The sequence below is a fragment of the Balearica regulorum genome, chromosome 8 (assembly GCF_011004875.1).
Source record: "Balearica regulorum gibbericeps isolate bBalReg1 chromosome 8, bBalReg1.pri, whole genome shotgun sequence".
In the NCBI taxonomy this organism is placed as follows: domain Eukaryota; kingdom Metazoa; phylum Chordata; class Aves; order Gruiformes; family Gruidae; genus Balearica; species Balearica regulorum.
The window spans coordinates 10,580,943-10,641,890 of record NC_046191.1 but is presented as its reverse complement, the minus strand read 5'-3'; the positions used below and the strand labels follow the sequence as shown (position 1 = coordinate 10,641,890).

Here is a 60,948-nt window from a genome sequence, read left to right as displayed (position 1 = left end):
GGCTCCCAGACACCTGGGGATGCTCCAGCACCTGCGGGCTGAGCCAGCAGGTGGGTGGGACCCCGAGAAAGGGCACAACGGTGAGTGACCTCGCTCCTCTAAGAAGCTCCCCAGGACTGAGCTCCTTCAGACAATGAACCTTGGCATCCCCATCACCTGGGGGGTATGAGCCAAAGTGCTCCAGCAGCTCGGCACAAGGGCTCCCCTTCGAGGGGGTTAACCTGCTTTTAGCATCATCTCTCCGTTTCAGGAGGGGATGCTCCTATAAACAGCAGCTTGCAAATACCGTCTCCTCAAGGCAGGCAAGATGTGGTGGGTCTCAAACCTGGGCCGACATCACCCTGCAGGTCTCTGCCCATGGGCATCAGTCCCAGCAGCTGGATTGTCCCCTCACCCACAGCACCCTGGCAGGGGCTCAGCGCTGCAGGGTTTGGCCTTGGCAGGAGGCAGATGTGGACAGGAGAGCCCACTCCCACACCACCAAGCAAAGCTCCCGGGACTGGGGGCAAAGCCTCTGGCAAGGAGGTGCCCCCCTCAAAAGCTGTGCCTGGCCCCAGGGAGGGGTGGGAGCTGCCTAGGAAGAAGCCCAGCCTGGCTGCAGGGAGCAGGAGGCAGCCAGTATGGGATGCAGGTTGCGGCTGGTCCATGCTGGTGGCCAAGGGTCTCCTGTCGCAGTTTTGTTTGGGTCCTGTGGTCTATGCCCCGGCAATGGGTGCACCTCCCACCTTCCCAGGGCTCCCTGTCCCACGGGGGCAGAAATTTGGAGACAGCTCTTGGGCCTCCCGCAAAAGTCACCCACGCAGGGCTGATCCAGAGGTTCTGCAGCTATTTTTTCTCATGGCAGGACCAAGCCTGCTCCTTGCTTGGCTTTGCTTCCCCCCTGCCCACACCCTCCCCGTAGGGAGGAGCGAAGGCTGCTGCGCTGCAGAGGTGGTTTCGCTGGAGGTCCCTCCCGCAGCCCCCGCTTTTGCTTTGCCATCCCCAGCCACAACCAGGCAGGGGCTGAGCAGCTCAGGACAGGAGCAGGGAGGGGCTGGCCCTGGTGTGGCACAACATGAATTGTCATGTCTCAGCGCCAGCTGTGGCTGGTTGATGGTGGGGGTCCGGTCCCCTCCAGCTATGACACCCCTTCCTTCTGCTGTGACCTTGGGCAGAGGGTCCTTATTCCAAGACCACATTTCCCTCAAAGAAAAGAAACCCAAATCCACCAGAGAGGCCAGAAATGCAGCCCAGCCCCATGGGGCTCAGACTGCTGGATGGTGGGGTGCAAGCATCGGGGCGGGCAGCTCGCTGCCCCCCACCCCAGGACAAACAGCCACTTCCCCTTGCTGACCTCCAAGGGCAGAGCAGAGGCCAGGGCTGTGGGGCGGCTGGAGGTGCGAGGGGGAGCACAGGGGCCGGTTACGCCGAGCGAGTCCTTGGGCAGCTGGTCGGAGTTTCCATCAGTTGCTGAACTGAAGGTAAAAAAAGCAGTAAAACTCAAGGAGGAAACAGCTTGCAAACTTGCGCCAGCTGCTCTGTCACCATGTGGCATGGAGAACCTCTGCTGGCATGGGAGCCACAGGGCAGGGGTCTGGGGCCACCATTAGCCCCCAGCTAGCCCTGCAGTGTACAGTGCAGAGACACTACAGAGGACAGGGCTCTGTCCTTTCCAGGCAGGTGGTCCTGGGCCACGCATGACGCCAGCCATGAAACACACAAGGCTCAACAGCTTTGCAATGTTTACTCTTGAAAAAATAATTCGATTCAGAAAGCCGCAAGCCCTGGGGATGCCCACGCACCCAGCCCTACCACTGCTGCCACACCCGAGCCTTGCTGGAGGAACTGGGAGGGATGGAGAACATCCAGCGAGCCCATCACGGTATGCGGAGAGGGGGGAGCTTGAAGCCCACCGGTGACCAAGTGCTGCTGTCACTGAGAGCAGGGAGCCATGGCCCCCCTGGTCGCTGCAGCGCAGGCAGCAGAGGAGAGGGGAACTCGCCTTTAGCCATTCCCTGTCCCTACGACCACCTTGCCCAGCCCCAGGAGGAAGCCAAGCCTGAGCCCCGCCAGAGAAGAAGGGAAAGGGGGTACATTTAGTTTCAGGCAGAAGGGAAACGGTGCCTTGGGAACAGAGATGCCAAGGAAAGGGCATCATGGTGGAGAGCTGTGGAAGCTTTTCCAAAGCAGAGTATGGGGAGTGATCTGCTTTCCCTGGGAAGGAGCCAAGTCCCTTTCCCATCATGCTGAAGGACCCACTTCACCCCCCCAGGCCAGCACAGAGAGGCTGCCCTAGCAGAGTCCCAGTGAAGGGCAGCGCTGGGGGTGGCAGAGGAGGGCAGGGCTGAACCCAAGCCCAGTACCACAGTCTCAAGGGTCCCATCCCGCACCATCCTCTTGTTCCCCTCCTGCATCCATCCCAGCCCTGCTCCTGGGACAGGCATGCAAGGAACCACGAGAGTCAAGAGTCCCTGGGGTCATGCTAGAGCTGCGCTGTGTCCACACAGGGCTTGTATCGGTCACAGAGGAGCAGATTTCCCAGGTTCACAACTATTCCTGTGCTGGGCAGGGGAGGAAGGAGGGGAACAGGGGATGGAGCCAGGATGGACAAACCTCCCACAACTGCCCCTACGCAGGCTGGGGGCTGCCAGCTCTCCACGCTGCTTTCCTGCTATCCTCCCCTTCCCACAAGCAATAAATAAATAAGTTAGTGTGGTGTAGACACCGACGCTCAGTTCACAGTGACAAAAATGAAGGGGAAGAGCCCCTGCAACCACAGGGAAAGGGCTGAGCAGCAAATCCTCTTCCCAAGGGCAAGCCAGAGCGTAGCATCCCTGCCAGAGGCTGGGGGACCTGGGCAGAGAATGGATCTCTTGCTGCATGGATAACACATGGAGGTATACTGAGCAAGGGGACCAGGACTGCCCCGGAGGGGGGGACGACATTAGTACCGATTGGCTGGGGGTAAGAGGGGGCCCTGGGGTCCTTCCTAAGGCACAGGAGGGGATATAGGGACCCCCCTCCCTCTCCATGAGGGGTGTACCACAGCAGGAGAGCCAGGCTTAGCTCACAGCTTCCCTGCTCGTAAAGTACCATGGTAAGGGTGGGAATTCAGGAGAACAAACTGCCTCTGCCTTCAGCAAGAGCTGGGGATACCTGGCCAGGGAGGAGGGAGAGGGAGGGTACAGTACCACAGGCAAGGACCATGCCAGAGCGCAGCACCTCTTGCTCCAGAGAACCCAGGTCCATCCTGCCCCTGCAGCCGGAGGGATGCCTGCTGGCTGCTCCCATCTTGCTCTGCAAGGCACTTTCACCCCTTCTCCCACGACTCGGGGGGCACGGCTGCTCCCCACAGAGAAGGTGGGTGAGGATGGTCTAAGCCACAGCACACAGCCTGGTCCACTTCCATCTATAGTCATCTCCAGCTTCTAGAGCTGCAGAGAGAGGAAAGGAGCACCTAACCGCCCTTGTGCTGGGTACAGGGTGTCCCCTATGTGTCCACACCAAGTTCATCTCCTCTTCAGTATTCCCTTTTGCCTACAAGCTGGGCTGTAGCAGTCGTTCCAGCCCAAGAGGTGAAGCTGGTGTGCGAGATGTCCAACCCAACATACAGTCTTCAAGGTGCATCCATTGTGCAGGAGATAGAAGAGATGGTGGAAGATCCCCTCATCACCACTGCTTTCACCACCGGGCACAGATCCAGCCAGGCAAGAGTTAATAAATAACACCCGGCTGGTAGGCTGCAGCACTTGCACACGAGCGTGCTGCCTTCTCATGACTCAGGGGCCAAAAAGGGAAGCAGAGGCGTTTCTTGAGGCCGCCTCTAGACTCCAACTGAGCATCTCTTTCCTCCAGCCTTGCCCAGCCAGAGGGCAAGGGGAGCAGCGTTAGTAAAGAGTCTGTGTTAAAAAAAAAAGTTCCTGGGATGGGAGTGGCATATCTACAGGGAAGGACACTGTCCCATGCGAAGGACAATAGGGGGCTGGAGGGAGCCCGAGGTCTCATTTTGCAGCCTGAAATGGAAGTCCATGTCCGGTCATCAGCCTCTGAGAGCTGCTGCCAACTGTCTCTGCATCGTGGAGGTGTCTGTCTTCTCCCAGTCCCCCTCGCTTCCCAGCTGCCAGTCTCATGTCTGCTCTGCTGCAGCAACTGCTGGCACTGCCACCGCCCCCTCCTCCTTGGCAGGGGGCTCCATGTAGATTGGTGTCACCAAGGAGGGCTTCTTGGACCTGCAGGTGAGGAAGCTGGATGGGAGCAGGCATGGGAGGTGATCTCCCTCAGGACTCCAACTCCCAACAGCCCTGTCAGCCTCTCCAGTGTGATCTCCTTCCCGCTGGGACATCCTCCAGCCAGCCCTGGTCATGTATCCTGTGCCTCCTCCCACCACGATGATTCAGAAGAGGGGTGGTATGCCCAAGGATTGGGCTGGGACAGCAGCAAATGACCGTGGCATGAGGATGGGGGTGGGGGGTGATTACCCAGGTTGCTGTGCCCTGATACTCACGAGTAGGGGGAGGCAGGGACCCCCACCACGAGGAAGTGGTTCTTTTTGCGGAAGAGCCGCCACAGCCCCTTGTGGTTCCCGCGGACATCCAGGTCCCAGATGTGGAGGCACTAGGGTCGTGGGGAGAGAGGAAGAGGCATCAGAGCCTAGGGACAGACACCAGCACCTGATGTCCCCTGGCAAGGGAAGAGCCACCACCTCTGCCCTCATTGAGGCAGAGCAGAGAGGATGGCACCTGGATCAGGGCAGCACCCCTCCACTCATCAGTGAGAGAAGAGGGGGAACCCGCTCCCATTCCTGCCTCAGGATAGGGGGTTTGACTATCACCTCCGGGCAAGCGAAATTATTCAGACAAACTCAAGCCCCGGGCTCCCACACAGGGAGGTCGTAAGACCCACTGAGCCAAGCATCTGCCCTGGATGACCCAGCGCCTTCTGTAAACACCAAAAGCTTAAAAACTACCCAAGGGCAGCAAGAATCCACTTGCTGAGCTGTGTCCCAGGCTACAGACAAACCCAAGCACAACAGCCAGATGTTTCCCAGCAATGCAGAGATCAGTGCAGGGGTGAGCACAGGCCGTGTCAGGAGCCTAACCTTGGCAAGCTGAGTCCAGGTGGTGAAATCTGCTTCCTGCTCCATCCTGATGAACATGACGTAGACCCTGCCCTCAGTGTCAGGCACAAAGGAGTCCTCACAGGGGTTCTTACTGTGGTCCAAGACCTCAGCCTCACTGTGGGAGCACAACAGGGAGTGAGAGGGACCCCACCTCCTCCCTGTTCCCACTCCAGGGTACTGCAGACAGGCAAGCGGTGGCTGGGGCTGCCAGGGCCACCTCCACCCTTTCTTCTGTCCTGGCTGGTTCACTCACTGTGCCCTGTGGTCACCCAGCCTCCCTACAGGCACTTACCCCAGGAGACGATGAATTTCGGTCTCGTAGGCATCCTTCCTCAAGCTGTTGGAGGAGGAGAGAACAAGAGATCAGGGCAGAGTCCGTTTGATAAGCAAGGATCATCCCAAGATAATCCAAATTTAAGACTGTCCAGTGTAACACAAAAAGGCAGGTTGGAGCCAATGGATGGAGAACAGGGACTGTCACATATCCTGGAGGATGCGACAGCAAAAACGTGACCCTTGAACATGTCCACCAGCAGCACAGGGCAGCTGAACCCAACCTCACAAAAACCACTGCAAAGATTCCCCAGCGGAGGCTGGTGTGCTGGGGCTGGAGGTTATGGCTGTTGCTCCAGAAGGAAGGGAGATATCCCCAGCACAAGGGGACAAGGGTCAGGCTGAGCAACTGTTTCATCCAGATCTCATCCTGACCAGCACTCACCTCTCCACATTTTTAAGCTGGACATTCGGAACTGTGTTGAACTTGTGCTTCTTGAAATAGGCTTCCTGGGAGGAAGAGAGAGAGGAGGGAAGGAAAACGGGCTTCAGTCAGGAGTCAGCAGTACTTGGAGGTCACCTCAAGTATCCCCGCTACCTGGAAAGGTGGCCGAGTCAGAGCTTAGCACCAGGACGGGGCTTGGGGGCTGAGGGAGGTCACTCACGTGAAAGTAGCCATTCATGTTGAGCCCCACGATGCCAAAGTGATAGGAGCGTGAGATGTCGGGGATGATGCACTCCCGGCCCTTCCGCTGCTCTGGCATCCGCATCCACATGTCCCAGTCCCAGAGCTGGGGACAGGAAACTGCCACTCACACTCAAGTTTGGGGACATGATTTGGTAGCGTGGCCATCCAGGGGACCTTTCTGGCTGCCCACACCAGCTCTAGCCCCTTTGGCCCCAGCCTGCCTGGACTATCCCAGCCAGCTCTGTGGCTGGTTACACGGCCCTCAAGTTACTGTCTGTCCCAAATCCATTCTGCTTGGGCATCCTTCCCAGCGGAAGCTCAGGAAGAGCCAGGGCCCCACAAAGAGCTGTACCCACAGGGACTGGGTGATGATCAGGGACTGCTGATGGACAGAGATGGGGGTGCAGAAGACAAGGTCCCTCTACGGTACTCACCTTCTCAGGGGTTGGCCACTTTGGCTCCAGCTCGTCCTTGTACAGGCTCTTCCGGAGCACCCAGCCCAGGCCTGGCATGGTCTCCACACGGTATAAGAGCGAGGGGTCCTCAGCTGTGTGCTCATAGCCCTGCAAGGTTATGGGGAGCATTCAGCATCCTGAATGCACCCTTACTCTGCTAAAATAGGAGGCATCCTGCTCCACGGAGACCTCCAGCACAGGGAGTGGGGGACAGCCACTGGGAAGCACACAGCAGGAACAGGATGGTGACTTGCCGTGGTACTTCTGAACAGTCCAGGGCTGGGGAGACAGACCCACCCAGGATGATGGTGGGGATGACACCCTGCTTTACAGATGAAACTCATACCCCAGCCAGACTTGGGAACACCACAGGGCAGAGGTGTCCCTGTTCCACCATCCTCCCTGACCCACCTGGTCGTTCCAAGCTGAGATGCAGTACAGGCTCTCATCCTCCTCCAGAAGGTGTATTGACTGGCTCAGAAAGCTGAGGAAAGAGTTGCCCGGTCCCTGGTCAAACATCCTTCCCCCAGGCAAACCAAGGCAAAGTCTCCACCAATGGATGAGCCACCCACAACTGCTGGGACTGTTTAACCCATCTCTTGGGCTGAGATGGTTGATGTTGGTGAGATCAGGGGAGGAACACCCAAACAAGCATCTCACCATGGAGAGGGGGCAATATTGTCTCCCGTTCCAGAGTTTCTCCTCCTCAAGAAGAAACCCCATTAGACACTGTCCTTGTCCTCTTGCTAAAGGGCAGCCCCAACCATGTGTGTACAGAATGGATCAGCAGCCCTCAAAAGCAAACTAGGAACATATCCCAGACCTTGCAGGCACCCTGCACTAAGTGCCAGGACAGCGAGTTCAAGACCTGACTGCTCTGCAGGCAGAGCTTGGTTACGGCTTTTGCTTGGTCACTGCTCAGCCTCAGATTGATGAGCTACAGCATGGCAGGGAACTGGCCTCTCCTGAGCAGCCACAGACCTCCCAGGAAATGCCCCACCCAAACAGGAGCTCAGGGACACATAGCTTTACCTGAAGAAGTCAACAGAAATGTCAAGGTCTTCCTCCAGAACCACAGCGAATTTAGCATCCTGCAGGGCAAGGAGAGAGGTCAGAAAGATGGAGAACAGGACAGAGCAGAGACACCAAGCAGTGTCCCCTGCCTGTGCCGTTCCCTACTCCACAGGACTGATTCCAGCTCCTGTGAGATGGGTGTCACAGATACCACTCTCCCAGGGAAACCCTGCACTGTCTTGCTCCCATGGGTGAGCAGCTACACACAGCCCTGGCAGAGGCGCCACTCACCGGGAACAGGTTGAAGGTTGCAGTCAGACTGGCTTTGTAGTGCTACAAGAAAAGACAGATCGTCACCTGTGTTAGCATTGACCCCTGGACCACGGGGAAGGGTAGCCTGGCACAGATGTGGGGCTAAGCCTGCCTCCCCTGAATGCTGTCCCAGGAAATAACTCCCCCAGGATTTGGGAAGGGTCTCTCACCTGGGAAACTCTGGCATTTTTAATGCTGATAGGAGTGTGCTGGATTCCTGAGAGGCCAAACAGCTCCACGACATCCATCGGCTCCTGCAACAGGAAGGTACAAACCTCGTCAAATGTGTGGGTCTGGATACATTCTCCCCACTCTCTGGCAGTTCAGCTCTCTGGGACACCAAGAACATGCCTGTGGGATCTCCCATGTGTGGGTGTCCTCCTGGGGGCAAGTGAGGCTCCAAATGATGCTGTGCTGAAGACCCCACAGCAAGGAACTCATAGAATCATAGAATCTTTAAGGTTGGAAAAGACCTCTAAAAGCATCAAGTCCAACCGTCGACCCACCACCACGTCTACTAAGCTGTGTCCTGAAGTGCCATGTCTACATGTTTTTTGAACACCTCCAGGGATGGTGACTCCACCACCTCTCTGGTGAGCCTATTCCAATGCCTGACCACTCTTTCGGTAAAGAAATTTTTCCTAGTATCTAATCTAAACCTTCCCTGACACCACTTGAGACCATTTCCTCTTGTCCTTTTGCTAGTTACTTGGGAGAAGAGATCAACACCCACCTCACTACAAACTCCTTTGTGGTAGTTGTAGAGTACAATAAGGTCTCCCCCTCAGCCTCCTCTTCTCCAGGCTAAACAACCCCAGTTCCCTCAGCCGCTCCTCATGAGACTTGTGCTCCAGTCCCTTCACCAGCTTTGTCACCCTTCTCTGGACACACTCCAGCACCTCAATGTCCTTCTTGTATTGAGGGGCCCAAAAATGAACACAGTATTCGAGGTGTGGCCTCACCAGAGCCAAGTACAGGGGCATAATCACATCCCTACTCCTGCTGGCCACACTATTTCTGATACAAGCCAGGATGCTATTGGCCTTCTTGGCCACCTGGGCACACCGCTGGCTCATGTTCAGCCGGCTGTGAACCAGCACCCCCAGGTCCTTTTTCCACCAGACAGCTTTCCAGCCACCCTTCCCCAAGCCTGTGGCGTTGCATGAGGTTGTCGTGACCCAAGTGCAGGACCCAGCACTTGGACTTGTTAAACCTCATACAGCTGGCCTCGGCCCATGGATCCAGCCTGTCCAGGAGAGCCTTCCTACCCTCAAGCAGATCGACGCTCCCACCCAATTTGGTGTCATCTGCAAATTTACTGAGGCCACACTCAATCCCCTCATCCAGATCATTGATAAAGATATTAAACAGGACTGGCCCCAAGACTGAGCCCTGGGGAACACCGCTTGTGACTGGCCGCCAACTGGATTTAACTCTGTTCACCACAACTCTCTGGGCTCGGCCTTCCAGCCAGTTTTTTACCCAGTGAAGAGTGCACCTGTCTAAGCCATGAGCCTTCAGCTTCTCTAGGAGAATGCTGTGGGAGACAGTATTGAAGGCTTTACTAAAGTCCAGGTAGATAACATCCACAGCCTTTCCCTCATCCACTAGGTGGGTCACCTGGTCATAGAAGGAGATCAGCAGGAAATCACCAAACCCTCTTAAGCCCTAGAGCCCTTAAGTATGACTGTAAATTTCTGTTAGCCCTGCTAGTCTGCAAACTCAAAGTTGTATCCAAGAATATCTGAGAAGTCCAAATCCCCAGTCCCCCATGGACAGTGCAGAAAGAAAACAGGTATAGACAGGAAAACCATATAGCTGCTTAATGTCAAGGCACAATCAATTTCATTTTCTCTCACATTTTCTGTCTTTTCCAAGACAGGGACCTCTGACCAAGCACATCTGCACTGGCATCAGAAGTAATCTATGTGTGGGCTGATATACCTCTCCCCCAAGACGGCCCCAGCAAGGCCTTCTCCATCCCCTCACTGTCCATCCCACCTCAGCCACAAATGAGAGAAGGAGCTCTCATTGCACCAACCGTTCCGCCTTTCCCTGGTATCAACCATGGCAGCATGAGCATCCAGGCTGCCCCCTTGTAGCTGAGGGATGCTGCTCCAGTTGCCATGGTAATGGATGCTGCTATCTTTAACCCCTCTGATGTGCTGCAGCAAGAGTCTGCATAAACACACCAGCTCCCTCAGCCCCACAACAAGGCAGTGGTGGAGAGGTCTGCAAGGGAACAAGCCTGTTCCCTTCCCCACCTCCACCACAAGATGACCAGACAATACCTCACGGGTTGCTGCAGAGATGAGGGCTAGAAAGCTGCTGAGACCTACTAGGATGCCAAAGGCCTGTCCCAGAGCACATCCTGCTGCCAGAGAGCCAGGGCTTGCAAATGGATCTTCCAGGGCTTTGTAAGGTTGAGCTGACAGGAAGATCTTTGCCCTCTAAAGGACCAGCTCTCCTCTGCCTGGCCGCAACTTTCATGAGCCTTGGGAGAACAGATGGATTTGGGTCTCTTCGCCTCTTACCAAGAGTAGAGCTGGACATGCACAGCTAGACTGATTCGTTCTGCTTCATGCGAGGGAGCTGGACAGGTGGTGTTAGACCCAGGCTGGTGATTACTCATCAAACAAGACAGGGGGATGAAGAGCCCAGTATGACCACCTCATTCATGCACACCAGCCTCTTCCTGACACGGGGATGTAATGTCTGGGCTTTGGGAAAGGCCAAGGCAGCTTTACCCACACCCATGGCTTGGCTAAGCTGACTGACTTCGCACAGGAGGGGGTGAGGAGCAGTGTGACCCACAGCAGGAGGAGGGGTGAAGGGGCTCACAGCCTGCCACGCACCAAGGACCAGGCCAGCACCACATATTCTCGGCTGGTGGACCAAGGACCTGGCTATAGGGGCCTCTGGGAATGCTCTCACCTCGTAGTACCCATCGATGAAGACTGTGATCATCTGCGGATTGACGCCCTGAGCCGACAGCAAGGAGCGCAGCATCCTGGGGAGAGATCGAGGGGCCTGAGTGCACAGCTCCGGTGGGCCCAGGCTGCTCAGAGGGGTGTGGATCCCTTGGGGTGGGGGAAAGGGTGCATGGTAAGGGAACAGGACCTTCTGCCCTTGGGCTCTTCCCTTTCCCATGACCAAGAACCCTGGGATCTGTCCCAGCAGGTCTGCCTGCATTGCTTGCGCTACCCCAGGAGGAGGCTGGATCCTGCCAGCCGAAGGGGAGGGCTTGGGCAGTGCCTGGCCTTGTGGCACAGAGCAGAGAAGCTGTGTCCCCTGGAAATGCTTACCTGTACAGGTAGTTGGGGCGGTTCCCTGCAATAACAGCTACAGGCACATCGAAGACTTTATTGTCTTTGAGCTGGAAGAGAAAAATGTGTGTGAGTGGTGCTGTGTGTGAGAGCAGGATCCAAGGGGTAGGGAATGGCCCCGCTGTCAAACAACAGAGCTGCATAGCCCTACCCCTTGGTTCAGGACCACACCAACCAACCAGGACTCCACTCAGCACTGCTGGAGACCCTGCCAGCTTCCCTCCTTCATCCCACCTCAGTCCCAGCTCCCAAATCCCAACGTGCATCCACCTGGAAATATTTGTCCAAACCCTTCAGCACTGTGCCAAGGACAGCCCAAAGGCCATCCATCACAGCTGCTCTGCCTCCAAATGCACGGGCTCTGCTGCTCACGCTGAGGTTCCTGGAGCCATGGTAACCTGGCAGCTCAGGGCAGCTGTCAGGCAAGGGAACTGCCCTTCCCCAGCATGACCTGACCACATGTAGTCCCCTTACCTTTGCTGGGGTTAAGAGCTTGCCCAGGGGCAGTTTTCACCACTCAGCTGGTGCTTAAGGACAGGGCTCTGCATCTGAGCTGCAAACACACCTGGTCCAGCCCAGCCCTCCCAGAGCCTTCCCTGAATACTTTGCCCCTGCACTCACGGGATCAGGGTTGAACTCAATGGGTGTGGGGTCTTTGCAGCTGCAGACACTGCCGTAACCTTCTACTTTGCTGCAGAACCTCTTCCGGCGGCGGTTCAGCTCTATGTCAGGCCAATGGCACTCAGCATCTGGAGGCAACAAGGAGAAAAAACAGACTGCTCATCCCCATGGCCTCACCTTGTGTACTCCAGGCTGCACTGCCACATGGACAGCTCTCCCTGGGCTCAGCCATCACCAAGCCAGTCCTTATTACTGTGAAAAAGCAACACCTCTGGATGCAGGACATAACCACAGGAGCCATTCAGAAGCCATCCCCATCATACGGCCTCTCTGAGCAGCAATGGGCCATGTTCAAGGCCAACAGTCAGAAAAGACTGGACCAGGCCTGGTTTGGAGAGGTGACAAATGACCAGACCATGTCACCGCTTCTCCATTCTCACCCTTCTCAACAACCATGCCTGGAATTGCCATGGAAGCAGGAAGAAAGAAAGCTGGCCCCATTTTACAATTTACCATCCCCATCTCAAACAGCCTTAAATCCATCCTGGGCTGTTGCTAACAGACCCACGACTTTGACTCAAAACCACCAAGAGCAGGAGGCAGACATCTCCCAGAGATACCTGGCACCACACAGCAGATCTTACTTCCTACCTTCCACAGATGTCAGATGAACTTCTGTCTTCAGCAGTACAGGGTCACCCCATGTCGAGAGGGCAGGTGACTTGGCGTGCTTTTCCCCGTAGACTTCCCCTGGAGCAGGGACACAGGGTCAGAATTGTCTGGAAGGGCCCATCCCCGTTGTGTCACGGCATGACCAAGGGCTTTTGCTCAGGATGGCAGCTTGGCACCTGTTCCCGTTGTCCCCTAGCGAGCTACTGAAGGGAGGTGCTTTGCCTCCATCCCCTCCCTCAACCGCAGGAACAGAGTTGCTGCTCTCTCTCTGCTCATACAGTGTGTTGAGGATGAGCTGGGTTTGTCTTCACCTGGCTTCCCCTCAAAAAAGGAGGCAGGAACCCTCTCCCAGCCTGTGCTAGACTCACCTCCCTTCTTCCCCACAAACGTCCACATGTCTCTCCAGCTCAGAAATGGTGCGACTTGGCTCCCCAGGCTTTTCAGGACATTCTTGGCTGTGTCCTTGAGGTGAAAGGAGCCTTCATCCTGGAACAAAACATAACCCTGCAGCTGAGGTCTGGCTCCTGACGCAGACGAGGAAAGTCTCTCATCAGTACCAAAGAGGTACAGGGCGCACTCCTAGTCTTGAACTGGCTGAGCCAGAAACCTTCAAGAGCAGGTTCTTAAGGTCTCCGTGCCACTAAACCTACTGGTCACATCACAACCCACAGAGAGGTCAGAGGAGTTGTGGACTCCCATTTTCTGAAGACCAAATTGTTCTCAAGCAGGGCCATGCATTCAGCAGCACTTCACACAGCTAAACCTGAAACCTTGAAGAAGCACAGTACTGCTCATGCAGCAGCCCAGAGTCAACACAGTCCACAGTGTCCCCCACAAAGCCTGGAACTGGGAACCATCCTTAATTTCCTCATGCTCATTCTCCACCTAACCTCTTGTTTATTGCTGCAGGCTCTGACACATCTGCTTTTTGCTCTCCTGCCTTGCTGGGCACACAGCAGTATCTGTAGTAACAAGGGGGAGCGGGAGGACAAGGGAGGTGATCCAGCCAGGGAGGCGATCCAGCCAGGGAGGCGTAGCCTGGTGGGGATGTGACATTTAGCACTGGAAATGCCTGATGACATTCAGGAGACAACTGCCCAGATGAGCTTTAGGACATCCTGACTCACGGTGACTTTTCCTTTTGACACTAACGTCACATACCTTAATGGTGAAGATCAGGATCCGGCCCCGGGCAACCATGTTGAGGAAAAGTACCATGGCTTCATCTTCATGGGGAGAATAGGTGTCAAAGACCCTCTTGGCCATCACGTGACCCTGTTGGTATTCAAACGTCAGATGCATCTTAAATGCTATACAGCCAGGACACGCAGAATTATGGAAATCTGTCCTGGAAGTCCCCGAGCAACAGGATGAGTTACTTCTCTGGTATGCCAGGGAGCTAGTCCCCACATTCAGCCCTTGGGCCTTCACGCATGACATGAAGCACGCTGAGGTCCATGGGAAAGCATTACCCAACGTCACAACTCGTATTGTGGCTCATGGAGAAGGCCACGTTGGAACAGGTGCACCTCGAAGCGACTGTGGCTGTGGATAAGTCTATGCCACAGCAGGTGTACCCCTGGAGAAACTGTGGCTCATGGATAAGGCTCCGCTTGGAGCAGGTAGACCCCTAAGGGACTGCAGTCTGAGGATAAGTTCAAGCCGGAGCAGGGGCAAGGGGAGGTGTTCATTGCAATGGTAAACTTGATGGTCTGACTCGAAGGGACCAGGGGTGGAGATTGTAATGGAAATACCTTTAAATTGTTGTAACCCATGATTTGAGTTGCTTGTTACAGGAATTACTGTAGCAGAAATCACCTGAACCAATGGAGAACAAGCCTTACAGGGGGCAGCGCAAGTGCAGCAGTGGACCTGACCTGAGCTGGTTTTGGTGCCCAGTAACTCCACGTCAACCACCTCTCCTGTCCTGAGTGACCACCATGGTGGATGGAGCCCAAGGTTGTGGACCAAGTGAACCCAATGGACATTTTGCGGACATTTATGGACATTTTAAAAGGGTGGTCCACAGACTAAGGGAATGATATCAGCATATTATATCAAGGGATGAGAAGGGTGGTGGTGCTTAATGAGGATGTATTGAATTGTGTGGGACCCGAGCATGACGTAAATAGTATGGAACAAGGGGTGGATAATGTCCTGGTTTCAGCTGAGAGGATTGATTTTTCTTCATAGTAGCTAGTGTGGGGATACGTTTTGGATTTGTGGTGGAGACAGCATTGATAATATAGAGATGTTTTTTGTTCTATGGACTTATTGTTGAGCAGTGTTTACACGAGGCCAAGGCCTTTTCTGCTTCTTGTACTGCCCTGCCAGCGGGATGGCTGGGGGTGGACAAGAAGTTGGGAGGAGACACAGACAGGACAGGTGACCCAAACTGACCAAAGGGGTATTCCATACTATATGATGTCATGCTCAGTTTATAAGGAGCTTGGAGGAAGGGGGGGGGGGGGGGGGGGGGGGGGGGGGGGGGGGGGTGCAGCGGCGTTCGGAGCAATGGCGTTTGTCTTCCCAAGTAACCGTTACACGTGACAGAGCCCTGCTTTCCTGGAGATGGCTGAACACCTGCCTGCCCATGGGAAGTGGTGAATTAATTCCTTGCTTTGCTTTGCTTGTGCGTGCAGTTTTTGCTTTACCTATTAAACTGTCTTTATCTCAACCCACGAGTTTTCTCACTTTAACTCTTCCGATTCTCTTCCCCATCCCGATGGGGGGCGAGTGAACGAGCAGCTGCGTGGTGCTCAGCTGCCGGCTGGGGTAAAACCACGACATCCCCAAGGACTGCTAGGCAAGCACAAGAGAAACACTGCAGGGACCCTCTGGGTGACCAATATGTGCTCTGGAAGCTACAGGCAAACAAGCATTCAGGGACTGCACCCAATAGTTAAAGAGCAAGGACAAACACTCCCCAGTAAGAAAGACAAGTGCAGACATGTGGGGATGCTTTACCGTAGCCTGATTTAAGACGATGACGTGGATCCCTCTTCCCTGCTCCCGAGCCTCATCTTCCAGGACCTGCAAGTGGAGAAGCGATGAGAACCATACACCAAAACTTCTTATTCTCTACCCATTCAGCACAGCAGAGCCCCCAAACCAGGGGTAAGTCTCTCTCCTGTGAGATTTTGACTTTGCTCATGGCAGTGATGGATGCGAGAGTAGAAGACAATGTGGGACAACACCTCCACAGTCCTGTAGGCAGGAGGGGAATCCACTCCTGACCTTCTTTCAAGCCACAGAAATGCTCTCACCACCTGCTGCTTGAGGCTTCACCCATTCAGCTCCACCCACCCTCTGCACATAGGGACAGTCAGCACCCATCACTTACTGTTGTCCCATCCACAGCCACGTAGACCTTTGACCGGCTGGAGTACACCTCAACATCCAAGACCTTCTTGTTGCTGACAGGGTGCCTAGGGACCTCCACATTCAGCATCTCATCATCTACAGGGGAGAAATACCCAGTCTCAGCCAGCCAAGGCACCTGTGGCTTGTCCTTGCTCAGTGCTAGCCCAGCCAAGCCTCCAGAAGGTCATGCCACCAGGAATACCAGCCCAGCAAGCCATGGGTCAGAATCTATGAGGACGGCAGGTATGGGAAATCCAAAATGGCAACAGGTCTGTTCCCAGCTATCCCCACATGGACCTCTGCAGCCAAACATGCTGAAGCCTTGAGCAGACAGACCAGGAATGGGAACAGCCTTTTCTATTCACTTTTATTAAACCCACATGCACAGATCTATCTTTTGTGCTGTGGCTGGCCGCAAGTTTGCTCTGACTTAAAGAAATTACTTCCCTCCCACCAATTTCCTTGCTTTCAAAGAAAAGCAAGACGCTGCCCCTCACCGTAGTCCTGTGCAGACTCCTCTTCCTCCTCATAAGCAGCTCTCCTGGTGTCCAAGATCAGCTTGATGTTCACAATTACAGTCACAAGCAGGAAGAGGACAGCACCTGTCTGCAATGCAGGATGCTTTGTGTTACCAACTTGTAAGTAACAACCCCAAGATCAAGCCACCTCCTTGGCAGAGGCTGCAGGGCACCCCAAGGGGATCTTGTAAGGGATCATAGGCATCTGTCATTTTCCCTGTTTTCTTCTGAGAAAAGGCAAAGAGAAAGAAATACAGGTGAAATGCTTCATTAGCAAGAGAGCACTGAACTCTTGATACACGAGAATTAACCTGCTTCCAGTGTGTCCCTGCTTCCAGACTGGTGAGCAGATTCCTGCTAAAATATTGAGTCAAGGTTGAGGGTCTCTGCATGGAGAGTTTGGTAATTCAGAGTTACAGCTCCTGTGGTAAACTTAACCTCTGCCTCACTACTCTTGGCTCTCCCTCCGCAAGCAGAGGGCATATCCAGGGGTATCTGATCACTAAGTGCTATTGACAGATTCATCCCACAGCCCAAAAGCTGTGGCCCTTTGGCCTAACCCTGCTATGGACATACCAGGTGGTTTCCCCCAACCACGCAAGCTCAGGGTCCTGCTAACCTCCTGGAGCATCCCAAGACAGCGTGGAGATGTCACAGCAACTAAGGGAGAGGAGGGGAGAGGTTGGTGGAGCCTGCTCGTAGCCTGGTCCTCCCACATGGGGATGTTGAGACAGGTCTCGGGTGGTTTTGAGACTCTTCCCTTGCCCCTCAACCCCCCCTACAGCTTGCTTCCTAAAAATCTATGCCTTTTTCAGCTCTAGGACCCTTGATTCTCTGAGGTCTGGTATCGGGTTGAGATCACCCACAGGCCTGTCCTTATCAAGAAGCAGTAAAAGGATCCCCCCCTCTACCTGGCCAGCTATTACCTCAAAACTACATGTTCCTGCTACCTCTGCCAAGCAGCCAAATGGGTTCAAGAAGTAACTGAGGAAGATGAAAAAACAGCAATAAAACAAGAGATGGACAGGTAGAAAATGTGCTAATATGAACATCAGTATGGCATTTTGGCTTGTTGATTTGCTGTTGACTTAGGAGTACGAGCACCCCTTGAGATCTGTGCACAGAAAGCTTTTAATTAGGGAAGAACAGAGCCTTGGGCTCACAGCAAGGAGCAGGCTGTGCCTAGTGGCCAGCAGCAAGGCCACCTTATGAGCTTGCCAGACCTTCCACCCTGGTCAGTGCTGAAGAGGCAGGGGAGCAGCCCCATGGCCCAGGTGATCAGAGTGAACAAGGACCAACAGCCAAGTCTAGCAAGGCTGGCTCAGTCAGAGCTGCTGACCGAGGCACAGCCGCTGTAGACGTGGCTACTCCATAGCTGCAGCTCTAGTTTAAATATTTTAAGCTCAATTTTCATCTGTGTTTTAAGCTACAGAAGTGCCATGAAATAGAGAGATGATAGCAGACAGGCTCTAGCCCACTGCCCCCGAAATGATGAGCAATGCCTGCCTGAATGACCAGGCCTGTTCCCAAGCCTCGAGCACCCCAGGGGATGCAGGACTGAGCAGTCTCCTTCCCCACGGAGCCCTCCCGAGCCTTCGTCCTCCCAGGCACACACAAACCCCTCCCCTGCTTCCTCCCACAGAAAGCAACTGCCAGATTTCACTGAGCTCTGCTCATTTCAGGAACGGCCCCTTTTCTGCAGCTTGCTGCCATGGGGCCAAACTCTTCCTGTCCTTAAATCCCCAGACACCCCCCAGGATGCTGGCTCTGTCAAGGATTAGCCCTTTTACAGCACAAGCGACCCAGCCTGCAGCTTTCCCAGACACTAGCTGCCTCTGAGGCACGAGATCCCATTACTCAGCCCTATCTTCTCTGTCCACCTGTTGTGCCTTATACCAGGTTTGAGTTACAAACCAAATGGGGCAAGGGTGGTTTCCCACTGCAGGCTGAGCCCTGCTGTGCTCAGCACAGGTCCTGAACCAGGAGCGTAGGAATCAGTCAGGTTTCTAGCTGAAAGCCTCCCAAGGATGCCTGGATAATCATTTCTCCTGCCATAGCCACCCAACAGGTCCACTTGCAGCTGGAAGGAGCTGCTAGACATGGCAGACCCTTCCACACATGGGCACAAAGCCACCGGATGTAGCTTTTCGGGGGACAAGTTATGCTTCCTCAGCACGTTAGGTCACACAGAACTGCCAGCAGACCCACCTCCACCCACACAACTGCTCCATAAGCTTGTAAACCCTACAGATTATCCTCCCTAATCCACCACAGGCCTGTGGGTGACTCACCTGGCATAGCTTCCGCAGCGCACGCTGGTTCATCAGCTTGTACTTCCAGGCAAGGTACCAGCTCCGCTTCTTGTGGGGCTTGATGGCAGGGTTGGGTTTCCACTCATCCATAGTCACAGGGGCTGGCACAGGGGCAGCCACGCGGGGCAGGGGTCAGGACGCGCTCTGCTCTGCTCTCGTGTCCATCAGGACTCCCTGCCAGGATGGGATGGGCGCAGGATGAGAGAGGCGAGCACCTTCAAACCCCCTCCCCAGCAAAGACAGGGCCGTGAACAGCACTCATGTGCCACAAGCAGAAGCCCCATGGAGCCTCCCTGCCTGCCAGCACCCCCAGCCCTGCAGGGAGCGACCCACGAGGCCAGGCTTCGCTGAAGGACTGTAAGCGGGGTAATGGGAAGCCCTTGAACACAGGGGCCAGTGAAGATCTCTGCTCCAGACCAACCCCTTAGCAAGGCTGCTGCAGGCCCACTCCCACTCACTGGAAAAGCAGCACAAGCCAGCGATAGGCCCCGGACCAGCAGGCGTTACAGAGGTGCCATCACTGGCCATACGGGCCCGCAGGGTCCCTGGTGGGGTGAGGCACCCTCCCTGCTGGCAGCAGCGGGATCCCACTAACAGGGATGCAGCTAGCCTAGACACGGAGACCAGAGCCGGGCCACAGCCCTGCCCGAGATCCTGGGGCAGAGGGGCTGTCCCCAGGTGAGGCCAGGCTCCCCACACAACCCACCGGGCCTGGGGCAGGATGTGGGGGCCCGGCTGGAGCACAGGCCTCCCCCAGCAGGGCCAGGCAGGGCGGGGAGCACCAGTTATGGGGTGGGGACCGCACAGCGGCCACTTGGGTGGGGAGAGAACGACTGGGGGACGCACAGCCCTCAGGGGAAGGGCGACGGGACCCCGGCGGTGCCGGAGGCGGGGGGGGGGGGGGGTATCGCAGAGGGACGCAGGCACGTGGGGGGTGTGGGGAGGGGTCGCGAAGGGGACCCAGGCGGGAGAGGAGACCCAGGCGACCAGGGACGGAAGCAGCAAGGAGGGGCGGCCCTCCCGGAGCAGCGGCGGGGGGGAGGGAAGCAGGCGCTTCGGGACCGCGGAGAGCCCGGAGAGGGCCGAGAGCGGCACGGCGCGGAGGGCGAGTGCCGGCCGCGCTACTCACGGTCGGCGTGGGGAGGCTGAGGCGGGGCGAGGCTGGGGCGGGCGGGGGCCGGGCAAGGCCCGGCTCGGCGTTACCGCCGCCGCCCCGCGAGCCCTCAGCGCCAACGGGGCCGCGCCGCTTCCGGCGCCGCAGAAACGCCGCGGGGGCGGAGCCAAGCGCCAGCCCCGCCCCGGGCTCCGCCTCCCCCCCCCGGCGCCGCTCTGCGCTCCCCGGCGGACCTGGCCGACGCGCGACTGCTCCCACCCACCACCGGCAGCCGGGCGCGGGCAGGTGGAGGCGGGAGGGGCGGGGCGAGGGGCGGGGCCGGGGCTCGGGGCGGGGCCGGGGCTCGGGCCGGGGTGACAGCGCGGCCGCCGCCCCGCGCGGCGCCGCCGCCCCACCCGCATGGAGGGCGGCGGGGAGGCGCTGCCCGCCGACCTGCGGGAGCTGGCCAGCAAGGTGGGACGGCGGCCGCCCGCCGGGCTGCTGCGGGGGCTGAGGGCCGAGACCGCCTCCGCACCGCCGGCACCGCCGGCACCGCCGGCACCGGCCCGCGGCGCTCGCCCGCCGCTCGCCGACCGCCTCCGGGCGCTCCGCCTCGAGCTGGTGAGTCCCGCGGCACCGGGGGCACTGCCTGCCACCCCCCCCCCCCCGGTAACTGCGTGGCCCCCCGGGGTAACTGCCCCGCTCCCCGGGATAACTGCATCCCCCCCGGGTAACTGCCTGCCACCCCTCGCGCTCTGCCTGCATTTTGGGGACACCCACCCCCCCAACAGCCCCCAGATCATACCATCCCCCCTGGCCTTTTTCTGCCCCCCGACCCACGCAGCATCCCCCCTCGGGGTCCCACGGAACCCCCTGCCCACCTCCGTGCTGCCCCCCTCACCACAGGCACCCCCCACGCCCTGGCTCCGGCGGGGATCGGGGCGTCCCGGGGATCAGGATTTGGGGCAGGGACCTTCGCCAAGGGCACGGTCTGGATCCGGCCCTGCGCGTCCTCACCCCCCCCCCCCCCCCGTGTGTCAGCCCCAGGGTGACAAGGCACAAGCATCGCCTGGAGCTTTCCCAGGGTTCGCTTGCTGCTGGGGCTTCTCCAGTGGCTAGTAAAGGGTTGGGTTCCGGTGGCAGCCTTTCCCGGGGACCGTGGGAGTGCCGGTGGCAGCTTTCTCGCCTCCCTCTTTCCGTAGAGGGAGCAAATACCGGCGATGCCTGCGCCTCCGGGAAACGTGGCGAGATTGGGCAATGGGTTCAAGTTCTGCTGGGGGAAGGGACTCTCCCACGCACATACCCGCCGAGCGAGCGGGTGGGAATGAGCGTCGTTTCCATAGGGAAACAGGCTGAATACACCCGTGTCCCTGCCTGCCACCCGGGGGGGCTGGGGACCCACCCAGCCCGAGCCCTCTGCACCCACGCTTTGGCCAAATTGGCATTCCCCATCGGTGTAAAAGCTTTCATCCTCCCGCCGCTTTCATCCTCCCTCTGCGCCGGCTTCCAGGCTGCACTCTGACCGGAGGAGAAAGGTCTGCGGGCCCTGGGTTGCTCAGAGGAGGAGGAGGAGGAGGAGGAGGAAGCAGCGGTGGTGTTTGCCCTGCCCAGGTGCAGGCAGGGTCAGTCCATGGTCTGCAAGGCCGGGCTTTGGCCGTGCGTTATTAACCTCGGCTCAGAAAGGCTTTTCCTTTCTCTGCCCTGGCTCTTCTCGCCGGCCGGTGAAGAAGGGGGCACACGTCGCACCCAGGTCAGCAGCCCAGGAACGGCACTTGGGTGCCCAAAACCCAGCATGAGGCTCCCCCCACCCCGTCTCTCCATCCCCATGAGCAGGAACTGAAATCTCACCCCCCAGCAGAGACCAGCAAACCCAGTGCTCAGAAGAGAAACTGACTGGGGAGGGCGAGGGGTAGTGGGAGGAGAAGATGGCAAATTCCCACTCTTGCCTCCTGGTCTGAGGAGGATGCTTTATCCCTCGGGCTAGATGTCTTGGAGGGAGAAGGTGTCTGCAGGTTTCTTGTATGCTGGGGAGGGGAGTGGGACTGTATCCCCTCCCGGAGGGATGCTCTACCCCTCTGCCTGTCCCTAGACAACATGGGGAGGAGTGTGACAGTCCCCTTTGAAAGAGGGGGGGACATTTCTGGATGTGGTGGAGGATGGTGGTGTGGGATGCACATGGGGAAACTGAGGCATGGAGCAGTGCAGTGTCACATCCCAGAGCAGGGATCCAGGTGGGTCTCCTCCGCTCCCTGCCACAAACTCAGGACGATGGTCACCTTCCTTCCCTCCAGATGCTGCTGCTGCTCCGGGTCTGGATGCTGGTGGGCACAGGGCAGGGAGTGCCGTGCGGGCTTTGGGATGGGTATGGGGTTGGTGTGGTGTACCCATCACTGCATCTGGAGGAATATAGAGAGCAGCTGGACCTATGTCTTCTCCTGTGCTAACCTTGTCTTGCTGGAGAGGGGATTTCTTGAGGTGCAACAGGGGGGGTCAGGCTGGCCTGAAGTAGCAGCAAATTGATGGCCAACCCTTTCTAGCAAACGATATGGAAAGTGGGGAGCCCTTCCCCACCCTCTGCGCTTGGGGTGGCTCCCCTGGCATCTCTGACAGCCACAGTTGCATGAGGCAGAGAAAAACGGGGAACCCCCCTCAACAGGGGTTCCCAGCCTTCCTCCTCCCGCATCTTCCCCTTGCCAAGGCCAGATGCTTTAGTAGTGCGTGCAGAAAAGTCCGTTGTAGGCAGTTTTTGAAATAACTTGCCTAGAAAGGAAGTTTCTGCAGTTCGAAGCTGGCTCCTGCCCCAATCTGGGCACATCACTGCTATTTTTTATTTAAATCCAGCTTGAGGAGCATGGGGAGGAGTTGGGGGTTGGTGTTGGGTCTCTACAAATCTTTGCCCATTTTTTTAGTGTCCTCTGGACTGAGAGGTGTCACGTGCTGAAACCCTGGCTGGAGTTTTCCCAGGCTCCTTCCTCAAATGCTTTTGTTGCTGCGCTTGCTGTCGGACCGGAGACAGGGATCCCAAGAGACCGGCGGGTCGCCCGTGGGCGGGTGGGTGACTCTGAGGGCACCGGATGCTGGGGACTGGGCGCTGTACTTAGACATGATCCCAGGGGACCATGTGGGTTTCTGTCACAGCTTGCTGGTGCTGGGGACGAGGTATGTTTTTGAACAAGTCCATGGGCACCCGCACCTCCCAGGCTGCCTATACCTGTCCCACAATAGCTTTCTCTCTCTTTCCTCCCGCTGCCGCCTTATTCCCTTTCCTGGCAAAATATTTGCGTCCTGTGCAGGGGAAATCCAGTGGCTTTTGGCGGCCAGTATCACACAGACAGGAATGTCTTGGCATGCGGGGCTTTCCGTTAGGAAAACAGATGTTTCTGCAGCAACTGAAGTTTTGCAAAGAGCTTCTTCCCCTGGCTCGGAGGGGCAGGAGTCAGCGAGGCGCGCGGTGTGATCAGCAATACCTGTCCCCCCTCCCCGTACTCCCCCATTTTTGGCATGATTTGGGACTTGGGCTCCAAATCCTGCTGTGTCACATTATCACCAGGCTTGTATCAAACCCTAGAAAGAGGAAAGTAAATGCATGAAGGGGCCTGGCCAAAACAATCCGGGAAGGTGCTGATGGTCCAGACAGATCTGAGCAATGTCCGGGCGCATTCCTGCTTGGTTTCGCCTCCCCTGCCAGCTGCCTGCCAGAGCTTGGGGGATGCTCTGGGCTCAGATCTGCACCCAGTGCCTCCAGTTCCTTGCTTACCCCTGTGCCCATACGAGGCAGTGACATAGGTGCCCTGGATTTATTTCCCCAAGGGAGTTGGTGGCTGATGGGTGCCATAAGTCGCTGGTCCCCGATGGTCGTGTCCCCAGGTCTTGGGCAGGGTGCCCTGAGGTGGTTCCCTGCAGGGTGTTCCCCCATGCCGTGCAGCTTCGGAGACCTGCGGCCACCGCAGTGACACCTCTGCCAGCGTGTGCTGGGACTCGGGTCCCTCAGCCACCAGGGTCACCTTGGTGTGTCCCCCCCAAAAAACCCCGTGCTCTCTGTCTCTCTGCCAGGCTTACCTGCGAGCAGTCGATGTGAAGATCCTGCAGCAGCTGGTGGTGGTGAATGAGGGCATCGAGGCGGTGAAGTGGCTGCTGGAGGAGAGGAGCACGCTGACTAGCCGCTGCAGCAGCCTGGCCAGCAGCCAGTACAGCTTGGTGGAGAGCCAGGCGGCCTCACGGCGGGGCAGCTGGGACAGCCTGCAGGACCCCAACGACAGGCTGGACAGCATCTCCGTCGGTAGCTACCTGGACACATTGGCCGATGACATGGATGAGTATTCCCAAAACGCCGTCGAAACTGCTGCCACATCCACGCCGGGTAGAGCCCTGGTCAGGGCGGAGCAGGATTGGGTCAGGATTGATCCCGAGAGGGGTCTTGCAAAGCAAGAGAAGGGCAAAGCGGAGCACGAGTGGCCCCACGTGGACCTCTCCCCGCCCGGGCTGCCCCAGGATCACCAGTTTACTAAGGAGCCCCAGGTGGCCAACGGGTATTTGGGCCAGCAGCCACCTTCTCTGGAACCAGGCAGAGACACCAAATTGCCATCGGGGGCCGGGGAGAGGCTGGGGAAGGGGAACCCGAGTGGGAAGGCTCGGAAAGCTGAGGCTGACTTTGAGAACTGCAAACTCAACAGCAAACTGCACCTGGAGTACGATGCCCACTGGCGCTGGCTCCAGTCTCAGGATGATGTGACGTTCTTGTAGACCATGGCTTCACCTTCCCAGTCCAGCTCTCCCAGCTGCCCGCTCTGCTTCACTTGTCTCCGCTTGGGAGAGTTGGGGTGGCTGGGGCTGGGGGGACAGGCTGGCTTGGAGGTGTTGCACTGTTCCTCTGACCCCCCGTCAGTGTTTGGTGATGCAGCCCTAAGGGATGGGGTGCCCACTCTGCGGCGCATTTCTGGGAGAGGCGGGACGAGATGAGTCCCCGTAAATTTAATCCTGTGCTCTGGGGTGGTGCTTGCAGGTGGCTCGTCACTCCTCTGTAGTCCTTGGTGTTGGTGGTGGGGAAGGGTTGGTGGGGAAACCTGGGACAGTGGGACTCCTAGGATCTCTCCCCTCTAATCCTCAGCCTCCTGTTTGCAAAAACTGGGGACCCTTTCCCCAAACTGGCTACCCAGATAGGACAGGAGATGCTCCCATGCATCCACAGCTCGGTGGCACCAGCATGCAAGGTGCCGGGCGGGGCCATCAGCGGGGCGTCCTTGTTGGATGTGCTCATTTCCATCATCATCTTCAAGGTCAGTGTCCATCCAGGGTAGAGCTGACCTGGGGCACCTGGAGTTTGGCCGCGGCATATGGTGGATGCTAAAACCCCCTCCCAGCAGGTGAAGCCCTGCATGGTTTAAACGTCTCTGTAAAGCTGATCTGAAGCATGATCAGGGTGGTCACTCTAGCTGCTCCTGTTGGGCTGGGGAGCCTTTGTCCGTGCCCTGCGGAGGAAGGATGACGGTGCAGACTTCCCTCCCCCATGTGATTACATGAGAAGGGCAAAGCACGGGGTGGGAGATGGAGATCCAGTCCTCCCAGTTTGTTTCTGGACTGTCTCCCATGTTGCGACCAGGTCCTGCAGACACCCCGGGACGTGGCAGCGTATGGGCAGCCTGGTAGACCTGTGGGGCTCAGGCTCAGAAAGGCTCGCGCTTTCCCCTGACGCAGCGTGATGGGGATGATGGCTGGGATTCTCCATCCATGTGATGAATGGTGCCAGTTCTCTGCCCCCTACCAGCAACCAGAAACATGAGGCTCCTCTGCCAGGGTGGATTTGCAGCGACACTGCCCTGGAGACATCTTTTCTGTCCTTTCAGCCTTGGCTTCTGCCTGTGCCTTTTACTGTCCACCCACCATGCCTCCCAGCACACCCCTTGCCCCTCGCTGGCTTGTAGAGCATGGCTTGCAGCTGGAGCTGTGCGTGAGTTTGGGCAGGACCTGCTGCTTTCACCAAACGGTGCAGGGAAGGACCTCTGCATGGCCCCCTGCTTCAAGGAGAGGGGCTCTTCCACACGTGTGGACAAGCCTGGAGGGTCCTGGCTTCACAGCCCGCAGGCGCATCTGTCCCTGGCTGAGTGCTGTGATGGCTTTGCTCTCGCCATCGTGCTGTCGTTCCCCTGCCTGCGTGGGCTGCAGCCTGCCTCTTTCCTTGCTGGGCTGGTGGGAGTGGAGACAACATCTCCTAATGTCAATGGGAAGCCAAGAGAGAGGGAAGACCTGGCTGTGACTCTTTCTAGACGCGAGATGTGAGCTGGCTGTGGTTAGGAAGGTGGTCAGGTGCACAAGTAGTGCAGCTTTGTATCTCTGAAGCAGCACCTACAGTTGAAACTGCCCTCCATGCCGAGACCCCCAAGCACTCTCCCTTCCCCTGCAGATCCTCAGGGCTTCCCTGGATGAACATGGAGAGCAGGACAATGTCCAAAATTCCCAGAGATGGCACCTGCCAGGGACTTGGGGGAATCCCAGCAAACTGGGACCGGGTTGCCCTACACAAGCATCCCATCTGCCTCCTGCGGAGCAGCCGTGCTTGGCTTGCTGTCGCCTGTGAGCAGCTCGTGGCTCCCTGTGTAGCTCCGCCACTGCTGCTGAGCCGCCCTGTCCCCCAAGGCTGGCTGTCCCCTGCTTTCCTTCTAACCCTGCATGCGATGAATCAGCTGAGGGTCCCGTGGGGAGACGGGGTAAGTCCTCCAGCGCTGTTAAAATCATTCTTGACAAAAAATAGCTGGCTTAATAAATGGTAGCGTTTCTCCCAGGCCGTGCTGGTGGTGCTTTGCTGAGCTTACAGGGGTTTGTAGGGGAAGGGGACAGGCTCCAATCTGAAATGCCCTGGAGCTGCTGGCAGCTCTGCAGACAGGGCAGGTTTAGCCCCTAGTCCTGAAACAGGCACAGACCACGTGTCCGGGGATCTGTCCCTTCTCACACCAGGGTGGTGACACCTAAAAATCATGCTTCCTGAAGCAGCTGAGTACCAGAGCACATCTGCCAGGAGCGAGGACGCTGGTGAGACTGGATCTCCAGGAGATGGTGCATATTGAGCTCGGCTGAACTACATCTCCAGCTACAGATGACAACTTCGCCCTTCCTGCCCCAAATTTCCAGGGAAGATCTTGCTAGGATGTGTTTGCCAGCCCTGTTAGCCATACTGGGGTCTGCGTTTGCTTCCCTTGTTCTGTCTCCTCCACCCAGGACATGCAGGGTGGGTCTGGGTGTAGGGCAGAGACTTCTCCAGCCACAGCTCCGATTTCAGGCTGTTGGGATTTGCTCCTGGGTGGGTCCCTTTAAAACCACTGGAGCCGGTGCTCATGCAAACATCAGCCTTTCCAAAGCAAACGCAAGCGGCTTATCCAGCCCTGCCATCCCAGCCTCAGCATCCGTTCAGGCTCCTGGCTTTGACACCGTGAGCTTTTGCAGATGGAGAGGTGGATGCTGGAGCCAGCAGGGCTCGGCAGGATTTCCCCATTTTCTGCTGGGCTGAGGGGAAAAAACAAACAAACAAAAAACCTTAGAAACAAAATGCCCAGCCCATTCCTCTTCCAAACCCTGGACCCGGCAGTTGGACGGCTCTGTATTGCCACAGGGTCCCCGGTCAGCCTTTGCTGGGGCTCCCCTGGGCATAGGCTCTTCAGCTCAGTTTACGGGAGCCTAAGTTGCCCATAGCCCCAAAATCTGGGTTCTCCCCCAAACCCCATCCCTTGGAGCTGGAGGGCTGGATGAGACCTCCTCACAGTTTTCCTGCCATCCCCTGCCCTGTCTCCGGGCTGCACAGATGAGGGGTCACTCACCTCTGGGCTTTGCCCAGGCACACGCTGAGCCACCGTGTTCCAAACCCGCCCTGGAGAAACACCCCGGGGACCTCCGTCTTGCTGAAAGGTGGGTGCAGCAATGGGGTGCAGAGCACCCATGGGTGGGAAACAGCCCGCAGTGCAGATCTGCAGCCTCTCTCCTTGCCACTGCCCGGGGAGGAGCGGTCTGCCTGGCCCTGCCTGCAGCTGCCCTTGGGCTGTTCTTGGGCTGTTCAGCGCCAGTATCAGGTAAGAAAACCAGCTGATAAGCAGGCAGGATCCCAGCCGGTGCCAGAAAACACCCACCTCTGTTACAATAAAAACAGCAGCAAGCCAATTTTTTTTTTTAAGATATACATAGAGATTAGACTATCTTAACGAGGCAGTAAAACACTTTAACAGCTCCCCTTGCTAGTTATTAAAAAGTCCCCTGGGCTTTCCCCTCCCTGTGTGCAGCTCGGTTCAGAAAGGGCCTGTCCCCTGAGTGCTTCAGCCATTTAAGCAATTTATGTTAGTTCCTGCAGGGAGGCAGCATGAAAATAACCTTTTCCCTGGAGGGAAAAGCCTGGTCCCCACGGTTGGAGGTGAGGTGGCATCTGCCAACCACTGTAGCCTTTGGGCTGGCAGCCCTGTGGCCCCACACAACCCCCTGGGCTTGCTGGCATGGGGTGCATCGCCATGGGGTGACCTGGAAAGTGGGTGCAGGTGATCTGCGGATGCAAGCACAGCCTGCGGGGTTGGCTCCTCACGCCCCCACCCTCCTCGGGGCTGGGGGGGCGGGAATGCTGCTTCTTGTCCCTTGTACGTCACTCAGGGATCAGATGCTGGGAGGAAAACTGTGTGTTAGAGCTGCTTTGGGCTGCTCTAAAAGGCACCCTTCGGGCTGCACACAAGCGCCAGCTTGTCTCAAACCTACCCACCATGGTCCTGCCTCTGGAGATGAAAAGATAAAAAATGTCCAGATGAAGCAAGTCTCACCCAGGCCTGACGGCGTCCTGCCTATCGGTTCCCCTGAGCCGAGCACGGGCTGCCTTGCAGGGTGACCTGCCTGAAAATTAAACCCCTCAAGAGTAGGTTTTCAGCCAGAGTGGTGCAATGAAGTGACCCGGTGACACCAGTGGAAGTGGGGAGTGTTCCCTGGGCCAGCCCAGCCCCTGGGGGAGCAGCAGCCCATGCACCCTGTGGTCCTCTGTAAGCCTTACTGGGGAGCAGTGCCGTGAGCAGAGCCCTGGGCTTGCCCTGCCTGACCCCTTGCAGGCAGTGTGGGGCAGGACAGACAGACACATGGGGCAGGAAGGGCTGGCCATCCCCCCATGCTCTGCTCTCAGCCCTGAGGTGTTTTGGCAGCAGAAATGGTTTCCTGGCCAAGGCTGAAATGTTGGTGCCGGTCAGTGCAAAGTGGTTATCCCCAGGGAGAGCCCCATGATGCCAAAACCACCTCCAAATCAGGACAACATTCAGTCCTGGTCCTGGGGGACCTGGCACCCAGCCTGGCCCTGGCACCCTGCTCTCCTCCGCCCAGCACCCTCTCACCCAGCCCGCTCCCCACGACGGGGTTAGACTAGCCCAGCGGAGGGTTCTTGTGTCCTGGGTTTCCAGCTGGTTTCCAGCTTTTCCTTCCCACTGGTCCAGGGTTACAGGTCTCTAAGGCAGGAACCTCCTACAGGTTTTGTGCAAAGAGGCAGCCAAGGAGAAGGGAGAGATGTCCCCCAGTGCCCGTCTTCTCAGGAAAGGGCGCACCTGTATCGTGCGCTCAACCTCTATTACACACTGGAGAAGCCACACCAGGCAGGGGATACTCCAACTGCCCAGGGCGGCTCAGGTACCAAGTGGGAGTCTCATGGTCGCCTCCTGCCTCCTCCCCACCTGCAGGACCCCCCTGATTTCCCCCCCACCAAGTCTGCTCTTTGTGTCAGCGGCCAAGTGACCGGGAGGCTGGTGAACGCGGGGACAAAGCTGGAGCGTGAGCCAGGACCAGGCCGGGCCTTTGGGAAACGCCTCCGCAGGCTGTTCCCTGCCCAGGCTGGCAGCGGGCCAGGCCTTCACTTTGGAGACTAATCCTCCAGCTTTAGAGCTTCCCGGCATTCCTCAGGAATGAAAAACAAGCGTGACTGCTCTGGGTCTCGTGGGCACGTGGGCATGGGTGGGTGAGGAGGACAGGCTTGGGCTTGGGGATGCTGGGTGCCAGGAGGGAGTGGTGGCACAGCTCTCCCCTTCCTCCTCCCTGGGTGGTGGGCACCCACCCTGACCCATCGGGGTCCCTCATGTGCCACCTTCTCCTTTCCACTTGTGTGACCCACTGCGTGGCGAGAGTTCCCCCACTTCCCACACAGGGCTGGGACCTGGGGTCGTCCCTGCTCAGTGCCACCCCAGGGGTGACACCAAAAGCTGCGTGTGTCCAGGAGACGCGTGTGCTCCTGCCGCTGCCTCCAGCCCACCAGCCCTGCCTCGGTCCCCGTCAAGGAGGGGAAGAAAAATCTGAATTGCTCTTCTGAGAAATTAATCTGCTTTCACCGTCTTAGCGCAGCCTGACCTAGAAGAACACAGTCCCCTCCTGCCCCCCCGTTTGTTTGGTTTTTTCTCCCATGGGGTGTTTAAAGGGAAAATTACATCAAATGTGCTGCTGTGGGAGATGGGCCAGACCTGCAGCAAGAGGAAAGCAGTGCACGCAGGGGCTGAACAGTTTTAGGCAGGATTTCCCCTGCTGCCCTCTCCTGTGAGACCCCCTGGTCTTGGGAACTGGAGAAAATTGTATCTGCTGTGGGCAGTAAAACAGAAAACAGAAACAGTAAAAGGTTAAAAGATGCGTTGGGCTCCCCCTGGCAGGGCCAGAGTCAGGAGGACTTTTGGCTGGAGAGAAGTAAAAGCTGAGCTGCTGAGGGGAGAAATTGGGGGCAGCCGGGAGGGCAGCGGGGGCTGCAGGGGAGGGCAGGGATGCTGCCTGGCCAGGGGTGATGGTCCTGCGCTGCATGGCCACCTCTCAGGGGGATGTCCCCTCTCTCGGGGACACCAGTGGCGAAGGATGGGGAGCAGGACCAGAGGGGGATGTCCCCAAATGGGAGTGAAGCAGCTGCAGCACTCACTGTCCTCCATGGATGGCAGTTGTCCTGTGGGTGACCGGGACTGGGGATGGGTGGAGGGACAGCGCTGGCCACCAGAGCAGGGACAGGAGGTGCAATATGCCTCTCCCAGCACCCGCTCCTGCCCTGTCACACCTTCTGCTGCCCCATTTCACATCTCTTCTCCCCAGCCCCCTCCGTCCCCAGGGATGAAGCCTGGATGGCCCAAATGACACCCCTGGCTTTGTGGGTGCAGTCCGGGTAAGGGAAACCAGCCACCCCAGCAGCAAACCCACCCCAATAAAACACCTAAAGCTCATGTTTTGGAGGTTACATCTAGCCTTTAAAGCTCATCGGCTGCCCTGCAAAGGGCTCTGCTCCTGCGCTGCAGGGCCAGGAGCGCTCTGCCCCTTCCCTGCTCTCTCTCTGCCTCAGTTTCCCTCTTATTAAAGTTGCAGAGGGATTAGAAGGGAAAGAAATCCCCAGCCTCTCCCGGCTCCTCCTCCTCCTCCTCCTCAGTGACTGTGCCGTGGGGTTGGTTCCAGCTCTGCAGGTCTCAGAGCAGAGCAGGGAGGCCTGGCATCTGCTCCAGTGCTCATCCATGCATCTCTCTGTCTGTCTGTCTGTCCCTCCCTGGCAGAGTGCTGTGACTGGGGGGGTGGGGGGGATGCAGTGCTCATGGCCCTCCAATCCCTTCTGCAAAGGGGTTTTGAGCCCCAAACCAGCCCCAGATGGGATCTGTGCCCTGAAAGAGAGGTGATGCTGGGAACTGAAGGGGTTTGAGGCAGTTTTTGGGTAGCAGCCACCTTTTTGGAGGCTCAGCCCCAGGTCTCGGGGCAGGAGGGTGCAGGTGGTGTGAGCAGCGGGGATTACAGCTGCTATAAATAGTGCCGGCATCTCTCGCCGCTGCTCCCTAAGGCGCTTAGGAGAGGAAAGAGGGACTTAAAGAACAACCCCCTGCACTGAAGAGGTGCAGTGACTGGAGCAGTCAGAGCAGCCGGGCACCCTCATCAGCCCCCTTCCTCCCAGGCATCCCCCAAAACCTCCCCTGGGCAAAGCACCCCCCAGCACCTCTTCCCATGGACCTTCTCCCTGGGCCCCTGTTGTTGGATGGCCAGACCCTTGTCCCCTTCTTGGAGGACATGGGGGACAAGGAAAGGGCTGAGGGGGGACAGCCCATCCTGGAGTGGGGGTACTCGTGGGCGAGAAGAGCAGATGAGGTTGCCGTACTATTTGCACTGGCCCCAAATAGCTCTCCCTTCCCCATCCTTGTGGCCTCAGTCATCCGCCTGGTCCTGTCCTGACACTCCACTTCAGAGGTCCTCTGAGGGTGCTGGATATGCCCTCCAAAACACAGCCAGCTGCAGGGGTGAGTGGCTGGAGTGAAAGCCACTGATTTCTTGGAGGGGCAGGGACAGCTTTCAGCCAAAAGCCACGTTGGCCTCCAGTGCCTGAAGGCGAAATAGTTCCATGGCTTCTCGGGACTCTCCAACAGGCTCACAAGCATCCTCAGAGCTCAGCACTAGTGCGGTGTCTGGTGATATGTTTGGGGACAAATTAGGGGGAAGGCAGGTGCCGGATGACAGCAATCATGCAGGGATGGGATGTGAAGGAAGGTGGCGTGGGAAACTGCTGTCCTCTGCAGTTTTCCCCCAGCATGTGGCAGGTTCCAGCAGGCTCAGTAGAGAAAGCAGGTACAGCCATGGGGTGCTGCACAGCTCCAGTGCCAGTTTGGTTCCTGGCGTTGAGCAGGCGTGACGGCTCAGGGAGATGGTCGGTGGTTCTCCCTGCCACGCACACTGCTGTAACGTTACCCAGGCTTGATCTGGAGGATGGACACAGCACCAGGATTCCCTCCTTGCATCCCTGCAAAAGAGGGGCTTCACGGGAGGGTCCTGACTCCAGGAGGCTGAGGAGGGGAACGGGCAGAGGGCACTTCCTTGCCGGCCCCTTCCCAGTGTTGAGCAGCCCCGTGGACCCCGGTGCAGGTGGCCACAGGAGGGAGCTTGGCTCCTTCCTTCTCCTTGTGCTCAGAGGACAGCGGCCCGGGGTGGGCGACAGCCACGCCGGCCCTGGAGGTCAGCTGCTGCTTGGTGCAGGAGCGTCTCCTCAGGGTCGAACCGCATCGTGTGGGACCCAAGATGTCTCAGGAAGGGAGCAAGAACCCAGCTGGAACAGAGGTGGCTGCCTCCCTCCTCAGGAAAGCCTTCACCTTATTTCCAGCAGCTGGTGGGCCTGCAGTTGTGCCCAGTGAGTGGCATGTCCCCATGGCAGGAACCCCTGGCTTTGCGAGCAGTGCCAGTGCCAGACACGTGGTTTCACCGTCCCCCCACAGCAGTGGCCAGGAGCACCCGGGCGACCCCCATGCCCAGCGTCGAGATGTTGAAATGGCAGGGGAGCAAGGAGACCAGCACCAGCCTCCCCCCCCCCCCCCCCCAATCTCCTGTCCCCCAGGAATCTGGATCTTCCCAGTTTTCCCAGCCCACAGCCAGCTCCAGCGCTGCAGCCCCGCTTCCAGGGGCCGACAGACCCAGGATCACCCCCCGGCATGCCCCCGTGCTGCTGTGCCCAGCTCCCCTCGACAGCCCCAGTGCAGGAGCCGGCTGGCAGCTACCAGAGCAGTCACATTACAAACCCAGGGCCAAAAAATGGGGGAAAAATGATGGTGGCAGCAATGATGTGTCTGATTGGAAATGGTCAGTTACTGGGGAGAGGTTTGCGGTACTGTCGGTACTGCCTTTGCTTGCTGCAGTGTGGGACTGTGGGTAATGGCTCTCATTAAAAGCCATCAGAGCAGGAGGTTGAAACCACATCCATTTTCCCTAAGCGCTTTCAGAAGGGGAAAATGGCCCCTGCTATTAGGGGTGTGCTGGGTACCGCAGGCTGGGAAAGGCAGGGCTCGTCTCCCTGAACGCAGAGGCAGAAGTCCTGACCCCTCGCCTTTTGCCAGGACTGGGTCTCTGGGCCATCAGTGTAGCCTTTTTTTTTAAGTTCAGGAAAGATGTGGAGATCAAAGGGATCTTCATAAGGAAGAGGCACTGGGACCAAGGAATGAGCTTAATCCTGGTGCTTCTGCTCTGCTATATGGAGAAATGATGAATCCTGGTTTAAAACCCTGAGCAGGGCAAGAGCTGGCCTTAAAATAACAATGATACCATCAGGATGCTCCCACTTGGGAGCTTTTCCCACTTGGTGTGGGAGCTCGCCCCTCACCTTGGCTGCTGCTGGCTTCCCCAAGCCCCTTAAAAAGGGGGGGAGTGGGGATCTGCCTGGAGTCAGCAGTGGGAAAGGATGCCTTTGGGCAAAGAGAGGTGGCAGGAGGGTGCCCTGGCAGGGAAGAGGAAGGCACCTAGGGAGATGAGGAAGGTCTCTCCCCTCCAGCATGCACATGTGGCTGACCGCAGCGCAGAGCCAGCACTCCTCGTGGTAGCAGCTAGTTTGGGGGTGACGAAGGGGATGGCCATGCTGGGATGAGTCTGAGGGATGCAGCCATACAGGGGCTATTTTTCCCCCCATGAAGAGCTGGGAGTCCCTGCCGTCCCCTCCAGCCACTTTCCTTGCAGAACAGGGGTTTGCTGGGTCCTGACAGGGCTGCTCCTGGTCAGCGTATGCTGGGCTCAACCAGAGCTGGTGGTGGCAGGGAGCTGGTGGCCCTCGCCTGGCCCTGGGCACAGGAAGGGTCGTTGGGGAGGTGGACCTGGGCTGGTCCTGGGACTGTCACCCCTCTGCCCCACAGCTGCAGGATGCACCCAGTGAAACAAGCTGCAAGCTGGAGCTGCGAAACGAAGAGGAGGAGTGATGGCCCAGGCAGGTCATCAATGTACCAGGCTGGATTTGGCCCTTGCAGCCCCAGCTCCCTGCTGTGTCCTGAAACACAGACACCCCCATTTCTCACGCAGCCTCCTCGTCTCCTTTGCCCTTTTCACCACCCCATCCCCAGGACAGCCGCATGCCAAAGGACTGCCTGGCTCCTCTTTGGCTTATTTCTCTTGCGAGCCTTGTTTGGTGAATGTATTTTGCATTTGGTTTTGGGTTGGTTTGTTTTTTGTGGTTTTTTTGCTATTCACAGGGAAGAAAGGGAGGACATGAACCCATGGGCAGACATCAGGGCAGGACTGACAAGCCCAGGAGAAGGGGCGATGCTGCCCGCCCCAGCAAGATCCTTAGAGGTTGGCAAAACTGGGGCAAGGAGGGCTTTGCTCCATGGTGCCGGCTCTGCCCATTCCTTCCTCTCGCTGCCCGGTCCTGCAAGGTGGCTGCGGCATCGTCCCGCACCCGCTGCTCCATCCCTCCGGTCTGTCCCTCCACTCCATCCCGCTGCTCCATCCCGGTGCTCCATCCCGCCTGGCCCGGCCACCGCGCCGGTCACGTCTGCTGCGGCAGGTGGCAGGTCTCGCCGATGGCGATGACCACATCCTGGGATTGACGGTCCCGGCGTCGTGGCGCCTCGGACATCTCGCTCATCTCATTGACGCTGTTGCTGATGCAGTTGACGTCGCTCTTGTTGCTGTTGTCATCTGGGCTGGGGCCGAAGATCCAGTCTGGAGGAGGGAAAAGCACAAAACAAGCCCCTGGTTACCTCCAGCTGGCCCCAGAGTCAAGGCTGGCTGGGAAATCGCTGCCCCCTGCCACATCCTACCCCTCACTCTGGGTCTTCACCCTCCAGGAGGGTCCCTTGCCCACCCCTGCCCCTCCGGCCTCCTCTGCTCCCCCGGTAGCGGGGTCTCTGCTCTTCCCAGCACCGGGCTGGTTTTCAGGCTGCTGGTTTCTGGAAGCTCTCCCAGCTTAAGCAAATGAAATCACCCTGTTAATCCCAAAAATGAAAATGAAATGTCTCCAAAGCGAAGCGTGCATCTGGGTCCTCCGGCACAAGAAAGCAATGGATTTCCTACAGTGGGTTCTTGCTGCAGGAAACGGAGGGGATAATTAAATAAATGTGTGACATCCAAATGGGGCTGGAGGCATGGGTGAGGACATTGCTTATCTGCCACGGGAGTGCATCACAGCCACACCAGGGCTTCAAACCCTCCATGGGCAGCTTCAGGGCTGTGCTTCTGGCAGGCCACTGGAGCTCCAGGATGTGGCTGTGAGCTGATCCGGCCACTCTCACAACCCTTGGGGCAACCGATCCCCCTCCAAAATACAACGGTCACTGCTGGTGGCAGTGTGACCGAGATGTCTCCTGCATCGTGAGGGGCTTCAGCGCAGTGGAGGCAGGTGCTGCCACTTCCCAAATATGTTGTGTTTTTTTTTAAAATTTGTTGGTGTAGTGAGAGGCCATGTTCAGTCGTGATGGCACCAGCAACTGGGGAACCAAAGCTGGGGAAACCCAGGCGAGGGGAGAGGAGCCCCTGGGGCAAGGCAGGACCTGGCAGTGGTGGGCAGTGGAGCACCAGGACCCCTCTGCTTCAGTCCTGCTCCCCAAATAAAGCTGAGACGGCTATTGGGAGTCAAACAAAAGGACTAGCCTAGTTCAGTTTTTTCTGAGGGACTCTGCTTATTCACCAGTGGATCGCTCTCAAGAAATAACATTTCTCTCCTTTGTGGCATGGAGTATTTCAGAGTCTTTTCTGTCCCCGTGGAGAATTTCAGTTGCAGCTCTTCGGGGGAGGAGGCAGGCTGCCTGGCAGAGCAAGGACAGAGAAATGCAATCGCAGCGAGATGTTGTGTTCTTCGTGGGCTGCAGAAAAAAGTTTTGCAGCAAAAGCAAGGCAAATGATAGCAAATGCCAAGGTGGGGTCCCAGGGATGAAAGCACATGAAGGTCTCAATTCTTGGGTCACCGGTGGTGAGGAGGAGAGATGGGAAAGACCTGTGGTCCTCCTTGTGCTTGGTATGTGCTCTGAGGTTGAATTTTGGGGCTTTTTCAAAAGCCCCAAAGCTTTTCCTTCTTTTTTGAAGAAAACCCAGAAGTTTTGCCATTTTTGCAATGGAATATTTGACTTTCTTCTCCAGCCTAAAGCCATTTGGCCATGCCATCTGCAAGGGGGTGGGGCATGGCTTTCGGGGTGATGCTTATGCTGTGGAGCCAGGATGGGTGTCCATCCTGCCACAGGGACCGGGCAAGGAGCAGAGGGGCTTGTGCCCCACTGCCCAGCGTGGGCTGGCTGGACATGGGTGCGGGCTCCAAGGAGGAAAGAGCTCCCACCATGCTGGGCGCAGGCGGAGTGTCCAGACAGTAACTTTTTTGTTGTTTTTCCTTTGTTGTTGACTTCCATCACCAGCAGGGTCAGTTGGTTGTGTGATGGGAAGGGCAGGAAAAAAACCACCACAGTCCCCACAATTACCATGGCACTGGCAAGAGTGAGTGGGGAACTCAGCAAAGACATGGTCCAAAGGCTGTTGGGGAGCCCTGGCTCTGCCCCCGAGTTCCAACTGAAGCCTTTAGCTTTCACTTGCATGGTCCACAGCCCCCACCAGAGCGTGGGGTCCCCACCACAACCCTTCCCCGAGGAAATCAGCCAAGCCTGGAAGGCTCATTTTGGTCTTTTTTCATTTATAGCCTCCATTTTGCTTGGATTTACTGGATTTAGACCAAAGCTAAACACTCCACCCTGCAGCCCGGGCTGGATCCACGCCAGCAGGGCCCCCTCCTCCTGTCCCTGAGACCTCCCAGGCTCGCACCAGCCCCTGCGCAGTCGCTTGGTGTGAGGAGGATCCAGAAGGCAATAACAAGATTGCCTCCTACAAATACTATTAAAGCCCTTGGCTTGCTTTCCTTGACGTCAGCCGTAAAACTCCAGTGGGAGCAGGGGCTGGTCCGGCAGGGAAGAAGGGGAACAGCCTGTAGAAAAAGACGTGATGGGTCCTCAAATATCCCAGGAGCCATCGGGTGAGGATTACAACGGGAAGCAAAGACCACAGCTTTGCATGCCTGTGGGCAAGGGGAGGTGGCATTTGGTGGCCAAGCAATAGACCTTCGGGGACATCTGCAGGCAGCAGAAGCAGCAAGAGCTGGGCACAGCACCGTGATAAAGGCAGAAACGCAGAGGATGGGTGTTTGGGGAGAGTGCTGCAGGAGCTCAGCAAAAGCCATTTCCATGGGAAAAGGGACACGGCGCATCGTCTCCGAAGGGGACGTGGCCGGCCACGGTGCCCAGGGAAGGCGGCTTGTGTGGGGCTGCCGCAGTCTAATTCCCGGGTAAGTGCGGGCTGGATTGTACGCGCTAATCTGAACCGCTGCTTCCCTGGGAATTATTTCTGGAGCCTGCTGGATCTAATTACCCGGTAATCTGCAGGAAGATGTAATTAGGCTGTCATTAGAGGGTATTTACTGCGATGCCTTTATGATTTGACTGTGTAAGTAAGGAGTGAAGTAATTACACAATTACACGTTATTTGTGGCCATTTATGGCCTGTAACTTCAGCATGTTGCCATGTGCAGAAGAGGGGAGCGAGGCCCCGTGGAGCCGGCGGAGGATCTCCTGCCAGCAGGACCCTGGAGAAACAACCATAAAAATGTCAGTGCCCTCGTTTTCCCTGCCAGCCCCTGCCAGCCGGTTCTGTCCCAGCCGTGCATGCTCCTCCTCGGCTTCTCCCTACGGCTCCTCCCCAGCTTGCTTAGCCTGTGGGTGAGAAACTGGGGTCCCCCATAGGATGTCTGCGGAGGGACGAGGGTGAGAAGGAACCTGCACATTTTTGGTCCTGATGTGATTAAACCTTGTTCTGATGTGGAAGGACACTTGTAGGGGGTGGGATGCAAAACCTCATGTCAAACACAAGTGCGCATTAGAAACCTCAGATAATGAACCCTGTGGGGGGCTGTAATCAGGTGATGGAGGGTCGTGAGGGGCCAGGAGCCGAGGGACAGTGGTGACCAGCTGAAGGTAGCTGAAGCCCTGAGCATCATGACAGGTATTTCTCTCTCCATCCCTTCCATCCGGCAGGAGGTCTGCATGAGCGACAGAAAATGGACACAGTCGGCACCGAGAGGAAAATGAAATCCTCTTTTTGGAGCAAAGTCCACATTCAGGTTCACATGCGCTCTAGCTGGAAGGCAAGCAAAGTCAAGCTGAACCAGGACACCCAATGGACCTGGGGCACCCAGGGGCAGAGCTGGGGTAAACAGGGATCCCACAGTGCGCTCCTGGGGCAGTGACACCCCCGGACGGTCACGCTTTGGAGGTAAGGAAAAGCATTGTCTGCCCCTACCCAGCCCCTGGACGGAGCTTGTAACACATGCTGCAAAATCAGGGCATGCGCACAGACATGTATGTGAATGCCTCAGATAAAAGACAGGGACAAAGTGACTTTCTCAGCCAGGCTGGGGGAGCAGCACAGAACCCAGAGACACCTCTCCCCTCTCCCCAGGTGCTGGCTGAGGCTCAGCGTGCCTGCTGAGGTCTTGCAGGCTGAAAGGTGAGGTGGAAAGTACTGAGATGGGGTGGGATCGATATGGAACGATTGATCCAAAGCAGCTGGGGAGAAGAGATAGGGTAGACTGGGTAAATCAGAAGCTGCAGAATAGCATCTCTCCCTGAACAGTGGAGTGATGTGGCACAAAGTGCCCCCGCACCTCCCTGGCTCTGCCTGAGTCTTCGATAGCATCCCTGGAAGCAGGACCCTTGGGGTGTGCTGATCCAAGAAGGCACAAAAATACCGTTCTGGGCTGCTCAGATTTCGCAGTGCGTTTTACCCCTCCTCATACCAGCAGCATGAGGGACCATCCTCGCTCGGAAACCCCTTACAGCACAGGCAGCGAGGAGCAGCTGCCTGCTGCCTGTGTGCACAGGGGTGTAGGGATGCTCCATGCCCAGTCTCATCCCAGTGGGCTGGCCAGGTCCCCTGCATTCATCGGTGACAGGGTGGGATGTCCATGAGGCACTTCAGCCGCTGGAAAAGAGATGTCCCAGATGGGAGCAGAGGGAGGTGGAAGAAAGGGGTGAAATTTAAATGCAACCCGGTGAGTGAGACATTCACACTCCCTGCAGAGATGGAAACAAGCAACGGAAGGGGAAACATGTTAGATGAACAATCAAACTCATGCTCTAGTTTTACTTGCTTTAGATGGAGCTGGGTGTGAAAACAGCTGCCAAAAAAGCCCTTTTCCCAGCAGCAGGAGCAGAAGACCTCTGTGTTTGAAACAGGTCCTGACCCAGCAATCACTTCGTACTCTGCAGCAAGGCAGGACCAGCTCTGGCCAAAGCATTCCTGACGGACATAAGTTCAAGGGTATTCCTCATGTGTTTGACACGATGCAGCAGTCACAGCTGGACACTGTGTCTGTTTCGTTTGCAGTACAGACTCTGCTCATTCATTAGCAAAATCAGCAGCTATCTCCAGGTTTGTTCTGCTGGAAAATCTCTGTCTGCCTCTGTCAGTAGTAATTTGTTAGCAAGAAGTTCCCCTTTTCCTCCAGATTCATGTCCTTCTAAATTAACTTGCTATCGGAGCCTGTTCTTCCTCCATTATGCAGAAATTTCTTAAGTTACCTGTGCTGGCTGAGTCAAAACTGTCCTGCACCCTGAGCAACGCAGGGCACACTGCTTTGCCGATGCACAGGTGAGGATGAGGACACTGTCCCTCTGCAGGGCTGTCACCAGCACAAGGGGTCTGGTGGGGAAAGGGGGTGACACGGAAAAGGCATTCAATTAATCATGATATTCCCTTTAAAATAGCTTCTCTGCACCAGTATAACCCTGGACCAAGCCCGCATTTGATCCCAGTCCCATTTGCAGCATTGGAAATGTCGCTGTGGGATGGCACATCCCAGAGGCCAGCCTCGGTCGATTCCCAGCAGCGCCTGCCGGGAGCCATCTCACTGCTTGGGCTTTGTACCTTGAACGTTTGGCTGTGAAAGCAGCCGTCCTAGAGCGGGGCCACCTCTGCCTGCTTTTCGCAGGGCCAGACCACTGTGGCCACTCGTCCCGCAGACAACCACAGCCCGCAGCCACGGGGATGCCAGGGCCGATGCGGGGATGGGGCATCTGCCCGTTATTAACCCGCTGAAAGCCATCCTGTGGCAGCCGCTGCTAGACATCAGCACCCCTAAAACAGTGGCTAAGGAACCCCCAACACACCCCCATGCACCAAAAGGGAAACTGAGGCAGTGGGGTTAGTATCAGAGGTGGGTTAGCACCGAGGTGGGGAAAGAGAAGGGAACCTGACACGGTCTCTTCTTTTCCCATAACTTTGGGAGGCAAATGAATCATCCTCAAAACAGAACCTGTAAAGAAGGCATAAGTCCTCTCTGACGGGCTGAGATGCTATCTGCAATCCCTGCCACCGGATGAATTATCCTAAGAGCCCTGTGGTTCTGCGTGGGGGCAATTAAAAGTGGATCCCAAGTCCCTGCGGGATCACCCAGTAACTATTTTCAGCAACGCTACATTCATGCAGTTTCTTTGTGCAAGGAGATGATTTCCTAAAAGAAGTCTGAAATGTGGTGGGTGGAGATAAGGCTGAAAAATAAAAATATGGCTGGTGGGTCAAAAGGGCAAAGAAAAGAAAGACCCCGCTCCGAGACTGGCTGAAGGTTTTGAGCAGTCCTGAAGCCATATCGACCAGCACACTCCTTCCAGCATCGGCGAGCCTGCCCTGCCTAACCCCAGCTGGGCATCTGCCATGGGCCTGTTCCTGAAGGAAAAGTTTAATCAAGGTCTTCTCTGGAGATCAGCAATGCAGAGGAGATCATGGCTGAACTGGGTGACACCAGCAAGGGACTCCCTGCAACGTAGCAGCTCCCACGCAGACCAACAGACCCTTCCCGTGTGGTTCCCGTGCAGGCAGTGAGATGCTTTCTCGGGGACCGCACGCGCTGCAGTCTCCATGCCAACCGCTTTGTTTCCAGTCAAACTTTTTTTTTTTTCCTTTTCCTTTTTTTCTCCTTTTTTTGTGTGTTTAAATAAGGGCGATATTCAGTGAACTGCTGGGGACGGAGGAGGGAGGGTGGGCTGATTCCCAAGGATTGCAGTAATTAGGCGCTTTGTACGTTAGCGACAGGCTTGTCATTTGCCAAGCCGGCACTTCGCTGCAGCGCCGTCTCCAGCAGCTCTCCAGCGCTCCCGAGTTAAGCCGCTTTCCAAATGCTTCGACCCAAATTGTCTTAACTGGTAGTCAGGTCTGATTCACGCTCACACAGGAGCCGTCCTCCCGCCTCGAGAGGTTTGCATCCATCCCCGAGCAGAGACGCCTGATGAGTTTTGGGAAAGTCGCAAACACGAGACTTTTGTCAGCTCAGAGCAAGCGGGGAGAGACTGGAGAGAAATTAAGGTATTTCGGGCTTTCCTTAGCCAGGTCTCTCCAGAGAGACCAGAACACAGGATCTTTCAGAGCCCTTTTATCCAGATCCAGGTCCTCTGAGGGATGAGGACAGCCAGGATCCTCACCCTGGCCAGAGAGGAACTCTGCCTTCGCCCTCTCTGACAATACATCTTTCCCTCTCCTCCGATGCAGCCTCCCATTTTCCAGTCCTCCCCATGCCACTGGGCATCGCAGCAGCATTCATTTCTCCCTGGGGATGCCTGGACAAGGTCTAACTGAATTTTTCGGAAGCAGCTGTGAGACAGGTATCGGTGTGTCAAATGTTTGGATTTGGCAGGGGGAAAGCACCGCCAGGAAGAGCTCGGCAGCATCCCGAGAGCCCCTCCGCCATCCCAAACTGAGCCCAGCACCCACTTCTCACGGTCCCCGTGAGTGCACAGGGCTGGGTGATGCTTTGACTCCCCCAGCCGTGTCCTACAAGCTGTTATTGAGGAGTCAAAATCATCCTTGATGTCTCTGAGTGACTGCGTAAAGCAGCGATTAACTATTCACACTTTAATCTCCCCGAAACAGGCTCCAGCCCTTTGGCATCTTATTTCCATCTCTCTCTGTATCCTTCTAAATATGATTAGCACAGAAACACTGATAGCGGAGCTTGGAGCTACTGCCGAGTATATAAATCCAGGCATTGTGTTAAGGCACCTAATAGACCAGCTTCTTATTTACTATCCCTTGGTCCCCCTGTCCTGTCCCTGAAGTCATTTTATGCAAACTCATTCAAATGAAACCTTCTCTTTAAAGGCTGCTGCTTGGCAATGTTAACAAACACAGTCTCGTCCGCTCTCCTCTGAGGGCTGGCTCATTTTAAGCGTATAAATGGTGTGAAGACAGGCCTGGAGTGCTAAATAGGACAAGCTGGAGGCAGCCTTTGGCACTGAAGGGTGTTGCTGGAGTTTGGGAAATGTTTTCTCCTCTCTGTCTGGATGGGGCAGAAGCTCACATCTGGATTTCTGATCCTAACTCGGAGACGTGTCACCTCTACCTGGGGCAGGGAGGATGCTCTGCCCTCAGCGAGGGTGTTCAGCTGGGAAAGGATTTCTTCCCAAGTGGCAGAAAGCAGGCAGACCCCAGAGCTGCCCCTGTGCCTGTCCAGCCCTGGCACGGCCGTGGTGCTGTAAAGGCTGTGGAAGTCCCTTTGCAGAGGGCTTTGCGAGGGAAGGGGCACCCCGCTGCCCCCCGTCCTGCACAGAGGCAAAAGCAAAAGGTGCCCAAGGTCACCAGGGAGCATTGGTGCTGCGCTGGAAATAGCATCGCAGGGACACGGGTGCCTCCGACAGTGGTTTCAGCCTCTCTCCATACCTGGGGGGGCAGGACATTTCTGTGGGTTTTGGCCCTGCTTTGCAGTACCTACCCAAGGGGTGGTTTTCAGCACCCGCACCCATGCTCTCCTGCGCCAGGGACCCCAGCAATTGGGGCGGGGGTGTCTGCTCCATGGGAGCACTGTGGCTGGACCCCTGCCTCAGGGGGGTTTCGAACCTGCTCTGACCTGGTCCTTTGAGCATCTTAGGGCAGGAGCATGTATATTTTTAGGTGCTGTCCCTGCTGCCTACCTTTGTTGGGAAGGCAACACTAAATCAGATGAGTGGCAGAGCCAGGAAGCTGCTGATTAAGTGTTATATTTAACACTTTAAGACAGTATCTGTTCCCTTCCAGTTGGGGTGAAGAAAGACTCCTCAGGAGCAGCTCCCTGCCGTTTTCCTGGCTGCGCCTCATGTGAGACCCTGAGCACTGCTCCCTGCCAGTCCCAAATACTTCCTCCCCAAATACCCGTGTCCTAGATCTGCCAGCCCCTGCCAGGTCGGGACCCCCTGCCCGAGGGTCTTGGCTTGCCCTCCCATCAGCAAGGCACGGGTGCTGCCTGCCCCGAAGGCACTGGTGGAAGTTTTGGCCCATGTGTATCTCCTGCGTCCCAGGAGCAGGAAAATAAAGGGGAATCATGAATGAACATGTGGATTTTGCTCCAGATGAGTGTGATCTCCTTCCCGCTGCAGAGATGGAGCCTGCAGGGCTTTGTCCCTGGCTGGGGGGTGCAAGTTTGGAGCAAGGGGTGTGCAAAGGGATTTCAGCCCCGCTCCCCTGCAGAGGTCATTGCTCCCCAGAGCTTTCGGGAGAGGATGCACATCTGCAGGAGTCAGGAGCTTAAATCCCTCTCTGGATCTCTCCTGCCCCCCCGTCTGAGCTGGAAAACTGCCACCAGCTTCCTGTAGCAGGGCCCTGTCCCCAAAAGGACATGGCGAGCTGGCTGCTGGGGTGTGGGGGCCAAGAGCATCGGGAATTCAGAAGGGAATTAGCACATTTGCACTCGCCAGCACCTTACAAATTACAGGGCAAACAGTAAAAGTACTGCTGAGGACTTGCCGTAAGCAGCCAAGCACCTCTGCCTGCCCTTCTGCGTGCCCATGGCGGCTGCAGCCAGCAGAGTGATGCGCTCCTGTCCCCAGTGACGAGGGACCTTGTTCATCAGCAACAGGATGGAACGAAAGAGCCAGGAAGACAATTCTCATAACAATGCACACTCTTACAGATCTTATAGATTCGTTGCAACAGCCTCAGTGGCTGTGATGGTTGTGCTAGGTGCTGTACAAGGGAGCCAGACTGCTGAGCTTTGTTTCCTGGGAGTTTATGGAATCACGGGTGTCTGATAAGGGGTTAAGCGTTTCTTTCACAATGCACTAGTGGGTTGTTATCCTGCGCTGAGGTATCTGTTGCCATGAAACTTTTCATTTTGGAGACCTCTAATTCAAACTCAGTTGAAACTGGCCAATGGATTTTACAAGCGTTCGGCAGCACAGGCGTTCGCACATACACATTTATACGCAGATGCACAAGCTTCATTTCTTTAGGAAGGGGGCTAAACCTAAGGATTTTCTCTGGGAAGCTGATCGACTTACAGCTCAGTTTGGAGAACCCAGCACAGCAGATAAACTCACACTCTTGTAAACATGAAAGGGTCAGTGCTTGGTCTAAAACCCACCCAAATCAAAGGAGAGACGCCAGCCAGCATCCCCCGGCTTTGCACCATGCTCTTTTTGACCACATGCATGCAACGCGTGATGCCCGCACTCACCTATAAAGTCGTGAATGAGGTCCTTGATGAGATGCCCGACGATGGCGTATGCCACTGCTACCACCACCAGGGCTGCCATGAGAAGGTAGAGGACAGCCTTGGGCAGAGGAATGGCGTCTCGAGGAGGGGGTTTGTACTCCTTGTAAAGCTGGTCATTGTCCGAGTATGAGTACTGGAACAAGTGGTCCAGGCCAGCTGTGAAGTTGCTGGAGTTCATGGACTGGCTGTTGGACAGGTAGTTGTCCTGCTCGGGGTCCTGGAGGACACTTACCACCGAGCTGGTGGTGGCTTCCACTTGCTGTACCAAGTTCAGAGTCTTGTTAACGCTGGGGAGGATCTGGGAGAGGAAAGTGCTCCAATCTTTGATGGCACTGATGTTGCAAATAATCATAATTGCAATGAGGAAAGAGATCTCCAAGCCCAGGAGATTTAAAAGGGAGAGAAAGAGGTGAGACTTGCCGTGCTTACACCAAACCATGTACTGCAAACCGGGCAGAGCAGGTATTGTGGGGTAGGTTTCTCATTTGCAAATTCTTACATGATCTGGTAGGGATGCACCTGTGCTACGTCGATCCTCACTCCTGGAAATGCCCACAGCAAACCCCTACAGGCATGAAGTTCCTTGGGAAAAAGTAGGTGCTGGAATGATTTTGATGGATATCATTTTTGTTCCTCAGCCGTCTCTCCCTGATGCTACTCACTGATGAAAACCGGAGAGACAGGATGCTGTAGGTATTTTCAGTCATCTGGAAAAGAAAGATAAATTGCCTTTTTCCAGCTTCTTTTCACAGGTGATGGTCCTTGGAGAGACAGAAATCCCCCCTTTGCTGTCCCCCAGGCTCGGTCTGGGTAGCAGCAGGCGCAAGGTGCACGGTGCCGTGCCGTGCCTCTCCCCGTAACGCTGCCCGAAGCGTCCGCAGAAGAGAAACATATATTCAAAACCCACAAAGTTCAGCTGCTCCCGGTGCGTGACGGAGCTGGCGGCACGCAGCTCCCGGCCGCGCCAGCCTGGCTTTCAGCAACTTCTTCTGCCGGCATCTCCTGATCGATTCCTTGAAAAAGAAAAGCGTAGTCAGAGACGACAACCGCGACAGCAGCGAGCCCAGCACCCGGTCTCCGAAGGGCAGCGCAGCCGAGGAGCGGCCGCTCCCGGGTTTTACCTTAAGGACTTTTCCAAGAGAACAGATCCGCTCCCCTGATGCTCCGGCTTGTTTTATTCCGCTCCCCACGGACCTCCCCGCAAACAGCCACCGAGCCCGTGCCGCTGCCCGCCGCCTGCGGGGTGTGCGTGCGTGTGTGTGTGTGTGCGTGTGTGTGTGCGTGTGTGTGCGCGTGTGTGTGTGTGCGTGTGCGTGTGCGTGTGTGTGTGTGCGTGTGCGTGTGCACACCCCTCCCCTCCTGTCCCTTCACCCCACAGCCGCCCCAGCTGCCAGCAGCGCGGGGGATTAGCTGCCCAGAGCTCGGCTCCGCAACTCCCAAGCCCGCTGCGAAGCCGGCAAAGCCTGGCGGGAGCGTAGGCTCAGCCCCGGCGCTGCTCCCCGGGGAGTTAATCCCTTCCCCGCCACAAGACGTGCCTTGATCCGGCCGCTGGGTTTTTCCCAGGGAGGTGGAGGGGAAGGTGGGGAGCAGCCGGAGCGTGCGTGTGGGTGCGCGTGTGCGTGGGTACACGCGTGTGCACGGGGGCACGGCCGGCGTGTCCCAGCAGCAGCCCGGGCTCAGGCAGCGCTGGGGACAGGTCTGGTGTCCCCTCGGGGACGAGCCCCCAGGTCCGGCCCGGCCGCCAGCGCTGAGCCCAGCCTTTGTGGGGGAGCTGCGCCGCCGGCAGAGAGAAATCGAATCGCGGGCGCTGCTGGGAGGAGGGCGGACATCATCAATCCCACCGCCGGCATCCCAAGGGGATGATGCTCCCCGCTGCCCCGCTCCACCCCCCCTAGCCTCCGCCCAGCGAAGTTTTGGCATCAGCGGGATGCCTGATTTGCAGAAAGCCCCGAGGATTTGAGGCTGAGCTCCCTCGCCATCTCCCCTCCCTGGTTAGCTGTCTGCGTAAACTGGTAAGAGCCAGCCTGTCCCTGGTCACCTTGATGATGGGTTCAAACTGGTCCAGGTTCCCTACAAACACATCTCCGCATCCGCCTTGGCCATGGGATTTCACTGGGGTGCTGGCTTCATTTGAAGGTACTGGGACTTATTTAAAGAGGAGGAAGAGGAAATCTTAGAGAGGAGTAAATTGTCTTTCTATATTTGGAGGTGAAAATAAATCACAGGTCCATTTTTCACATCTACTTTTTTTTTTGGTGCAGCTTCCCCATGTAAGAAATAGCTGTCACGAGGGCAAGGAAATCACCACATTAGGCCTGAATGCAGCCAAATGGAGCTTCTGAGAAATAATAGCAAAAGATTAACTTTTTTGTGTGTGTGTTACCAGCCAGCAGCAATCCTGCCAGCTGCCTGGGGGTTGGAAGGGTATAGAATAAAACGGCAACATCTCTCCCTTACAATAAAATCACCAGGGCTCAGGCAGACAGATTGTACAGCCCAGGAGCAAAGAAAATGTGGAGGAAAAAGCTTTTCTGCCCCCCTTGGAGTGTGCACGGACCAGGTCACAGTGATGTCTCTACTCCAGGACCATTTTACAGACTCCTAAAATTTCTTCTCACAAGCAACAGAGCTGTGACTGGTTACAGAAACACATCTGGGCAGCTGCATGGAGACATATCCTGCAATGGGACACATCCTGATTTCCCCCTGCCCCAGCATCATGATGCCTGGGGTCGGAGCTGCTCCTACGCCTCCAGAGCATGAAGCTGTAGGGATGCTTTGGGGGCCAGGGCAGGAGTCAGGAGCTAAGGGCAAACAGCTCCTTTCCCAGACTCTGAGTCCTGCCATGCCAGATTTTATACTTCCAAGAGCAAAAATGTGGCAAGATTATATTTTTTAAAGAAACTCTTCAATGCAAGGCGAGTTTTGGGCTCCACGCAGGAGTACCACAGTGCAGTCTGGCTTTGCCCCACTCTGGAGGCACATCTTTGGCTGGGGTCCCCAGGAGGAGAGGACAACTGCCGGGACATGCCCACTGGTCCTTGGGGACTGAAGCTGCTCTGAAGCTGTATTTTCACCGCAGCTGTTTGGTGTTAGCAGTTGCCATGGCACCAGTGCATCAACTGGAGGGAAAGGGAGAGCATCTGGTCTGGGCTGAGCCATCCCTATGGCTGGCTCTGGGTGCGACGGTCCCAGGCATGCTGCCACCATGCTGTGCCCCTTTATTCCCAGAAGGGAATAAAGGATATGAGGAGCTGAGCAATTTGGGGCAAAGTATTTGCAAAGGTGTTTGTGAGTGTGTGTGTGAATTAATCAGAGGAACCAAGGGCAAAGGGGGATTCTCTGGCTCTGAGGTCTTAAGGTCCTCACCACCTTCAAGTGCTTTCATCGCACCTGGGTTGGAGTCCCCGGGGAGCTGGGTCAGGGTCTCTCTCCTGTGTGATATGGGTCAAAACAGTGCAAACAGGAGTTCATAGGCAGTGAGAACTCTCCGAATGAATGCTTGAACAGGGTTGCAGGTGGGAGACTGCCTCCCCGCCTGTAAAACCAGGATGACAACAGCCCTTTCCTGCCTGCTATACCATCAGCCAACTGGCTTTTACTCATTTAAAAACAAAAGGAGAATGTACCAAGACCTGGCTGACTCCTTCTGTCCCCACTGCTTCACAAGCGCCAGCTAAAGGAGCCGCGGTGCTCAGCCATTTCTGAGCCCCTGCACCCCACCGAGCCGGGGCTGTCAGGGGCTCACTGCCTTTGGGCACCCTTGAAAGCTGGGACCCACGGAGACCCACTCGCAGAGCTCACCTGGACTGCCTGGCAACTTGGCAGCGTGGATGCTGGTGGTCCTGGTCCTACTCCCCGCGGCCAGGGGCCTGTGGCACAGCTGGCACAGCTGGCACAGCTGGCACAGCCCTGTCTCCCACGCCTCACACCCGGCTCTCTCGGAAATGCATCGCTGTGAATCAGCACGTCGGAGGATGAAGCAAACCATCAGCTGGAGGCCCTCTGCTTGCCTGGGGACAGCTGGTGACAGCAGCCCGGACATGGCTCCAGCGGGATGGAGGGCAGCCCCCTCGGTTTCCTAGATCTCCACTGAGCACTTCTGGGAAGAGGCTGGAAAAGCGCTTGGGGGAGCTCTGAGGTCTGCTGCAGGCGCTGAATTCATTAAAGGGGCTTAGGGTAATAAAATAAAAAAAATAATAAAAAAAAAAAAGCAAAAGCCCTCCACCTTTCGCATTTCCCTGCAGTGAAAGAAAAGTTGGCCTCTTTCTTTTTCATTAACACCCATATCAATTCAAAGTGACTAAATAGATGCTTAATTGTTCGTTATACACCCTCTGCATCTCTTGTCTGAAAGGGAGGCTTTATTTCCACAATTACGGTTTCCATCCCATTACAGAGGGAGAAAGCACAGAGAAATATAAAAGTGTGGATTTTAATAACCTTATATTTCAAACTCTCTGTCATTAAAAAAAAATGTTTGCATTTGCTGTGATGGGGGGAAGATTAAAAGGATTGCCATGGATTCCACTTAGGGAACATTGCTAATCATTTCAATAAATCACTTCAAATAAAAATCACAATCTCCACAATTCCACCCAAATGCCATTTGGCAGAGGGGTTGATCATGGGAGCAAAATGAATTTCAGAATTAGCTGCTTGCCCTAATGCAATTGGACAAATTAAATTTAGGGATACATACATATCCAATGACACACATATCTCATGCAGAAGAGTGGTGTTTTGGCCCATGGGAACAAGAACAAATAATGTTTTAGTGGGTCAAGAAAGATCTTGTCCCTCATGATGGATGTTGAGTGTTTGTTTCAGCTGTTTCCTTAGTATTTTTATTTTATGGCTTACTCTCTACGTAAGTCCAGTCAGAGCACTGGTGTTTTATTTCCACACAGGCAGGATCAAACTGACTACTGGGACATGCCTTTGATAATGCTGGTGTCCGTGCAGAGCTGAAAAAACCCACTCTGACACATCATGAGTGATGCCCTGAGCAGACAGTCTGGTTTCTTGTCTGCGACTAGGACCAGATCCCAAGGTTTGTACAGAAGGTGAAGCCTGAAGTTGTCCTACAGCCTGGCTGCTACACCATGGCTGGAGATCTGCCCCTGCTCCCAGCTCTGCTGCTGGCTGCGTGGCCTCTTTTGCGGCACATAAAGGTTATGGAGGCAGCGGGCTGCGGATGTGACAACAACTGTCAGGTGCAAAGTGAGCTGTACAAGTGGAGAGCAGAGTAGGAGCTCATCGCTGTGAAGTGTGTCACAGCATAGGAAGGCTCTGTTCCTCACCCTGGCCAAGAGCTATCCAGAAGTTGGCCGAGAACATAATCAGGAGGTGCAGCTCCAACAGCAATATGTCCATCTGTACATTTGTCTGCTCAAGGGTCATTTTTCAGTCCTAAGGGGTTTTTGTGTCTCTCTTCTGCACTGGCTGCTGGCATAGCCTGATCCCCACCGCACCTCTTCAGCAGAATAAGCAGCACAAAGATTTATGCCCTCATTTGGCACAAGGTAAAATGCTCTTCACAGGACTTCTTCAAACCATTCATATTTTAGCTATGCAGGGTGACATCCACATCCCTATCCAGATGCTAGCTCGCGGGGGCTGAGCAGCTCGTGTCCCAGTCCCTGCAGCCTTCCCACAGGTGAGGCATGCTGACCTTCATCCATCCCTGGATGGGTCGGATGATCTTCCCTGCTTCCCTGCCGTGGCTGTGCATGGCTGCTGCGCTACACCCTGGAGCAGCAATTTCATTTCCAAGCAAATTCTAGACCTGTTCCAAAGTTTTGTCAGCAACCTTCCTACATGGCAAGAAGTTGTGAAATACAGGCTTATCCTGGATTTCCATTCCTGGCATTTCTCTTGCACAGCAATTTCTGCTTGATAACAAACAAACAAACAAGGAACAGCAGCAGTTTTTAGCAGATGAATCAGAATGAGCTATCTTTATCTATCTATAGATAAAAACACCCTTTTTAAAAAATTGGGGTTTTTTAATGCTGTATTATTCATGCTCCCACAGCTGAAAAAGTTCAGATTGTAATAATAAATGACATCAAGAACACGCCATATTAAATGCAGTGCCTAGGAAGACTCTTCTCTCTCTGCTGTCTCTGGTAAACAAAGTGGGGTTTTAACTCTGCATGTGGCACCATCTCACGGACAGCTCGGCTTATTCTGCTTATTCCCTACCTCAAAAAATGTCAATGGATTTGAGAGGCTGAAGGCATGCACAAAAATATCCCGCATAAAAAGCTTGCTTCGTGAAAGAAAGGAGAGCATTTCCCAGGTAAACAAGTCCAGGCCAACAGGACTAATTGCAGGGGAAGTGAGGTGGGATGAGTGAATTATGTGTTCTCTTTCCATCCCTAGAAAGCACTGCTTGGCCACAGGACAGGTAAAAAGAGCTGAAAATTATTTGCAGAGCTTATCTGTGGGTAAATCTGATACATTTGGGCAGAACAGGAAGGCTTCATCCCAACAGGTGGAAAAGTACTGGATTTTCCACGTCCCTCTCCACTCACAGCTTCGCTACCCTGAATCCAGTGAGAAGGTGCGCCAGGCTGTTGGCATCCAACAACTCCCAAAGCCTCTCTAAGGGATCTGGAGGGACAAGCTGGCAGTCTCTACATTTTCTGTCTTCTCCGCCATCTAAGCTGGATATATAGAGCTAAAATAAAAAACTTATCAGCTGTTTCTCTCAAGCAAAATGCAGCTGAAACAGCATGGATGCAAACCCTGCCTGAGTCTTCAGCGAGTGTGAAAGGGCAGGACTGAGGTGTCCATCCAGCTGCTAACATGTGGATTCCAGGATGAAACTTTAAATGTCAACAATGGTAGCAGGTAAGGTAGAGATGCAGAAATTTAGCAAGGTAAATAGGAAAACTTAGCTGCTTCCCTGAAATACTTCCCCCATCACAGCTAGCGGTACAGAAATAGAGACCTCCCCAAACACTAGTTCTCATTCCCCTACGGGTAACTCTGCTGCCTGTCCCTCACAAAGTCTTTGCTCCAGTGTTTTCTCCTCCCAGAGCAGGACCTGCTTCTAACATGGGATCTCTAAAGTCATGCTGGTATTTCAGGTGTGGAGGAAGAGCTGAGTAGGGTTGAGCGTGCGAAATGCAGCTGGGTTGCCAGGCAGGTTACAAATACACTCTGTGACTCCTGATTAATCCGCCACTGCATCCGAGAGGTGATGCAGTGCTCGCTTCTGCATTGCAGATTGTGCTCCAGCCGTGCCCTTTCCCCACCATCTTTCACAACCCTTACCTGCTATTTCCTGGGCACCCATTCAGCTCAGCATCACACCACGCATTGCATGCCTGGTCCATACATTGTTGCCCGCTTGGCTTGCTTCTGTGTTTGCAGATTGCTCTGGTACTCACAGGAGGGAAACCAACCCCTGGGGCCATGTCCTGGCCGTCTCTGCCATGCCAGGCATGCTCACATTAAAGGACATCCCCTTCTCGTGCTCCAAAGCAATGCGTGCAAATGGTGGCTCATGGATGAGAACACCCAGCTGCTATAGCTACGTGGGTGCTGGAACAGAGGAAAGATGTGGGCACAACCCTTCTGGTCTGAAGGATGAAATTGGATGATATCACCCCATTTCCCCATTCAGGTCAGGCAAGACCAGCTAACTCCTCATCAACGGCAGCAGCCCTGACTGAGCGACAGGAGCATAAAGACGCTCCAGCCTGAACTGAGCTCTGCTATGTCTCAGCAGGGACGTTGCCTCGAGCACCCTGTGGTGCTCCACCTCTAGCGGCAACGCTTCTCTTGTCAGCAGCAGACAGTTGTGATTGGCAGTGGCAGCAAAATGCTTCATTACTTTGGGACAGGATAAACTCAGGAACAGAACAAGCAAAAGTCAAAAATATGTATTAACAAGTACGGAAACCACTTTTAACCCACCTGCAACCAGAGGTATGATTGCACTCCTTCCATCTTTATATTTTGTGGTGAAAGTGCTGCGTGTTGTATTTTCCAATCTGCCTGCCTGATGCTACCAAAGAGTAACTCAGCCAGGGAAATGTTCCCTTCTAGAGTTGAAACCCCAGGAGAAGGCTGAATTAAGACTAACAATGAAATTCATAATGAGCAGTACATGATTTTGTTGCATGGGCTGTTAACCACACAGAGATGTAGTCCTTTGACTCCTGCACTTTACTGCTATGAAGATATTAAATGTGAACTAACGCTACATCAAATAGTCCAGAGCTCACCAAAGCTCTTGGCTTTCAAAAAGTTGATTGCATTGCATGTTCTCCTGGCTGAACCTGCTGTTCTACAGATGAAGGAGGTCTCCCATCAGCGAGGATGTCCTTCTTGCCCTTCAGTGTCAGGTTATAGCTTTTCCTAGTGAATCCAGCTCGAATCTTCTTCACTGCAATTGGAGTCCACATCTTGCCCTGTCCCATCAAGCACAGAGAGCTGCCTACTCCCTTCCTCCCTGGAGCACTCTTTGATGGTTTTGATGGACAGAGCTATCTATAGATTAGTGTAAAAATGACCTTACATGCTTTATTTCTTTTATCAAAGAGAAGAGAAAAAACTAAGCCACATCCACTAAGTCCATGCACATTTAGACGATTCAGGAAGAACAGGTGAGAGATGGAGCAGCAGCCCCTCTGTTCATGGTGGTGCCGAGCTTCAGTAAAATTGCACGCAGACCTTTTCTCCAGAATGGGTCCCTGCCGAAGGCGACCCTGGGATCTGACTGCTGAGAGAGCACAGACACTGAGATTTCTGTCTCAAAACCAGTTCTGGCTGTAGAGCTGTGCCCCAAGGAAAGGAAGCCTGACCCTTGCAGTCTGACATTGTAGGCGTAGAGTTCCCATCCTCGACTATACCTGCCTTCACTGTTACCCTGTGCAGCTATTGCCTCCTCACACCAGCGAAGAAAAAGCCTCCCCTTTAAAGGGCTGAATGCACTCTGCTCTTCCACCCATCCCATCCCCAGACCTGCCTTCCCTGCCCCGAGGCATGCTGCACACCGACTTTCTGGCCTTAGATTTGTTTTGCTTTCGTGTTTTGCCTGTGCCAGCCCCTAGGCAGAGAGCAGACAAGCAGCCCTTCATCCACCACTGCTGGTGATTTATAACATTGTCAACAGCTCCAGGGCTTCCAGTCACCATATGGGTTAATGGCTGCTACCAGACAGACTTTGCAGTTTTAGGCTTTCCTTAACACGTGTCCAACATGCACCTGAAAAGTAACTGGCTTTGTTTGATTATTCTTTTGTCCAGCCCAGTCCAAGGTCAAAGCCAAGAACAATACGGATAAGCAATAGTAAAACACACAAAAGCCCTCTGCAAACTTCGCTGCAGGGCTCCAAAGCACAAGTGTATTTTTGTTCTCCCCTTGGCTTTCAGAGGGAAGCTGGGAACAGCATCCCTGTGTCACAGACGGGGAAGCTGAGGCACACAGCAGCTGAGCACCAGATCCCAAACTTATTCAAAACAGGGACTAGATCCTCATTGGTTTCAAATGGCTTTAATTCACAGAAAGCCAGGTGAGATGCCCAGTTTGTTCACTATAAACAAGTTTTCTTAATTGAAAACAAGGCTGTTTCTTTAATGAAGGAAAGAAGCAGTACTGGGAGGGAAGGAAGTGTGGCAGGGCAGCCGAGCCTGTGCGAGGAGGGAGGGGGAAATAGAGAGATCTCATATCTGAGACCCCAGCATTAATTCATATGTTGATGAATGCCATAAATTAGATTGCAATCAGCCTGCATTCTCCAGGGACCTATTCCACACAACGAGGCACAGCCAAGTCTGTTCCAAATCCAGAGAACTTCTGGAGACTGCGAGCACGGTTCCTTCCTTTCCCCACCCTCAATAAATAAATAACGTTGGAAAAGAGGAAGGTATTAGCTGTGAATGGATTTTAATTGAAGCAACGGTAAATTAATTTCATAATCTTTAATTAGCAGAGATGCTTGCCGGAAATGTAATTTTACAATGTAAAAACTTGCTCCTTTGCTTGGAAGTCACTGGAAGGTCCTAGCAATGGGTTGAGAAGGGGCTGTGGTCTCTGCAGTCTTGCAAATAATGCATGAAGGCCCAGGATGAAAGGACTTGGTTCTTGGGGTGAAGCAGCCAGAACAGGCAAAGGGTCCCACAGCAGATGCAGATTCTGGCTCCTGGCAAACGTCAGTCCAGCTTCTGGCTGCAGCTGAGAATCAAGCAAGAAAAAATGATTGAAGTCAGATGATGGATGGGTTTGATGGTCTGAGTCTGTGGTTATCCACCCTTTACATACGCAGCCCCTCTCCAGCTCCTGACCTTATCTTGAACCCCACTGCTTTCTGCAGGCAATGTTCCCTGTCCTTTTGTTTTACTTAGTCTCCTGAGATCCTGTGGATCCCCTCCTCCTGCTGTCCTCCATGAACCATTGCCCACGCAGGTCCCAGAGTTCATCTCCTGGTACAGCTGGCTTAGTGAAGGTGTGCTGGGGAGTTTTTCACAGCAGCAAAGAGAGTAGGCAACTGTTGTAACTACTGTTCCTCCTCCAACATGTTCTGCACTGCAGGATGCTCTCTCACCTCAGGACATTTTCAAAGTGCATCACTTTGGGAACAGGACAGGTCATGAGGGATCCCGAGCCAATTCTGGGAGAAAATTATGAGTAGTTGAACTGGAGACATACAGAGGTCCCTTCCAGCCAATGTGCCTGTGAGACTGAAACTAAATTACCCCGTCTGGAGCTCCCAGAGAAAGAAATGTCTATTAGTCATGAGCGGTGATTAAGGACAGTTTTAGGTGCAGAGACCCAGAATCAAATCATAGTACTTGCTTCTCTGCTCATCTTCTCTCTGTTCATGCCCCACTTCTTGGCTGCTTATGCTGGGATGAAAGCAAGTTTTCTTTCATCTCAATTCCTAGCAGAGCTAGAGTCGTCCCAGCAAAGGGAATCTGTGCTGGTTCTACTCCTAAGTCTGTTGACATGTTGCTAAAAAAAACCCCAATTACTAGGATAGGAGGAAGGGAAAGAAAAGAGATTCTGACTTTCCATGCTGAAAACTTTGTGGGGTGTATTTGAGAGAGCAAATCTACCTTTGCGAATAATTGGTGATAGCTGGGAAGAATTAGCTTGACGTGTGAATCCCATGTTGGGTTTGTTAAGACAGTCATGAGAAACCAAGTCCTTTCCTGGTAATCTGAGGGCACTTTGCAAGAAAACCATGGGGAAAGTGTTCCCTGTGCCCTCTAATCAAACATGGTCTTCAGACTGGTTGCCAAGTGTGGATCACACATCTCCCATGCCTCAGTTTCTCCTCAATAACAAGGGAATGAGTTTCTGGGTGGGTAGCACCTGGGGTGCGTGTGGTTGGGGAGAGGGTAGGCTTCAGTGCTCTATGCTCACACACAAAGCCAGCCTCCGACCACCTGAGTGTGGGCACAGGGAGGTACCCCAAAGCTGGGGAGTCCAGCGGGGACTGCGCTCGTGGGTTGCTGTCTGTGGGGAGATCTTGGTTTGGGGTGGCCTTGGAGCACCCCTCATGAGACCCAGGGATGAGGTGCTAGGGGAATGGATAGGTCCTGCCTCCCTCACTCCCATAAATAATGAGAATGAAGCAAAGCTGAAAAGAGACGCCTTTCTGGACGCAGCAGGGAGCTCCTGTTTTCTTTCCCCTTCATTAAATACTGTGTTTTCCTCTAATGAAGGGGCTATCCAGAGCAATAATGAAACTCTTCTCACATCTCAGTGTTTCAAATGCCACTTCCCCTTCCTGTGCTGAGATGAACCCCGGCTTCAGCAGCTCCGAGGGTGGGCGCCTCACGGCTGCCTCACTGTTTCTCTAGCAAAATGAAAGCAAAATTAGTTCCCCACCAAGAACTGCAAAGCACCCATGCAGGCGGTTGTTTTGTTCATCCCTTCTCCCCCTACATCAATAATGCCTTAATCTCCTTCCTGCTGGGCTCTGTCACATGCTGCCTTGCTGGAGAAGGGCAGCATGGTCCTGCCGCAGGGTTTTAGGGCTGCTTTCTCCCTGCATGGGCTGCCCTGTTCCCGTCTGTATTGCCCAGCAGGGAGTCACCGCTGGGGCCCAGATAAATCTGTGCTTTTCCTTAGGTCTTGGTTTTGGGTGTGTTTTTATAGAGTATATCATCACCAGGGTATACCAACCCCAGGTATCTGGGAATCTTACATTTCTGAGGTTACCCGGGACCCCCAGGCACATCTGAGCAGCCCAGCTCTCCACAGTGCTAATGAGCGTCCCCTCTCCATGTTAGAGGTGATTAGGTAGAAAGTCCCCTCAAAGCTATGAACATCCTCACTTCTGTTCAGCAGGTTCAGCAGCTAGTGCCTGCCTCCTGCAAGAGCCTGGGAGCTGCAGACAGGCGATGCCCTGCAGAGCAGCGTGACCAGCCAGAGGGTGCTTCAGGAAGCAAATGTACCAGGTATCCCGTCAGCTCCAGGCATCTGCCCCTCAGATCTTCTTCGTTTTGCTCAGGATGTGGCAGCCGTTCTGCTATGAGGATGGGTGGGGATGGCAGCAGCTCCAGGAGTGACTGTGCAGACACAGCGGATGGTCTAAGTGTCTCCTCATCTATCATCAACGTGAAGTTCAATTACAGCCTATTGGGGTTTTCTCGATTTGCCAGTTAATTAATAAAATCTGCATCGCAGATGAGTTCTATTTACATAAGAGCTGAAGGAGGCAAGTCTTCATCTTATTTAACAGCAGTGAATATTCAGATGTCAGATTAACTCATTACTCTCGGTGCCAAATTGTTATTTACTTGGTTGTGTTTTAAAGATACCCTGTATTTCCACTTTCTTATTTCAAAACAGAGGCAGTAATGGGATCTTTGTTTTCTTTAGCCTCGGTTGTTTTATTGAAACAACTTCCAATAAGCTGCAAAATTGTTTCTGTATGAAGGTAGGACTCCCTGGCTAGAACAAGAGGCGCCTACAGGGGCAACGACAGAGACCTGTTGCATTATGGACAGTACAGAGCTGGAAGGGAAGGATTGCTGCCTTTTCCTCATAACTAGGTGTTTCTGAAAGCAAGCAAACAGTAGATTCGACACAGACACAAGGAAGTACTTTTTCACACGAAGTGCAACTGCACTGCCCACCCTGTTGCCACAGGATGTTATGGAGGCTGGCATGAGTTCAGGGAGGGATTCAACAAAGCGTGGGTGGATGTTCAGCCCCATGAGCCAAGGATGGCTTCTAGCTGATGAAGACCCTTGAACCACAGATCACCAAAGCTGGGAAGACCGGGTCAAGGCCACTTTGTATGTGCCCCGTTTCAGCTGATTTTTATGCATCTGCTACAGCCACTGAATGGGCTGGGTGGGCCACTGGTATACCATAAAACCATTCCTATAGCAATTTAGCTGATCACTTGGAGAAGAGGCAATACAGGTCCCTTTGCTTCTACAGTTGGTGGGAATCAAGCCAATGTGTCTGAGAAGGCTGGTATAGAGGAAAATCTTGAGTGATGATGGGTTTCTATCTGTCTTTGAAGTTGTAATGAGCAACATTTTAAGGTGAAGACACCACTAGCCAGCCTACCATATAGAGTAACGTAGCACAGGAGAGAGCTTCCCTTTGGATATAATTCACATCTGACCTTTGTTTGTTAGTGCCTCAGCATTGTCCTTGTCTGATGAGCTTCTTGGAGGACTGAAGAATTAAGAAGCTGTGGAGGTGCCAAAAGAAATTAGGGAATATGATTGGGAAGGAAACCTGGGAAATGAACCTTGCTTTTTAATCAACGTACCAAGCAAAGCAGGGCTAATCAGCATTAATCAAGTAGAGCTCTGTTGTTAGATGGAGGCCCTGATTTAGAATAGGGGGCTCTACTAATGACCCAGCAGAAGCAGGAGAGTTTTTCCAGCTAGAATTCCCTTGCCCAAGACAGTGATTGATCTGCTGAACATGTATTGATCTGCTTTCCCAACTGCACAGCAGCTCGGGCTCTGCAATCATTTCTCCTTTTGCAACAGAAGTGCTGGGTGGCCTCCCCTGGAAGTGACTCACGTGGCAGCAACCACCAGCCAAGGCAATAAAACAGCATCCAGCAGGAGCAAGGCACTTCTGTTTTCATTATTCAGCCAGCATGTGGGTGTGCATGCCTCTGCCCTACCAGCAGCTGTCATCTTGTAGGCAGAAACCTGCACCCTGCCAGAGCAGAAATTCCCTTGGAGAGCAGCCACCACCCCACAGAGATGCCTTGTGAGCTCTTCAGGTGGTTTGGGGGAGGATGAATGTAGGGATGCTGAAACCAATTGCCTGGGAGGTGCCTTCAATTCAGCTCTTCCTAAGCCTAAGTTGGACACCTGCAACCTGAGCTACAGTTAAACAGCATGGACAGAAAGGAACGAGTCGTGTGGGTCTGCTTGTACCCTCACAGGGTAGAGATTGCCCCAGAGGGACCAAGGTGGCCATGTCTACACTAACACCTGGGAGAGCCAGGCACTGTCCCACATTGGTCCATTCTCTCTCATCATTAGAATGCTCCCCAGCACTGCTTTGGTCCATGCCAGTTAACACCCTTCTGGCCAGTGGCTGGGCATAACTATGGGGACAGTCAGGTCAGGACCTGTTCCTGTACAGCAATATGGATGAAACCACCCGGCTCTGAGGAGGAGAGCTTTTGGCTAGACCCTCAGACGTGGGCTGCTCCGTGGCCACCTGCCAGCAACCAGAACCAGGCCTGTTTTATCTGGGTAGCTGTGTGAGATCAAGGGGCTGTTGTGCTGGATACTGTCCTTCTAGGTAGTGGGAGACACTCCCAGATGAAACATGGGTGGGAAAATAGGAGAGGTGGAGAAACTGAGGCACAAACCAGTTGAAAGACCTGCCTGGGGCCAGTGGCAGAGGTATGAGTTCAGTTTTCCTTAGTCGTCCCTCTCCACACCTAACAGAGTGGATTTCACCTTCTGAGGTCACATCCCATGCTGGCTTTAAGTGAGCAACATGGGTGCTGCCTCTGCTGCTCCCACAATTAATTATTTACAAATGATTACTGTCTGTGCCATTAAGCCTGGGCATGCAGGCGATAACCTGGAGGCTGAGTGCAGTGGGGAGGCTGAGACACGCTCTGCTTTCCAGATGAGGCAGCTATATTTTTTGGAGTCCTTGTTCCATTCCATTAACCAAATCCTCCCCTGCCTTGCCATCCCGGATGTTTGAAGTGTCAGGCATGAAAGCAAAGGGAAGTCAATCAGATGTGCGGAGGCCTGGTGGAGGTAATTACCAGGCTGTCTCCCAGAGAGCTTTCCCTCCTCGGTTGGGTCAGCCGGGGAGGGGAACATCATAAAAGTGATGCCACCAACTTCTCTCTGATCTTTTCTTCCTCCTGAGCAGAAATGGGCTGAAAACAGCATCTGAAGAAGACATGGAAAAAACCCCAGGTGGTCTTGATGGAGTCGGGCAGATGGGCCCATCGCCTGCCAGAGAGGAAGGGAGGGCTGCACGAGCTGTGCAGGCAGCTATGAATGTGCTTAGGAGGGTTTTGCAAGGAAGTTATGGAGAAGTCAAAGTCAGGCTCTTCACTGTGGGGCAGAGTCAGAGAATAACAGCAATGGACATCATCTGGAACAAGAGAGGTTCAGACTGGTTATATATATCCTCCTTACATGGCACAGGATTTTCCCCTGAGGGCAGTCAAGCAGTGGGACAGGTGCCCAGAAGGGCTGTGCAATCTCTGTTCTTGGAGTATTGTAAGACCTGAGTGGACAAAGACCTGAACAGCCTGGTCTGACCTCAAAGCTGACCCTGCTTTGGGCAGGAGGTTGGACTTACAGACCTCCTGAGCTCCCTTCCAACTTGAATTGTCCTGTGAGCCCAGGAACACATCCTTCTCAGTGCCTGAGGGGACAGAGGGAAAGAGGAGGTAGAGAGATTGAGGCTGAACACCAAAGAAAACCCTCCCAGAAGTAGGGAGAAGTAAATACAGAGATGCCTTGCATGGAAAAAGGAGTTTATCCATCA

General features: G+C 55.1%; 3 protein-coding genes across 4 annotated transcripts; 1 reads left to right on the top strand and 2 right to left on the bottom strand.

Annotated features, from left to right (window-relative positions):
• Positions 1–1,704: 1,704 nt before the first annotated feature.
• Positions 1,705–20,793, bottom strand: POMGNT1 (protein O-linked mannose N-acetylglucosaminyltransferase 1 (beta 1,2-)). Of its 2 annotated transcripts, none has more exons than XM_075759512.1 (22): positions 20,656–20,793; positions 18,632–18,826; positions 16,320–16,428; positions 15,803–15,918; positions 15,427–15,492; positions 13,621–13,734; positions 12,828–12,945; positions 12,439–12,537; positions 11,788–11,915; positions 11,146–11,216; positions 10,775–10,850; positions 8,011–8,094; positions 7,820–7,861; positions 7,547–7,605; positions 6,926–6,998; positions 6,494–6,622; positions 6,037–6,162; positions 5,817–5,881; positions 5,391–5,435; positions 5,078–5,213; positions 4,484–4,593; positions 1,705–4,208 (listed from the first exon to the last, which is right to left on the bottom strand). In XM_075759512.1, exons 2-22 carry the CDS (start codon positions 18,740–18,742, stop codon positions 4,106–4,108), a joined length of 1,980 nt encoding a protein of 659 aa, XP_075615627.1. In that variant the 5' UTR covers positions 18,743–18,826; positions 20,656–20,793; the 3' UTR covers positions 1,705–4,105. The 2 variants fall into 2 exon arrangements, with proteins under 2 accessions (XP_075615627.1, XP_075615626.1); XM_075759511.1 differs by lacking the exon at positions 20,656–20,793 and adding an exon at positions 19,782–19,920.
• Positions 20,085–26,518, top strand: LURAP1 (leucine rich adaptor protein 1). The gene is made up of 2 exons (XM_075759513.1): positions 20,085–20,366; positions 23,799–26,518. The coding sequence occupies exons 1-2, from the start codon at positions 20,166–20,168 to the stop codon at positions 24,486–24,488; spliced, it is 891 nt and encodes a 296-aa protein (XP_075615628.1). The 5' UTR covers positions 20,085–20,165; the 3' UTR covers positions 24,489–26,518.
• Positions 26,519–34,649: 8,131 nt separating this feature from the next.
• SMIM44 (small integral membrane protein 44) lies at positions 34,650–46,774 on the bottom strand. Its single transcript, XM_075759516.1, has 3 exons — positions 46,101–46,774; positions 44,941–45,992; positions 34,650–35,153 (listed from the first exon to the last, which is right to left on the bottom strand). Exons 2-3 carry the CDS (start codon positions 45,416–45,418, stop codon positions 34,978–34,980), a joined length of 654 nt encoding a protein of 217 aa, XP_075615631.1. The 5' UTR covers positions 45,419–45,992; positions 46,101–46,774; the 3' UTR covers positions 34,650–34,977.
• Between the last annotated feature and the right edge of the window lie 14,174 nt (positions 46,775–60,948).

Coding starts and splice junctions, on each gene's coding strand:
- POMGNT1 (XM_075759512.1), bottom strand. CDS start 18,742: ATGGATGAGTGGAAACCCAACCCTGCCATCAAGCCCCACAAGAAGCGG. Junction 15,919..16,319: donor GGAGTCTGCACAGGACTACG/GTGAGGGGCAGC, acceptor TCTCCCCTGTAG/ATGATGAGATGCTGAATGTG. Junction 10,851..11,145: donor CGCCCCAACTACCTGTACAG/GTAAGCATTTCC, acceptor ATCTCTCCCCAG/GATGCTGCGCTCCTTGCTGT.
- LURAP1 (XM_075759513.1), top strand. CDS start 20,166: ATGGAGGGCGGCGGGGAGGCGCTGCCCGCCGACCTGCGGGAGCTGGCC. Junction 20,367..23,798: donor GGGCGCTCCGCCTCGAGCTG/GTGAGTCCCGCG, acceptor TCTCTCTGCCAG/GCTTACCTGCGAGCAGTCGA.
- SMIM44 (XM_075759516.1), bottom strand. CDS start 45,418: ATGGTTTGGTGTAAGCACGGCAAGTCTCACCTCTTTCTCTCCCTTTTA. Junction 35,154..44,940: donor CCTCATTCACGACTTTATAG/GTGAGTGCGGGC, acceptor TCCCTCCTCCAG/ACTGGATCTTCGGCCCCAGC.